At 45.4% G+C, this 71,348-nt stretch overlaps 2 protein-coding genes across 2 annotated transcripts in view; one reads left to right on the top strand and one right to left on the bottom strand.

The window, feature by feature from the left end:
• Positions 1-20,274: 20,274 nt before the first annotated feature.
• On the bottom strand, positions 20,275-50,572 carry CAPN9 (calpain 9). The gene is made up of 20 exons (XM_026090700.1): positions 50,360-50,572; positions 43,281-43,350; positions 42,706-42,824; positions 41,926-42,059; positions 41,173-41,341; positions 39,439-39,522; positions 38,893-38,978; positions 36,978-37,055; positions 32,650-32,810; positions 31,776-31,933; positions 31,004-31,212; positions 30,196-30,232; positions 28,681-28,761; positions 28,108-28,165; positions 27,443-27,507; positions 25,194-25,262; positions 23,743-23,821; positions 22,680-22,796; positions 21,247-21,302; positions 20,275-20,459 (listed from the first exon to the last, which is right to left on the bottom strand). The coding sequence occupies exons 1-20, from the start codon at positions 50,570-50,572 to the stop codon at positions 20,433-20,435; spliced, it is 2,070 nt and encodes a 689-aa protein (XP_025946485.1). The 3' UTR covers positions 20,275-20,432.
• Positions 50,573-66,309: 15,737 nt separating this feature from the next.
• Positions 66,310-71,348, top strand: part of AGT (angiotensinogen) — a 7,393-nt gene continuing 2,354 nt past the window's right edge. The window contains exon 1 of the mRNA XM_026090703.1: positions 66,310-67,117. Within this exon, the coding sequence (XP_025946488.1) occupies positions 66,322-67,117 (796 nt within the window). The 5' untranslated portion in view covers positions 66,310-66,321. The remainder of the gene's footprint in view (positions 67,118-71,348) is intronic.

Here is a 71,348-nt window from a genome sequence, read left to right as displayed (position 1 = left end):
GGAGTAGTTCTTGTACTACATGCCTGCATCCATCTTTTCCAGAAATGTATTTTGAAAAACGAATCAATTTGTTTTATATTTGAGCTGAATTTCTATCAACAACTAAAATGTGTTTTAGGAAGAATCTAGTTTGGAGAAACTTGACAGCTTTCTAATAAGTGATATTCCAACTGTGGTTAGGATCTTGTCCTACATATAGTTTGCTTCAGTCTTGTTTAAGCTCTGTCTGAATTTTTAAAAGCCATCTTTAATCCAACCTAAAGATGTGCATTTTAATCTTATTCTGATATTTGTAACTCTTAAAGCAAAAATCTCGCAGTTGGCCTACGCAATTAGAGACAGCAGGTCTGGTAACTGAGTAGAGACTTCTAAATGTGGTGTAGAAAAGTTCCTTTGGCTGTCTGCCTAAGGATGCTGGTCAATTTATTTATTGGTGACTTCTGTCATAGTTGCTGAGGATCAGTCAGGAAGGCAGACAGTATAGAGCTGTCCTTGAGGTCACTTTTGTGGATACTGTAGCAACATCCAGCAGGCAGAGTCTAGTTCATTGCACAGCAGCAGCATCCTGCAAAGAACCTAGAAGTCATGTGCCTAAGATGCAAAACATGACTTTGTAGGTGTTATTCACAGACTGTCCCCTGAACTTTGCTGTCCAGGTTTGCCCATGACCCACTTGAAACAGTATGTTACTGTTACAGTGTAAACCCGGCAGAATCGAGAAGGAATTATGACTGCATATCTGAGGAAAAACCCATAACTTGTGAGTTAGTCTGATGCTAATGAAAGCCTTTACAGAGCAGAAAAGCCAGGCATGCCTGATTCTGCTCAACAGGACATTTCCTGCAGACAGGAATAGAAGATTTCTGCTGTTGTCCCTTTACATTACAAGTACATCTCAACACATATTAGAACCAAGTAGTTCACAAGGAGGCTCTACATCTTGACAGCACCCTCTAGAGGCGGTGACTGAGGTGGGAACTGTTCACAAGGTCTATTTGCAACCTTGAACCAGTAGCTCCCCAGTGCTGTGGAACAGCATCCAAAGGACACAGAGCTGAGGCCAAAATTATTCCATCCTAATGGAGCAGAGAAGGAAATCTCATGGTCAGCTCATCCCTGTCCTTCAGCAGACCCTCTGTCCCCAAGAGTCTAGTCATCTATCTGGGTATTGGAGAAACCAAGGCCTGTAGAGCCAGTCCAAGTAAAACAGAGCTTTAATGCCTTCAGGATGAGGACAAAATAACACRGTTATTCCCAGTGCAGAGCAGCTTCCCCAGGCAGTCTTCCCCAGCACTTGGGTGCATGTCCTTTTTCTGCCTCCTGGCTAATTACACAAGTTGGCTGACCGTGCTGTAAGATCAGGATGTGGCCCTGGGCCCTTCACCCACAGCACTGTCTGTGATAAGGGACAGCTCTAGCCTGAGCCTTGCGACAGCATGGCCAGGGCCCAGGACCTGTAAGGAGCCACAGGGATGCTCAGATCCCCACTCTACTCCAGGGTACGAAGCACCTTTTTCTGAGGGCTTTGCTCCTTCCCATGCTCCTCCCTGCTGTTTGAAGCTAAGATGCCAAAGGACAGGCCACAGTTGATCCTGCTCCTCACTGGCAGCTTCATTTTCTTGCTAGGACAAAGCTCATGCATTCAGCAGGGTAAGGGTACCTGTTCATAGGACATCAGGCTGCAACGGTAGACAACCCGTTTGCCCATTTGCCCTCAGACAGGCTTGGCAGAAGCCTTGCAGCCACGTGTCTCCACTCACAGCACATTACTTCTAAAGCTCTTCTTTTTTCTTTAAGCAGCACTCTGGATTTTACTCCAAATGTCTTGTGGGGTAAGAGATTTCATTAAGTAACCTCTAAATCACAGCAGTTATCAGCTCTGCTGCCTAATGGCTGTGAAACTTGGACTGTATTTTGGAACAAAGATACATGGAAAAATACACTTGGCAGGTCAGTATTTTACTGGGATGCCAACAAGTCAAAAACACATGTAGCTGCTCTGAAAATAACACACTGCAATTTTCCTGTAATGTTTATCTGAAAAGGAATGAACAAATGAAAAAAAAGGGGGTGAGGGAGAAAAGTTTTCTCTCTTTTTTGGGTAGTTCCAAACAATTTCAGTAACTGATCAGAGGGTTATAGGAGGGCCTGACCTCAGCCTTAACTTCCCTTCTTACCAAAAAGTGGCAAGAGTGCCAGTGACCCTGAAGTTAAGCTGGCTGTTCTTCTCCTGGGTTGGTTTTCTGAAGTCAAATGATCAGAATGAAGGAAACTTTTGAAAATTTCCCATTTACAGCTAGATGCAAAGTATTTTATAGTGATTGTTTCTGTTGCTGTAACATGCTGACTGCTATGAAAAGATGCTGTGGAGTACAACCTCCTAATGAAGATGAGAAGAAAGAAAGGTGAGAGAAACAGGAAAAAAGCTGGAAGGGGGTGGGGGGGAATTCACCAGATTGGGTTCTCTCTAACATGACATTTCCCAGCTACATGAGCTGAAATATTGGCTTCATTTATCTTGGTGGCAAAATTTATTTTGACTTGTAGGAAGCCTGGGCTTCATTACAGCTGTTTGTTGTTAAAGGGTTGACTGAGCATCTCACTGTCCTTGCCACATTTTTCAGAGTTTACATCTGCCAAAAAGCAAATGTCTGGTGCGTGCCTATGAATTTGTGTTCAAGAAACACTGCTCTGGACCATGCATTGCACTGAACCTTTTTGCTTTCATTTGCTTGTTTGGCAGCAGCTCAGTTCCTCCAGAGCAGAGAATGACTGCAAATACATGTGGCCAGTAATTGCAGCTTATTTTCCCTTCCCCACCCTGGAGAAACTGAGCTGCTGCCAGTGAGTCAGGGCAGCCCCCACCAGTGTAACGTAAGTGCAGACAGCAACCAGAGCGTTTTGGAGGAAATGATCTGCTGTGGACCCAAGGGAAACTGCGGGGAACAGCTTCACAAATGCCTTTTAAACCCTCAGGAAATCCTCATGACCTGTAGTCTGAGGCACCCTGAGCTGGGTTCCAGAAATTGAGTCTGACCCAAGTCATAGCAAATGTTTGGAGAGGTGAGACTTTCTTGGCTCACTGCCCCGCCAAGGCAGGAATATTGCTTATTGTGTGCCCTCAGTTTTGTCCTCGCTGGCTCTCATCTCACCGAGAGAATGGATGTTCTGCCACTGAAAATCATTCAATGTCTCTCAGAAAGTCATTCAGAAAGATGTAAAGCTGCAAGACACTTTAATACCATAGCTGCCTATCAGATACTTGCCTTCCTTGAGGCACACCTGGCATATTACATTTCATGCAGATCCTGCCTGCATTTCCTTCATAATCCACTAAAAGGAGTTGAGGGAGGGAAAAAAAATCCCAGATGAAACCATTTTGAGTGCCCAACCTTTGGTCAAGTTGTACCATAACTCTACCACCAGCCTTGACTCAAGCTTGAGGTCAGCAGGCTAATTTTGAAATGAGCTCAGCTGATTACGTGGAAACCCTGCAACAGCCTCAAGGGAGCTCCTCATCCCTAAAATTTTACCCGTGAAAAGTGTATGGAGGACTAAGAAATGGGTTTGCAAAGAGCAAAGTTTGCTCCTTGATGGTCTTTCCCCCAGCTGTTCAAATCTAGTCCTGGCTGAGAGCAAGCAAAACTTGCTTAGGACTTACATGGATAAATCTCGACCCTGTAGCTTTATGCAGTTGCTCATCGCTGAGGCATCAGCCACTGCTCAGCCAGGACCGGTGTCTGCACCTGAGAAAGGCACCGAGGCAGGTTCCTCAAACCTATAGCCACGGCTCCAGTGCCCAGTGCCTCTCTTGCAGCCCGGACCGTCTGGTTTCCTCATTGACAGCTAGCCATTTTGCATTATCCGGGCTCTTCAGGGGCTTTGTGGTGTTGACAGAGCAGGAGCTGGGAGCTGGACACCATGGACGCCCGCTTGCCTGCCTCTGGTACGTGCAGCAGGACACAACAGCAGGGTTTGTTATTACACAAGTAGCTTAACAGAGGGCCCACTGCCAGGACAGGACTATTTCCCTTCAGGGCTTTTAGCTGTCTTTAGTGTGTAAGCCGGGCACCAGAGCCCAGCTGCAACAAACTGCCTCTGTTTTAGCACAGGACCTCATGACCCTCAGCAGAGAAAAGGACTTCGTCTTCAGCTGCTCTCTGCCCTCCCCCTTTTTTTTTCTTCCTGACAAACCCATTCGGCCCTCGAGCAAACACCCCAGCAGCCAGATCACATAAAGGATATCTCAGTTATGGAAAAGTCTGTCCTAAAACATTTGGTTTAAAATTTCCTGTGAAAACTTCTCAGGCATGCTTTTAAAATTAGGCACAAAAGTATTTGCAAAGAACGGCCATTATGAGACTGTCAGCTTTTGTGGGCATTTTTTTTTTAATGTTTTACTTCTGCCTCTCTCAATCTCTTTTTTCCCCCCTGAAGAGGGCAGAGATGTCACCCGGCGCAGAGCCACCCCTCAGTCTCTCTGCCGGCATCAGCCAGAGATGGGCCCAAGGACGGCAAGATCAGCGGCCTCGCAGTGCCCTTCGGTCATGCTCGAGCGCTGCTCTGTTCTCACTGGCTACCGCATCCTAATTGGGAGCAATTCTCTGAAGCCAAAAGACTTGCGCCAGTGTAGAGCCAGAAAAGAAGATGGGAAAAAATAGGTTGGGATGGTAATGTCCTTGTAAGAGAAGTTGCATGTTGGCAAGCAATAGAATAAGGGGTGGCTTTTGAATCTAGTTTCACAGATTTTATCTAGTAGTCAGTGACTACAGTCGCAGAGGGCTTCAACTGACATGTAAAAAACAAAATCTTGACTCCTTTTAACTGTACAGATTCAGTTAATACCCATAAAAGCAACAGCACTGAATCCTTCTTCGTTCATTTCCAATTAGTCCCACAGGGCACTACATTTTCCTAGAAATTCCATTAGCATTTACTGTTAAGTTCACTGCAAAGTGCTGCTGTTTTTAATTATATAGCCCTTATAACGCTTCCTCTAGCACTATCTTAGTATGGAAAAAATGAGCGTAGGACATGGATGGATTAAAAAAAGAAGCTATTAATTCCAGCACTAACAATGCCAGATCATTATACTTACAAACAGATATGTCTCCCTAACCCAGCCCAAACAGCTGGCTTTGAGTGTTTGGATAGGAATGTTCTAAATATGACCAAAATGTCTTTATCTGCGGTAGCTAATTTTAGATAGCATTTCTGGCCAGGCAGTAGAAAGACTTAAGAAATTATTAAACTTCCATTTTAAAAAATATTTTTGTAGGACGCATTGCATCTAGYATTTCATAACTGTTCCCCTCAGGATGTACATCATGCATGAAATTTTGAACCGGCTATATCAGCATGTGCTACCATGCACATCCATCAGCGCATAGCCAGCATGTTATGACTGGAAGTTATGACCATTTCTGCAAGGCAACCAACCTGCAGACCACAACCAGATCAGACCTCTCACTCACCACCTACTCAAAGGACACATGGTCCAGTCCAGCCTGACAAGCAGCCAACCTAAACACGTCGCATGGAGGGGGGGGACACATTGGCTAGCATCTCCAGAAAAGCTAGGAGGGGCAATTACTGGGCCGTGATGTCCCAGGCTCCAGGGCAGAAGCGTACCCACCTGACAGCGCTCCTTCTACTTCTGTGTGTGTTAAATTTCAATAGCCTTTTCACCCTGCTCCCCAGCTCTGCCGTGAGCGTGTCTCTGCGTGACCGGCAGCCACAGCGGTCTCCTATAAAACTGGGTTCAATTTCCACAAAGCTCTTTACAGCAGTGAAGAAAGGCCTGCTCAGCACTCTCCAGAAAGCAACTGATTTACATAAAACTTTGATTTAAACAACTGAGACAAAGCCATCATTGTGCAAGGCACTAGCTAGGGATTTGGCTGGCACCAGCTTTTATGGCCAGACCCCCATGCCGAGGAGCGCAGGCTTAAGCTCCATTAACCTCAGAAGAGGCAGGGAGGTGGTCTGGAGGAGGTTTGCAAGCAGCAGCAGATTTCACAGAGGGGTTATGTTTCCCTCCCAAGCCCAAACCGCACATGCCTCCCTTCCACCCCCATCCCATCCTGCCTGTGAGAAGCGGCCTCCCAAGCACCACTGTGAAAACTGCTCCGCTGTTCCCGGGAGGGTCGAGCCCGCTGGGCCCCACAGCACTGGGAGATGCCTCACAGCCTACCCCGGCCGCTCGGTGAGCGAGTGGCAGCATCCTCACTGAGCGTGCCGAGACGACGTTTGGGTACTGCTGCTGTTCGGGATGCCACCGGTTTCCTGCCCAATGATAGGAAAAAAATTCAGCATTTCAGGGCTTCTCACTGTCTCTAGATGAAACTGAGGTATTTCACAGTGTTTTTTTTCAAAAAGGCAGCAAAAGCAGAGTAGAAACCAATGGCTCCAGCATCCCCCTAAAACGCAGGCCATGTGGTTCAAATCTCAGCTCTGCTCACCCACTTGAGTTGTCCGTGCAGAGCTGAGCAGCTGCACGGGAGAGCCTGGCTGCAGCCCAGCCGCTGAGGGCTGGTCGGTTATTGGAGACGTGGAAGAAACAGATCCGAGTTGCCAGTTTGAATCAAGGAGAGCAGGCAAAGACGTGTAAGTGCATTAATCATAGATAGCATTGTAAACAGAGTAATTATTGTCTAATTAGAGGGGGAAAGCATGCGGCACATAAACAAACTGTTAATGGTGAGGTGCAGAAAAAGATTTTTAAGTGATCCAGAGTTCTGCTGTTTAAAAATTCACACACTTCAAGTTATTTCTGTCACAGCTAAAATTGCTTTTGACTTAAACAACCTCAGCACTTGCAACCAACAACCTGCAAAATGTTGTCATTTCAAAACTTATCTAAAGCCGATCGCATTTTTCTGTGATGTGTTTTCTTTCCTTGCTCAGTAGTTACAAGAGACAGCGGGACTCAAAATCTGTGGTGGTTGTGGGGAAGAGACATTCTCCAGGACACCGAGTGTCAACTGGATACAAACAAATACGTATATTTTTAAAGCCAAGAAATCAGGGTTTGGAAATGCCGGATCTTAATAACAGAAATTGCAACACTGAAAATCTGCTGGTGTTTCCCCTTTTTGGCAAAACTTGGAGGGTCAGGGCCAGCTCTGTCTGTTGCACTGTTTTCCAAACACTGTGGCCACAGCTCAGTCTCTGTTGTCCCTTTTGGCAGCAGGTCCTGGGCCTCCCACCAGGAAGCGTCTCCTCCAGCCCTGGCACTGAATTTAAGGCAGAGGGATGGTTTCAGATAAGATGTGGAAAGCCAAGCACAGGGAATATCTCAATTCAAGTCTTCGCCTGACAGCAAACTTTGCGTGACCTCAGATAACTCGCTTACCCTTGCGAACCCCCTACAAGTGTTCCTGTGGGGATGCAGGCCCTTGGAGAGCACATACCAGCCTGCTGACTATAAGGCTGATACTTGTCATTATCTTTTGAGGACCGATTAGTTGAAGGTCACAGAGGCTGGTGAATCACAGGTTGATACCACAGCTCAGTGCTGTAGTTCTTTACATGGCAAATAGAGGTGACAGCAAGTTCCTCACAAAAGTGGTTGTAAATAACTATGCTGAAGATTATGTGCTCAGATAGTACGGCTCTGCACCATACTAACTGTGCTCAGTTAGCTGTTTTTACCCCCTTCATAAATATAAACAGCTTGTAAATACTACATCACCGTATTGTTTAATATTCACACTGCAGTGTCATGCTGAGGCCCATGTAGAAATGATGGTGCGTCTTGTGCTGGTCTTTGCACTGACCTGGCAAACGTGATTATTTCAGGCACAGATTAGTGCACTCAGACTTGTACACCCACCAAGCGCACCGACAGGAATAAAACTCCAGGCAGGCACATGTGTACGTGTTCTCCTGCAAGGTGCGAACACCAGCATGCAAGTGATGGGTAAATGGGAATGAGGGAAAATGGYCATATTTGTATGTTGTTTATACACTAAAGATGGATATACACCCCCTCCAAGAGGATATATAAGATGTACCACATTTAAAATGCTCTCTAGAGCGTTTTAAATATAGGGCTGAGAAGCCATCATGGCATCACAGGTCAGCAGAAGACCAGCACTCCAGGTACAAAGCACAGCAATATGTTGTCTGTATTTCACCAAGTGAAGTGAACGTTAGTTTGAAGGTTCTTGTATCTGCCCTGCAACTCAAGATAAAATATTGTCAGCTCAAAAGAAAGCCTATATGTAACAAAATCCTTGATTCCCAGTGCCTCTCATAGGCTACTCCTGGCCCTTCTTAGCCTCAGTTAGACCACAGACAGCACTATTTTGCTTTACATATTACAGCACACAGATCTTTGCTGTAAACAGCCACAGAGGATGCCCTTTTCTCAACAGACTTTTTGAATTGTAGCCCCATGAATGAATGAAGTTGCAAACGCTGTTACTACAGGACATCATTTTGCTCTTGTACTGGAGTTACTCTACAGAAGTTTTCCATGCTGAAGTCCCTTAGATATTCTCCTGATAACAGTAAGTACATTGAGACTCCTGTTCTGAGCCTGCAGATGAAAGCAATAGCCTCTGGTCTTGATATCAAATGACAACACTCACCTTAGCGCTCAACGCCTGCACACAGCATAAAGCATTGTTTTGGTCTCCTGGAGAGGCACAAAAAGCATCGGCTGAAATCACTGGGAAGCAACCTTGTGATGGGAAGTGCAAGAAATAGACATTTGTAACCCACTGGAGAAGACGGAAAAGACATCTTTGTGAACACTAGCTGAAAGTATGGGCTAGCTATGGGGTAAATGTCCCTCTGCTTCAATAAGCTTCATGCAGGACCTGCACAAGAGTGCTCTAGTAATAAATCACAGCCTGCCAATTCATCAGTGGTAATGTGAAGGCAATTTCTACGCAAAGGCATCCTGCAGAAGATGTACCCACCGGTAGGCAATAAAACCAAGTGTTGTTGCAGTAAGTCCTTCTCAGTACAATTTACAGGGACACTTAGATTCAAAATACACTAATGAACAGACAGTTTGACAGAAAAGACCTTGCCAGTTGTCAAACACAAGCCTGAACAGGCAGCTTCTATAGACAACAGGTGTTTCAGGACACTCACCCATGGCAGAGATGGGCAGGAGGGTGGACAGGGGGATGAGTTTAACAGCACTTTATCCCTACCCACTTCTCAGATAAAAACTTGACAAGAAGAAACACAAAAATGACTGTGTTAAAGACTTGGGACCATGAGGTGGGTCCCCATCTCGCTCATCTCCTGCTATTCTCCTCTCCAGTACAGAAGAGGATTGGAGGGTGAGCAGCTCGCTCCCTCTGCTCCACACGCGATGCGGAAGTGGCGCCGGTGCTGGCTGTGCTGCTCTTCCGACCCCTGTGAGCTCAGGGAGCCTGCTCACATGGTCTTCAGCTAATTCACACCAAAAAAAGGGTAACGGTTGCTTCCACTTAGCCTGAAAAGGCCAGTGCATCGCTTGGTATTAACCGGAGTCGCCACCCTGAGCAGAGGAGAGACGCCCTTGCGAGGCCGGTGCCCATGCCGGTGCCCCTCGCTGCCCATGCCCTGGCAGCGGGATGGGCGCCCGCCCTGCGTGGCGGCTCGGCGTTCGCCGGGCCGGACCCCACTGCGTCAGAGCAGCTCCTGGCGCCTTCTTCTTCCTTCCACAGAGCTGTGCGCAGCCCCCCRGGACGGTGTGCCTCATTTCGGCGCCACTGAAACCCACGTCCTCGAGGGGACGCGTTTTGCTGGTGGCGAAGGGTGGACGCAGCGCAGAAAGTGCTCTTTGGCCCCCGGGCCAGGCACAGCCGTGCTGTTGGGGCAGCCGGAGCAACGGCGGGAGGGAACCACAGCAGCACGGCAGCCGCAGGGCACCTATGCAGCCTGCCCTCGAATGTGCAGGACTGACAGATCTACCTCCGGCTTCCCCGCACGCACTCACGGTCCTCGTCCCCCTTAGGCATGCATCGTCCATGAGCTGGAGGGAGTGTTCGTATTTGCTTTTCAAGCCTGACATGATATTCAGTAACAGGAGGAACTGAGTTTTCCTGTTGGGACAGAGATGGGTCTATGACTACAGGCAACTGTCTCTGCAAAAGGAGCTTGGCTTTTCTGCACCCTTTGTCCTTTGCAGTTAATTTTGGAATGGGATAATCCATGCATGGCGAGTCAAAAATTGGCTGTCAGTCAGTTTAGGGGACCAAGTACCTCACTATTCAGGGTTATTACTGAAGTCTTTTACACAAGCTGTCCTGCATATATAAACAAACAAACAAACAAACAAACACATATATAAAATACACACATAAAATATAAAAAATCATTTTATATCTCTCTCTCTATATAAAAACATTATTTGTGCTACATATATATGAAGTATATATACACAAGTAAACATATATATTAATGTGCATCTGAAGTAGCAATATTCTATTTGTCCCTTCCTTGTTTGTGCATCTGAGGGGGGAGAAACAGAATATTGCTTATTTAAAAAATACGACATTAAAAAACCAATGTTAGATCTTCAAAGGTATTTAGACCACTAATTCCCGCTGGTGTTGTAGGTTGGTGTTAATACTTTTCAAAACCTGTTTGTTAGCAATCAAGGAAACTACTTAATTAACAACTCTGGAGACTTAATTGTCCAAACACCTTCAATCATTTATTAAGGAAGGAAATCCTTGCCTGTAAACAAAGCCAGCATGGAGATGTTTCATGTCAAGAGCAGGGCTGACACATGAAAGCATTAACAAGTCATGAGTTATGTCCAGTTAAAATTATCAACATGGTTTAAACATCAAAAAATAATAAATTGGGGTTCATCTTTAGTTGTATTCTGGTTTCTGAAGCTTTAAGGCCTACTCAGATGCCATTTTCTAGATTTTCTCTGCAATCATACAAGCTGAAGCTTACAGTAAAAGATCGAAAATACTCGCTTTTTCATATGACTTCTGGAGCTAATGCTTTATGGAGAACATGAAATTCTTTGACACTGACAGTATGACTATAAAAGCTGCCAACAAGGAAGATGCCTTTCTCATGTGGATTGAAATTTTGAGCAGTGGAGTAAACTTCACCCTTGATGAGGCACAGATCATCTTTTAAACAAGCCCAAATCACAGGCTCTGTTTTCCCACAGTAACCAAGGCAGGGACATCTTGCACGGCACCCTCCAGGATGTCCTAGGTCCCAGGTGCTACACAGCAATGGCAGGCTTTTAAGGGAACAGAGTTACTGTTGGGCTTCTCAAGAGATGCCTTTCAAGCATGAAGATCTGATCTCCTGTTGGAAGCAAAATGTAAACCATCATTATTGTAACTCTCTCTTTTGTTGCGCAGCGTTTTCCATAGCTTTTGGTGCAATGACACCCTGGACCCCCTGCTCTGCATAATTTGAATATACTGGAAGGGTAATGCCAAGAAACAAATTGCCGGAAAGAAGGAAGTGCAAATGTGGGGATGCCTGCTGTCTTTCTGCTCATTTCCTTCACACTGACCTGTCCAAGACCACCTCGCTGGGGAAATTTGCTATGTATCTTGAAATACTTAGGCCTCTGGAGTCAAATAAGGACAGTGCCCACATTGCCTAGAAAAATGGGTATTGGCCCTCCATCCCTTGGGCGTTGTAGGTACTTCCCTGGGTCCATCCACAGCGGAGCAGTTCGGCCGCAATCTCCATGGCTGTGCGGCCTCTGTTCAGGCTACCCACGCCGGGGCGTTTGGCATCTGGAGCCACCGCATCCCTGCAGCAAAGCTGTCCTTTGCCCACAGCTCTTCCAACGGGCTTGTGCTTGAGGGACGCCTGGCAGTCAGCATTTCTTAAATAGAAAAACCCAGCAGAAAAATGAGCCTGGGCAAATAGGGATCTCACAGGGAAAAGTACTGGCTCTCTGTCCGCAGTATTTTCACAGAATAAGCTGTGGGAAATACTCCTGCAGTGAAGGCAAATGTCAGCAGGACTGAGCCGTAAGATGCTGGAAGGTGTGGAGGATGCAAAATGCTGCTCTTTTGTGTGTGACATTAGAAATTTTGCCACACCAACCTGCAGATTTGCTAGTCACCCACATAAATTAATTTTCATAAGACTAAAAGAAATAGACTTTCCTATTTATGTGAAAAAGTATTGAAATCTGTACACATTCTTTGCCTTTCTTTTCTCTCCCTTTTTCTTCCTTCTCTGCTTCCCCAGCAAACTCTTTTAAAGGATGTGAGCTTCTTTTATTCCCAAAGAGGCATCTTTTTAAACCAAATGTTCAACATGAACATTAGTTGACTCCTCTCTAGCATATACATGGAAAGGCATTAGGGCATTTCTTTCAATGGCTTCTGATATTCCTGAGTGCAACATCTATACACAAGGAGGTGGGAAAGTTTCTTTCCAGTGCCGTGCATAGCTATTTGTCAAATCAAGCTAATGTTTTACTGGTGATTTTTATTTTATAGACTGAAATAATGAAGAAGAGTATCCCATCCCCAGAAACTGCTAGAAAGAGACATTGCCAAGGGACACAGAATGGGTCACTTCTATCAGTCCTCAATCTGTTGGCCCAGATCCAGYCTGTGACTCCAGGCAGCAGATCTCTTCCTCCTCTTTCACGTGCTGACACCTACATGCTGGGACTGAAATACACACAGAGACTGCCAGTACCCTCATTAGACCCCCCTCCTGGGCTTGGGCTCATCTGCGGTACAGGTCAAAATCTGGAGCAAATACRACTGAGAGGGATTGAATTAACTGTCAATGGCTGCATAAAAAGCACAGACCAAGGCCTGTGTCAGCTCCTGAAATTCCCCAGGAGCCCATCCCAACCATGTGCGTTGTGTTTGAAGCAGTCTGCCTCTCACACTCATGTCCAACCATGATAAAAGGCTGGAGGGTAGCCAAGGTCTTTGAGATTTTGGCTGGTACAGAGCATAGCTGTCCACCTCCCACAGGGCATGGTGGGCTTGTAAATGCTTGGAGCTCCTCACGTGGAAGGCATGCCTCTTGGTTTCACTAGGGCCAAAACCTTACCCAGAAAATGCAAACCACAATGTATCCAAACATTGTCTTGTGCCAACGGCACAAATGGTCGACATTTACTGTCATCTTTCTTCCCAAAGGACTGGCCAAATTCTCAGACTTCTGGGACTAGCATGAGGATTTAAATACCTAAATAAATATGGCCTCATTTTCCCAGAAGGACTTGTCCCATAAATCATTCCTTGATGTCACCGGGCTCTCTGGGACCCTTAATATCTCTGAGAAACAGGCCTCTTCTCTTCAGGCACTTCAGGGTGGAGATAGAGACCCTGCTTCTGGTTTCCAAGACTTAAAATTGAAACCGTTGTGGCTCCTTATGGCTTGCACACTTTCACTGCACTGGCAGAATGAAGCAGCTCATTTGCTACCAACCAGGCTAGCAGCCTGGCTCACCGCACAGTTAAGTTAGACTTGTAAAGAAATGTTTGTGGACCCCAGTGCAAGCTGCTGAGGGAGCCATCGTTCCCTGGCTCCTTTCAGGCTTACAATGTCAAGCTTAACGCAGTGTTCATTTTCTTTTCCTCGCACTGAATACGTCTTTCCCCCAGGGGTTATGCAAACTGCACTGTGACTCTGTTTTTCAGCCAGCCAGCCAGCCATGCACCTGTTTTTGATCAAAATTTTTTACTGCATCCCTTGTTGGCTCAGAAAAGTGCTTTGACAAGCTTGAAACTTCCTGTCTCTGGAAGGAATAATAACGTCCCACTAAAACAGCAGAGTGGATTCTGTTGGAAAGATATTACCCATTAATTGCAGAGATCTTTTAGAAAGTTGGACTTATTAAAAGGATCAGAAACTGAAGCAGTCCTTGTGGTGGCATTACTAAAGACATCCCAGGGCCTTAAAAAGATTTTTGGCACCAGCATAGGATACAGCTTGGGTCACAGCCATTGTGGAGCATTCATAAAGACGCTTTTCAGCCTCTGTTTCTTGCACTAAAAGGAGCTTTTGCTATCCTAGTTCAAGAAAAGATAGCACATATGACAACGTTGTTAGGAATAAATTCAGACACTTCAGTTGAGCCTGGTGAGGCAGAAAGCTGAGCTGAGACTGCAGCTGATAGCCACTCATCCATTTCCCTTTCTGGACTAACATAAAGAAATCCCCACTGAAAATGGAGAAATATTTATTCATGGTTTCACACTGAGAAGAAATCTCCAGGAAGGCAGTTTCTCTACAACAGTGCCTCAAGTTCTCCAAGAGTTCAGGACATTTCTGTCTCAGCTGTCCTCGAACAATGTCCTGCTAAAACTTTCAGTAAGTTATTTTTCAGGTAAATATGTAAACCAGCCATCCATCATTTCAACATACAGTGACAGTGACTGAGAGCTACATTGTTAATCACTAATCCTGTTTCTATTTCTGTTACATGCCATGTCCTCTGGGGAATGAATAGGATCAGTCATGATAAATCCATTCTCTGCAGCACCAAATAGTCTGTTTTCAAGTTGGAGCAGATGCTGAGCAGCCCATCCTGCCAGTCTGCTGCTGGATGACCAAGGGTGTTGCAGTGCAGTGTGGCTGCATCCCAGAATACTTGTGCTGGTGCCCCCTTGTACAACTGGCACAAATGGTTTTGATATGTAATATTGTGTCCTAAAATGCCCTGCTGAGGTATGATGTGCCACTTTTGCATGGTGCATGGTAAGGATGCATCTTTCCAAAGGTCCCACAAGTTAATTCCTGGATAGCTGACAGCCTTTGATTTGGATACTTAACTGGTGCAGAAAGCCCATGTCTCACCCTGTAGGGCGCTTGGTTACAATCCCCTTTGGTGGTGGAGAGCTCAGCTTGGACCTTCACTCTGCCAACAAGGCTAAGGCTAAAAAAGCGCCACACTCTCTTCTGTGAAGGCCCATCTCAAGGTATTGTCTGAGGCACCTGCCGGCCCAGACCCCCAGGCCGACAGCCAGGGCAACACTTACTGAATTTTTGAATCTTCACCAAGTTGGCACCTGGTACTGTCAATACCCAGGGCTTCCGGATATGCCAGGGGTGTGCCTTGAGACACTAAGCCAACTTTTCTGGGGGAAACTCCAATGTTAGACATGAGCCGGGCAGGAACTAAAATCTAGACTTAGGCACTGACCTCTGGCTTTGGATGCCAGTAACTCCTACGAGATTACATGCCAAAATCTGTGGCATAACAGGGAACAGACCGGAGCCCCTTTCCAGAACCTCGTGCATGCAATTGCACTTGCTCATGTCCTGTGGCAGATGGTTAGGGGGTCCCATGTGACACAGCACAGCCTTTCTTATCAAAGGCCATAGCATAAAAAGTATGAGTCTGTGCCTTCTCATGTCAGGAGGATGATGGCTGCATCAGGCTGCCACCAAAGGGAGAGCACTGCATCCCAGTGCGACTACGAACGCTGAATTGCTGTTCAGCAGTGGCAGCAATTTTAAATGTTTCAGAAACAGCCTGCGGGCAGGTACAGCAGCGCAGGCACTCGGGTGCTCCTGGGAGCCGGGGCAGCAGGAGTTATGGACGCGGGTTCAGTGGGCAAGGGGAGCCTGTCCGGGCTCCTGCTTCCCATGCCATGAGGGTCTGGGACTGAGCCTGGCAAAACTGCGAGCGCCTGAGCAAGGATGGGAGAGAGAAAAACGCGGTTTGAAGCAGTGAGTGCCGTTCCAGAACAATGCCATTGCTTTCCCCCCGGGCAGTTTGTTTTCTTTATATTTGTGTCCTTCAGACCCAGCTGCTTAGCAACTGGATAAAATTGTCACAAAACGCTGGCAGTGGCCTCCCCGGCAGGGCCGTGTTCCGGGAGGGCCCGTGCACCAGGCGGGGCGGCTGCGCCACGCTTGTCTGCGCGAGCCAGCGGGAGCCTCTGCCCCAAGGGCTCCTGTGAATTTCTTCCTATGCACGGCACAGGCTGCGCTGCTTTGCAGCTCCTGCGCTGGGCCCTGGGCGATGCTCCCTCCCCGGCAGAGCAAGCGTGCAGGCAGCGTCCCCCGGGTGCCCGGCTGCAGCCGTGCTGGCGGTGCRGAGCATGCAGCACAAATGGGTTTGGGCTCCCTGGAAGACGGAGAAAGAAATAGATTTGGAGTCTGCTCCTGAAGTATCTGAAAGGGAAAATATTCTCTGTTCTTGACTGAGTGTCTGGGGGAGATGGGGCTGGAATACAATGCCTTACTTTGATTCAAGGCATTTTAAATACAAACAGAGAAAAAAATGGTGACAAAGAGTTCAGGGTACATGTTCACCAGGCCAGAACAAGAACAGAAAGATGAGTAGTATCTGCTGACCTTAAGGTCCTCGTCCCTGCCCAGTTTGCCTCTTCTGCCTCTATGGATAACATTCAAAGAGGTCTCCAGGCTTTCTTGCTACCCAGGAGGCCAAACTCTGCTCCTCAGTGGAGCTGACTTCCCTTGAAGGGCTGCACAAAGGGCAATGGATGAGAATTAATTAAGAGTTGTTGGGAGTGAGTTTATAATGCACTTGCCCTTATAAGTGGCTGACTTGCAAAAGATAGTTGTTTGCAACTGCTGACAGCTTGTGTGTTTACCTCAACCAGCAAGTATTTGTAACTCGTTTCAAAAATGCTGAAGTTCCAGCCTTAGGGGGAACATTACAAGCTATCCTCAGCACACTGATGTGCTTCCAAATTGTACGCTGCCATAGTCAAAAAACGCAAAGATTCAAATATTTTAGGAGAGAGGCAGAGGAGAAGCAGGGAGATGATGCAGCTGAAATGAAAACGATTTAGATAACCCGGCTATCTATTTACAAATGTTTAATTTCCATACTGTAAGCAACTGCAACTGTTATAAATGAGTTCAACTGCCACATCATTTCTAGCAGCTCTTCTGTCTGAAGCCGTGACTCTACAGTATGGAGGCTTTGCCAGCAGCAGGGCTTCTAGACTTCACCTTTTTTTCTGTCCTCCTCCACTGCAATGCCTCAGCCACCCCTGTGCTGACACATGCAGTGTTTGGGGGCCAGCAGCAGGGTTTAAAATAGCCCTGTGAAAAGAGAGTTATTTTGTTTTCTCAGGCAGGTATTGCTGCCAAAACCATGGCATTGCTAAGCCACTCCCTGGGAGGCTTTTCAGAGAGGCGTGGAATTACTTCTGCCTGCAGTGGCGTCCAAAATGTTTATTGACAGTTTCTATCTCTGTTTGTGTGGAGAAATGACAAAACACAATTCCACTATTTTGTTTCAGTTCCTTTATATTTTTATGGAAATTATTCATGGTCCTTTTCACTATATCCCTTGTGGATCCAGCAACAGGATAGGCAGGAAACCTTTTCGAAGACAGGAAAGTGCCTTTGCAAAATCTACCGTCACAAATTGTTGGGGTGGTGGGAGTGGGTGGGTTTGGGAAAAACTCCAAAGAAATACCCTTTCAAATGCCTTTTGCCTTCAGTTGATGCTGTGCCTCGAAACTGAGAAATGCTGCCTCTGAGCACTGCCCAAATGCTTTGGGAGCTGAGGGTGCTCTGAGTGCACCGGGAGAAACCAGAAAATCTAATACCGGGGGGCAGCAGCCAGCCTTGGCTAACATCTGGCTGAGGTTTCAGCAGCAGGTTTTAGGGAGGTATTTTTGGTTCTGTGAAGGAGTGGGAGAGCACAYTGAACCCTGTAGCTAAGTGATTTTATTTTTCCAGTAGTGTAATTATGAAAAATACCTCTCATGTTCCCCATTAATGTTGCCATTATCAGACAGGCAGGGCTCTCAGCATGAGCCAGTACGTGCACGTAATGCATTAGGGAATGTACTGCTCACCCGGCTTTCGAACAGCATAAAGTGATTTGCCACAGCTCTCATAATGACGGGGAGCCAAACATAGCTACATGTCGTGTCAGGAAGGGCAGCAAGGCCTGACTTTAAGCTCAAGCTCTTTGGTTAGAAGAAAGAAAAAGAGCAAGCCAAACCCCTGCTTGTGGGCACTATGTTGCCTGCCTTCCCAAGTGCGGAGTGGATGGGTTGCCGAGAAGGGCTATCATATTCTGATGGGGCTGTGAAGGCAAACGTCTCTCGCTCGCCCACTCATTCACTCACATGAGCGGTGTAAGAGCAGAACAAAAAAAGAAACTCTGCAGGGGAATTATATAATCCTCCATCTTGAGATGCACTTATTTCTAAGGTTACTTTTCCCTATKGAAGATGGGCCATCACAGCATCCTTACAGCCAAACTGGTGAGATAGGGATGGACTGGTGGATTATACAGGGGGTGCAAAAGTGGTTGAGCCATAAGTCTCAAAAGGTTCTTGCTTGGGAGACCTGGGCTCACACGTCCTGGGCTGTGACAGACTGTGTGACCATGGGAAAGCCACGTCATCTATAMAGGTTTTCTACTGCTTAATTCTCCTTAAATGTGCGAGTGCTGTGGCTCTAGGTGTTTTGTAAACCCCAAGGTAGGACAGGGTCTTGCATCTCTGCAGTGAGCTGGCCACCTAGGAAAGAGGCTTGATTTGTAAAGGATTCAGATGTTAGCTCTCAATTCCTCATGATATAGTTAGCAGGCAACTTCTCTGAGTGGGCAGATAACAGTTGGGGGTGTTTTTATCTTAAATGCATGAATATTCTCTTAAATGTAGAGAAGATTTAGCTTCCTGCCCTTTTGCTCCTTCTCCAATTTTTATCACTTTTTTATATCAAGCCTGATTCCTCCAAGACACTCCCAGTTCTGGGTAGAGAAACAGAAAACTACACCGGCGATATCAGGCACTGAGACATCTCTTTTCTTCTGCATAGCTGGTGAACATATAGAAAGAAAATGTAATACAATAAATTTGAATCAGTGTCCAAGTACACAGAATGAACCAATTAAGAATCTGTGATTTTTGGTTTCAAGTATATGGCTGAATGTTTATAGGACAGTGTAGATTTTAATCCAAACTTTCACAGATTTAGACAGCTGCCTCTAATGCTGTCAAAAGGGCACACAATCTGAATATTTGAAAATCAATATACCTCATGGGGCTGAGTATCTCGGTTAATCAAATACTGCAACCTTTAGCTTTTTTGCTCAGCTTCCAGTTAGCTCCAGAGCATTTTCTGCATAGTTACAAGATTATAACTGATAGTAAAAAGAAGTGGATATTTTAAACATCATGATCCCTGTGTTTTTTCATTATTTGAACTTCACCTTTATGGCAGTTTGATTTTCCTTCCAGGGTTGCTCATTAGGTTTAAATCTAGAAAGATAAAACACTGGCTATCTCAGTGTGAAAGATCCTGGACAGCAGGGAATGTGAGGCTATTCTAGAGCCATCTGTTTTGCTGCAAGAAAGGTTTTAGAAAACAAACCCGGACTGTTGATTCATTATAAAATATATATGTTATGAAGATAATCTTGGAAACAAATCCTGTGAAGACCTCTTAAGCCCCTTGCTGCTATTATTGTTATTTTTTAAATCAGCACTGGCTACCAACGTCACATGAATAATACTGTGTAACTGGCAGATGGAAAATAGCAATAGCTGCATAGATCATGGTCTTCTGAGCACTTACCAGGGGTTACATTTAATTCATCTGAAATGACATAAATTGCTGCTCTTCTGGAGTCATGGTTAGCAGGACTGGCTACTGGCCCCCTGGCTGCTTGTGGGGAGATAGCCCCATGCGAGAGTTCACCAGCTCAGGACACCACACGTTTCTCTGAAGATGAAAGCAAGCTGTGTGCAACTCTCTACAGCATTTGGCTTATGGGACATGCTTTGGCCAGGTTCGTGCTAGAGGAAGGACTGAGGAGAGGTGAGAAGCAACAATTTTTCTCTGAATTAAATTTGTGAAGACTTTTGGACCTTAACTTAAACATCCTTCTGAGGAAGCCTGGACCAGGGACCTCTGTTACAAATATTCAAAAATAAATTTTCATCTATACATTCCTTAGTCTTCCTTAGTTCACAGGCTACCAGGCTGCAATTCTTCTGGCTATGACAAGAGATGTGTTATGCAGCCATGCAGCACACCTGGAAACAAATTCTAAATTGAACAAAGTTTTATGCAACATTATATTTTAAAAAGCACCTTACAGTAATCTGTAGCCAAGCAGCAATAAAGATTTTTAATCACTTTACTCTGTGCTGTACTGAGACTAAATACAATCCCATTTCATAAAAGCCTGTGGTCATGCAGGGACATCAATTTCAGTCTGCTTGAGATGCATGTCTGCCCCAACCAAATGCCTCTCACAGTTACAAACTCAATATCAGGCTTTATCAAAAAAAAAAAAAAAAAAAAAAAAAAAAAACCCAACCCCCCCCCAAATCCCCCAAATTTGATCTGATTTTTGAACTCATGAACACAACAGGGCTGGAGATCAGAATGGGTGGGCAGCATGCATATTCCTCTATACAAAAGCTCCTGGTAATGTTTGCATGACAAAGGGACGACAGCTGTTTGGGTAGATGTCTCGCAGAAGCGTTACAGGAAACTCCTGGCGTCCCAGTCAGACTTCTTCAGATACTCATTGCCAGGATGATGAACTAGTATCAGAAGAAAGATCAAACTTAGAATAAATAATTTCAGCCACCTCCAACCAAATGAAAGAGAGGAGTTCAAAAGTACTGCCTTGTTCCAAGCTGACCCACACAGGGAAGGGGAACTCTGAGTGTAAGCCTTTATGTCATGTCAGGATGAGGAGCAAAAGGTAGAGACCTCTCCTAGCATGCAAGTGGGACTCGTTCAGCCTTTAGTCCTGTGTTTTGGGAGAAGGAGACAGAGCTCTGCTAGCACCAGATGACAACAGTGGCAGTGATTGCATTTGCATCCCTGCAGTCCATATGGGCTCCCACATTTTTTGTGCTGGGGAATTCATTGTGCCTTGTCCCAGGGAACTTTCAGCTAGAGTGTAAAATGAGAGACAGCCCATGTGTCACAAGGCGACAAAGAGAGCACAAGAAAATAATAAGCCAGTGCTGAACAGTGATTCCGGGAGAGCAAAAGACATCCAGKCCCAGTCTGCTGCTTTCTTGTTCCCCTGTTGTGAGCTGGGACCCAGGGAAGTAAAGAGCAGGGAGTCCAGAAAGGGGGATGGGAAGCTGTGAATATGCAATAGGGCAAGAAAGGAAGGAAATAGCATGGAGGAGATGTAATCAGTGTGTGCACTGTAAAATCACAGCTCTGCTGAAATATGTGGCAAACTCCCCCTGCACTTTTATGGACATGGATTTCACCTGAAGTGTCATGCAAAAATATTCTAGTTCCTGTGACAGGACAAAGCTCTAGACAAGCCCCTTAATTTTGTCAGTGTTTATGAAGCTGTGCTCGTACCTCACTTATATTCAGGTTAATGAACTCCTTGTTCACACTCAGTGCCTGGAATACTCCTGGAATGAAAAATAGGACGTCAGAGCTATAAATACACCTCATTCATATTCATACATGAGCTTCCTATCCCACAGTGATGAGTGGCCATGCCAAAGAAAGGAAAGGCCTGGTGCAAGGACTGATTGCTTATGACTGATTGGTGGTGGTAGCTGCTCTGAAAAATGAAGTCCTTACAAGAGGAAATATCTCATTGACTTAGGTCTTTGTGTGAGTCTCACTTCAGAACTTGACTGGTAGTGGGTGTCCTGGCTGTGCTAAACACTCAGATTTGGGTGATACCCTGAAAAGAAGCCAAGCAATTTGCATTTCTTTATATATCTTATTTAACTTCTATCTCTCAGTAATTTAATAATTCTACTCCAATGCWAATTGAACCAGGAAGTAAAGAGAACAAAACTAAAAAATATTGCTCAGGAAAGTTTCTTTGATCCTCACAGAGTGAGCTGAGTTTGATTTGAGTTTGGAGCCACACTGAAGATCACTTCAAAGTTCATCCAGCCATTTTACCTATCTCTACTACTTCTAGTCTGGAAAGAGAGAGACCCTGCATGCGAATGAACTGAGGCAGAGGATGCCTCGATGTAGAGTAAGCCATATCTTCAGCAGGACAAGTTATGTAAAAGGTGCAGGAGATCCCTGCACAAGTGCATGACTAGTATCTCTTTGCATGAGGCACAAGTGATATTTGAACCTTGGACTTCAGGGATCCCAAACTAAGCTCTCACCACTTGCATGAAAGGAAGAGCTCCCTTGGCTGCGTGCCCCGATGGGCCGTTACCCTCGTGGGTGGGGTCCCGGGAAGCGGCATGCCCTGCTCCGGAGTCGCATGCCCTGCGGGAGGGCCTGGGCATGGAGTCTAGGAGGACGTGCTCGGACAGCACTGTGGGAACGAAGGGGCAGCAGGAGCCTGKGGATGGGATGAGGAAGTAGGAGTGGGAATCTGAGTGAGTGCCAGGCCAGGAAAGGGTGCTGTGGGTGCTCAAGGGATTGGGGGCTAGGCCGGTGAGACACACAACCCATCCACTTTTTTGCAAGTGAGATTTGGCCACAAGCTGGTTGAGAGCTGCTAGTCAGATAGGTTAGCCACGAGAAAGGATATAACATGGTCTTGGCAAGCATTCTTCACGTCTGCTGTGGAGCTACAGAGTTTGTGAAGCAGGCTCTATTCACAAGGGGAAATTTTCCATTTAGCAGCAGGACATTTTTCACTTTATGAGAGAAAAACTATCCTAAAAGCAAATCCTAAACACAGCTCCTTTTTGTTAGCTGTTCAATGTACACACTTGATCTCAAATATTACGCAAAATGCTCCACAACAACCAAAAGTGGAGAATTTTTTCGAGTGGGAAGAAATTCTAGAGGAAGAAGGTACTCACGACTTGCATTCTCTAAGCGAATTAAGCAGTTCAGAAAATCATCAAAGTCAATCTGGAACTGTTCATCAGAGTATCGAAGAACAATCAGCTGCAGCAGGTAGTTGTTGAGTTGGTATCCTTCCCAAACACATGCACACAAAGGAAAAGTGAGCAGCCTCGCAGGCCAGGAAGAAATCTGCAAATCTCTACTAGCCAATCTTGAAAATCAGTTGATGGGAGGATACTCTGCAGCATGCATCCATCCAGAAAGTGATCTGACTGCAAAGTCCTTTAAGCTGGCAATGAATACCGAACTCCAAACAAGAAATTTTTCAGTCACTGCAATTTTTTTTATGCATGAGGGACCATTCTGCCTCCCTGAGATAYATAAGGATTTCTGCAAAACTAGGTGCTTAAATAAAAATAGTTTGTGATGCAATGCAAACCCACCGATTGCTCTTCATAACAAACAGCCTGCTCATAGCTCCTCCGACCCTTGAGTGGAGATGGGCTCTGAARTGTTTTGTTTTAGGGTTTAACCCTGCACGTGTGCTGGCTCTGTTGAGTTTAATAGAGCTCAACAAAAATRTAAAGGCTGCTCTGACTGACTGCCCTGGGAGGCTCGTGCTCTCTGGGGCAAAATAAGGGAACATGCCGTTGTAAATATTTTCACAGCTAGATCCAAAGCAGCCAACCCCATTCTTCTTTTACTGCGGTTTGCTCTTCAGATAATTAGATGAAAGGGCCAATGTCAACCCACAGACAGACTCCCAAAAGTACTTCCAAAAAATATCCCATTTCCTGAATGAGGCAGCCCAAGGACCAGATATCAGGATTGTTCCTTCTCCTTGAAGGTGCCCCAGTCAAAGTCCACTGCCCCCCAGTGCTCTCCATCAGGGCCATGAGCTCGCYTGGGGCCATGGCCCAGCTCCAGACCTAAAGCTTTCCACTCTAGGTGCCTTTTTGGGGTTTAGTCCTCCTCACTGCCCAGAGGCACTCAGCCAGCATAATATCTTGCAGCTCTCTTCACCTACAGTGGATCTGCCTGACAGGCTTCCCAAATAAAATGCAGTGCTTGACTTACCTGCAGCTTTTAGAGCACTGCGAAGCTCATATGAGGACATGGAACCAGATTTATCAAAGTCAAACTGAAGAAAGATGCTCTGTTATGAAAGGAGCACATGGAAATTTCAGTATTTCCATATGAAAGGGAGCATGGATATGGCACACAAAGGAACGGTGTTTATCTTTAAATATGTAGCACAAGCATTTAAGAAAGCTGACAAGACTTTGGCCTAGATCCAGTCTGATTTTGTAACTGAGGAGCAAATCTGGGCCCCAGTTCTCTTTGTCATTTGAAYAGGCTGTTGTGAAACTTAAACAAGTACTGCCAAACCCAAGAATTCAATAATAGTTGCTCTTCATAAAAAATTCCATGATTTTTTAAAAGTAATCTTATCTGGGAAGGATGTATTTTTATTCATCTTCTAAATTCTCCCTGTTGAGGCATTCTCCTCACTTTTTTCCAACGTTTATAGCTCTGAAGGCTATAAACAAATTGCTTAATGTGAAGTTGAGATTGTCTTTACTCCTTTGCATCTAGTTATAAAAAAATCTAAACATTCATGGTACAAACAAGAGAACTGGTAGAACTGGTTTGAATTTTGACCTAAATATTAARTAATTATTAAGCTGCAGTTAAATTCCATCTTTTTAATGGGGCAACAAACGTGAACCTCCCCTGGACTATGAGTTAATTAGAGTTGTCATATTCAGCCTAAAAATTTCTGTCAGATATACCTGCAAATCTTCCTGTAGGAAACAAGGATTTCTCAAGCCTCCTTGTTAAAAAACAATACATCTTTTGATAAGGGGGATATGAAATTAGTACCTAGAAAAGTATTTGTGATTTCTGATGGGCTAGACAAGAAGCAGAGAGCTGCGTATTTCAAATGCTTGCGTGAAGCATGAATTCAGAATAGCTATTAATCACCATGAGGAAACAATTATGATGTCCTTTTTTGAATATTCAGTCTGTGGCCTGATCCTGCAAGCTTTCTTATTTTTACTGCCTTATACAATGGCAGGGAAATGTATTTAAAATTAGAACCAACACTTTCCCAGACTTCGGTGTTGTTGACTCTTGAGAGATCAATAATGGAAATGCAGAGACTTATGAAATGATTGTTTCCTACTAGTCATGAATCATCACATTCTTCTTCTGTAAAACAACAGTAATGGAAAAGCCTTAAGTTTCATTTTGATTGGCTTCCATATTAGYGCCCATTGCATTCTTTATCCCAAACAAAAATCTCTGTTATTTCCAGCAAAACATTATGGTTTAGCATCACAGAAAGCTAAGAATGCCATTGACTATCCAAAAGAAGCCCCCCTACTTTTGGAAAACTTTTTAATTAAAACTTGTGGTTTGTAAACACTTCTGTCTCTATTTTTGTCTGCACATACATATTAAACTACGCAAAAAATAATAGCTAATAAAATGGAGAAGCAAATACGATGAATAATGTCACCTACAATCCATTTCTTCATTCTTTCCCAGAAAACTTTGAACTCATTAAATTCCAGTTTCCCATTGCCACTGGACTAGTAATCTGCATTAAGGAAAAGGACATGTTACATGAAGGTCCAAATTCTGAACACATTTACCAGTGCTGTTTCTTTAAAGAGATAACGTGATCTTGCCTTGAAAGCCTGTGGTGCCACTGAAACCGATACAGGGATTTCTCATGTGGCGCAGCTCAAGCGGTTACAGTCATGGCTGCTGCTGCTGTGGTACTTGTGAGACATGATGTGATAAAATAACGCAGCTGAGCAATGCAGGCTCCATGGGAGTAAGAAAGACAGATTGTTCTAAGGCAAGAACAGCTTTGAATGTAAATGGGCTATAAATGATTCAGAGAATTAAATTACCTGATTAAAAAAATTGCTACTGTACTCAGAGGAATTAGTCAACCAATGCGCTATTCAGTATTGTTAGCTAGAGACGAGGCTCTACCACAGCGGCTCAGTCAAAAATTAATGAGACGTACAGAGCGAGGTTGGTAAAATCTGGTCCTTATGAGCCTTATGATGAAAAAAAATGCCTATACAGCAATTCTGAGAAGTGGAGTCTAGATCTGCTTGGACTTCCCTCTGCCTAAAGTGTGAAGATCTTAATATTTATTTTACTGAGTTACTGATGTCCCCCAAGCAGAGCTCACTTGCAGGATGGGGCACTTGCTCAGAAATGCTACATAACTAATGGGCCCAACATGACCCTTTTTCACTTTCCATCTTAATTTTCAGGACAAAGCCCTTGCTCAGAGGGGTACTAGCTCAGCAAGCATTCACACAGGCCAAAATGCTCCAAGTGGGGTCTAGCTAATGCCTGCCGTTACTTAAGCACCTACACTGGTGACACTGCTTATGGCCCCCACAGATCCCAAGGACATTATCAGCCCTGCAAAACAGTCTGTCTGTTTAACCGAACAGGTTTGAAAACGTTGGCCAGAGAGCAGCATCAAAATGCCTCTGCAATGTTTTTCTTTCTGCGTCATGTAAAACCTCGGCCCTCTTTCCTGCACGGTTTGATTGCAGCCAGGGAATTTTGCGGTATATAACACTGGGGAGACTCTGCCAGTTTTGCCCTGGGATTGCTTTCATGTCATTTTGCTCCTCCACTGTGGGATGGTTGTGTCTGTGTTCCCCATGTTTCCAAAGCAGATGAAGAAATGTCTCCCATATTTATTCAAAACTACACAGAGATTTGCCTGGAAGCATTGCAAACCATGGAAGCTATTTGGTTTTATCCTATAGGGTGAACCTAAGACTGCTGCCATGCTTCTGGGTCAAGTGCAGATCCTGGCTCTGTGCCAGTGCCATGTAGGGATGAGATGTGAGCATGGACCAGTTCCCTCCCGATGCTTGATTTCTAGGGGAGGAAATTTAGGACTAGTCCCCTGTTTCTCATTATGTATATATGGTAACTGACTTGCTCTACCTAAGGAGAAGCCATGCTAAGGGAATTCAATAGAAATCAGACTATAGCAAAGGAAAAATCTGGCGGGGAATTACCAGGGCTGTGATTCATCTCACCTAATGTCTGAGCAGTCATTTAGCATCCCTCATGGTCAGACACTTCCAGAACGAGCACAATTACACCATCCTTTTCACTGTCAACAAAGGGAGTCTAGAAGGCTAGCTTAGATGTAGATACCTACACCACAAATGTCTAAATTTGGACAGACATATCTCACCCGCATGTCTACTTTCTGGAGCTCCAGTATCTAGCTGAAAGACTAGATTTTCCAGCTTTTAGTCTGGTTGTCAAAATAGCCACCACTTTGATATCAGTAATTTTCAACATTCTTCTGATCCTTCATTTTCTGACCCATAATTTTTTTCCAGTGAGGTGCAGATCTCTGTCTGGTGAATTTAGCTCTCCAGACAACAGACTTTTCTGAATTATCTCCTACAGACTCTTCTCAAGTAAGCTATAGCTTGAAAATGCTGTACTAGATGTAATAGTGCAGCTTTTACTTTTACAAGTGCTCAGCATTAAAGCATCTCTCTCTGAAATCTGTGGCAGAAGATTTTCTGTGCTTAAGATTCCTAACCCTAAATTTCTAAAATAAAAACCAGGATACAACTTTGGCATAATTTTTTTCCTGTGGACAGTGTTCCTCCACGACATTACCACATCTCTATTGTCTATGACAGATAATGCTATGGACAATTGTATTCAGTATACATTTACTCTCATAAGCACTTATTCGAAAGGATACATCCGTAAGAGAAATGATGTTTCGGCATGAAATGAGACTTAAATTCTTGAATTTGATGTTCTTTGCTGAAAAAGGACAATAATAAGAAAGAAGCCATTGGGCAAACATGCTTTCTCTAAACTCATAGTACAAAATAGGATTTCCTAAGCAGAGATAGTGCCTAGCAGGTCTAGCTGGCTCTGAGACCTCATTGTTGGAGAACCTGGAAGAGGAAGACAGCTCATGCTACAGAGAAATTCCAGACAGGGGAGATATTTACTGAAGACAAAAAAGGAAACCACAGTTCTTGCTTTGTAAATCAGGAGAGARGGTTCAGAGAGACTTTCCAGTCATATAAAGGGCCCACAGCAGAATCAGAAATCATGCCCAGGTGTTACAAGTCCCAGCCCAGTGTCTGTCTCTCCAGATCAGAGCAACAGAGCAATGGAGAACTGGCCTCACTGAAGTGACATGGATCATGTTGGAGGCAGTGCRAACTAGTGGGTAGATCAAGGCCCAGGTCTGTTCCTGGTTCTGGCCCTTGCTGGCTGCAGGATACTAAGCAAGGCTGGTAATGGAGCCTTTATTTTTCCATTTGTAAGTGAATTTAATTCTGGCTTTTAAAAAGTTCCTTACAGCCCTTAGCTGCACACCACTGAACAAGTGCAGATGTTATCAGCGCTTACTTTTTTTTAATATGGCATTCAGAATATATTCGAGTTCTTCTGCAGTTATCTCCATGTCCTAAAGTAAAAAAATAGCAGCATTGGTTACTTGAGTGTTTCTGGAATCAGACATACCAAAAACCTCAGAAACCACAAACATCATGCATCTGTGCTTCGTTGCAATTCAGGAAAAGAGAATCACACAAAACCCCCAGGGCAGGCTAAAAAACAAAAAGGTAGCAAAATACAGAAGTGCTGCGCTGAGTAAGGGTGTCTGAACGAGCTCTCAAACAAGAACCACTGATTCAAAGAAAAACAGACTGTGGGTGCACACTGAGCCAGGTAGGCTCCCTCAGAGCTTGACTTCAGGCTTGGGTCCTCCTTTTTGCTAACCAGGGACTGCATCCTTCTCCATCTAGACATATGGCATGGTGACATCTGGTGCCTAAACAATACACTGCAACTAAGTGTACTGCCCAAAGAAACATGGCATTTTCACTTTGCCTGGCCCTGGGAGGGAGCACAAATCTGTCCCTACTTTCACATGTTTCTACGACCCACGAGTCCTGAGGATATTCTGGGTTTTGCACTCACCTTTCCTGAAATCTGTTCAAACAATGCCCGGAACTGCTTCTCTTCTTCTGTTTCTTGTGGGCTTGGCGTTGGATTTGGAGGCTATAAGATCAACCACAGGAAGATATTACCAAAATCACAAAACATAACATTTCTCCTACACACAGTCTCTCCTTGCATTGAGGGAGCACAGTACCTCTCAAAATAAGAGTACACACTCCTGAACTTTGCCGTACTTTGAGTGCAGATCTGAAGCCTCCCAACCATCTAAGCTGCCTTAGGGGAATCTCACCCTCACTCCTTTGCCTGAACGATTATGCAGTATGCCATTGCTTTAGCTATCTCGAAACTGGAACACACACAGCCTGAAAAATGCCTCTTCTACTCTCATGCCCCCTGCACCATGCTGCTTCCCAGGTCCTTCCAGCCACTGGAGGAAAATCCCAGCTCTCCTGAGCTCTTTCCAGCTGCAACGTCAGGTACCTCTCGCCCCTCTTGGTGGCCAGCAACCAGCGGCGGCAGCATGTCTGCACATTAGCCCAGAGCCATCCTATGGCTGGAAGCCCCTTCGGTCAGCTGGGGCTGGGGGAGAGAGTGCATGGGCCATCGGCAGCTGCCAGATGAGATCCTCAGCGCTCTCAGAGATGTAAAGACAAAGCATCAGACTACACTGATGAGGAGAGAGATGCAATAGTACAGGGCTATTGCTTTAGCTAGGTGGCCATGCAACACTGCTTGGCCACTTACATTTATTTTTTGGTGTATGTATGTTCCCCAATTCCTACTGCTCGTATTTGGATGCAGTCCCTTAGCGACACTGGGGTAGATGAATAGATGTACTTTGTTATTGAACATGGCCCTGAGGTCATAGAAGTGGAGAAGTATATTTGCTAGCTGGTCCTTGGAGGAGAGTTTTAATAAAGAGGAACACATGAGGTCTTGGCTTAGCTTATTTCCATGGGAAATCACACCACAACCAATGGATTATTTGCAGGGACACAGTTAAACAGAAGCTGACTCAGAGTCAGCTGTAGTTAGTGCTCAGCAGGCAGATTAGACCATTCAGAAGGAAAAATAATTGAATCATTTTGCTAGGTACATGCATGCACCAAGCTTTCCCTCCCAAGCAGTCTGTGGGTATGGGTAAATTTGTCTGCTAAATAAATGTAGGTCTGTGGAAATTCTCTGCTTCTTATTTTTTCATGGTAACCAGAATTTTAAAAGATACTAACGGCCATATGCCTCACTAGTGCTAACAGATGTACCTTCAGCTGACCTGTGGCTGTTACCAGCTTTTGCTGCTGKCTGGTTCTAACTGCATTGAAGCAGAGGCAGAAGCATCTTATCATTACGATTTGATTGTTACGGTTCTTTTACCATATTCCACAGAACTGAATGTTTCTGTCACATACACAAAGCTGGCAATTGTGTAACATTCCTCTGGAATGAATGCATTTTAGCCAAACACAGTAAAAGCAGTGTGCATGCTGGCTTCTGCTGAGCCATCCTCTTGCTATTTTAACTCTGTAGACTTACCTCAGGGAGATCAATGGCAACATTTTCATCTAGATCCCTGGAGAAAACAAAACCTTATTCAGTATTTGAAGATGTTCAATATCTGCTCAGGGTGGAAAAGGGCGGGCTTATACATTACATTTTCCAGAGGTAAAAGATAATATTGCATTTTTTTCTGAACAAGTTAAGTTTAGGTAAAATTCACCCTTATGCAGACAGGCAGATTTTTGCATCATTTAAATTCTGGTAGAAGCTCYTAAAACAGACTTTCAGCAGGACTCAGGGAGGGCACAACTCCTGTGTATACTGTATGCTAAAGATTACATCTCATTCTTTATTCATTATGTACTCAATTTTTTCTCAATAGCCTATTCTTTATATTAAATCATCATTTGGACAAAATTTTGAGAGGAAACAAAAGGGAACACTGCTGCATTTGCAGCTCACTGAACAATATCAGGCAGCTAGCAGTTCTTCCTTGTTAAGCTCCCAGCGGATTCATGGCAAGCCTTATTCCCCCTCCTCCTAAACTCCAATCCATCAAAAAAAAAAAAAAAAAAAAAAAAAGATTGGATTCAGCAAAAATGGGCAAATTGCATCTGCAGACAGATTTTTTCCAACCACTTTGAAGGGACCAGGGCAGGCAAGCCTTGACCCAGCTCAGCCTAATGTAGGACAGCACACTGCAGGCCAAAAGCATTTTTCACACGTTTCTCCTTAAGAGTGAACAAGCAAATAAAAATCCCGGGGAGACAAAACACACACCAGGAGCTTCCCACACCAGGGCTCTGAGCGAGCACTGGAGGCCTGGGGCTCAGAGCTAACTTACTCAGTGATGGCCTTCTTCTCCGAGAAAATCCTCAGGCAGAAGTTGGCTTCCTGGTGCGGCTCGAAGGTGGTAGGAACAAGAACATAATCGCCAGGTGGCAGTTTGAAGCGGTCAGATACCTCCCTCAAATTAATGTAGGTTTTGCTCCTCGCCTTGGAGGAGTGGTACCTGAAGAAGTCTTTGTTCAGGTGTCCGTCTCCGCTGGGGCTCTGGGGGGAATCGAAGGGAGCATCGTGGTGGGCCACAGTGATGGCAGAGGCCCGTGGCTGCCTTCCCTGCCCCTTCCCTGCCACCAAGCCAAGCTCTGTGCGGCACAAGCCCGTCCCTAGGACCCTTGTCCCTCGCCCACGCACTGGCGGCCACCTAGCTCTCACTGCCGGGCAAGGACATGGTGGTCCTCTGCCCTCACAGGGCTGCTTGGGACGGAGAAAGGGCCTCCAGAGGTTTGTCATCCCCGCTGCATGTGGGGACGGACACCCTGTCTGTGAGGGGCCTAGAGGGGCTCATAAAAAGCAATTCCCTTTCGAAGAGCCAGACAGGGGAGGACAGAGTAAGGGGCTCGGGGAGTTAGTCCTGAGAAAATATGCCCCCGTAGGGACAAATCCTCCTCTGACAAGAGTCCATCCTGACCAAACCACACTTCTCCCTGGGGCTGGATACAACGGAGAAGATTATTTTAAGAGCAAGGGCCCTAAAAGTACATTATGACTGGCTGGGATATGAATCCAGAGGGAGATAGTGCGGCTACTGCACCGTGAAAGCAAGGCAATACCTCATAAATAGAGTAGCCGATGGTTAGCATTTCAGCTCCGAACTTTTTGAGTTTACGGCGATCCTTTTGCATGAGAGCTGCTATGAATGTGCAGTCATCTTGCCCATCGTCTTTCTCTGTCAAATGCAGCTTGATTTGTGGATTTGTCCAGAAAGTCTCTGCCAATGTAAAGAACATCAGATAGATAGATAATTTCTTGCCTCAGAATAATWACAACAATACCACTACTACTACTATTACTAGAAAAAAAGGAAGACAAAAAGAACAATAGAGCTGAAGCTGAGGTTTTGTTCAAATTTATTTTTTTCCATTAGCTGTCACACTTTTTTCCACTCAGCACTGCAGAAAATAAGCCAAATCCCAAAGTCCTTCATGGAGCTAGGTATAGAAAAGATTTTTGGCTTGATATTTTAGTAAGTTCCCGCGGTTTAAATAAGGTTGTCAGATGGGGTTTTTTAAAAGTGTACGGCTATAGTGATCCCATAGTGCCAGTGCCAGTTTGGAGTAACACAGTTCAGATCCATGCTGCTACTTCAGAACCACATAAGCATGCTGGCTGAGCTTGATTTTTGTCTCATTTTACACTGACTGCTGTAGTTTAAGTGACTTATTTGGAGTTATTCCTGCTCATGCAAATGTAAGTGAGAGACAAATTGGATTCAGTGAACTCAAGGGCAAAGAAAGCAGTTCTTTGGCCCTAACGTCTCATGTAGGACTGTATGAACATTTGTCCCTTTGGCTGATTCCTGCTGGGTAAGATTCAGCTGCCCGGTCCTTTGCCCGTGCTTCTAGCTAAGGGGTAATGGGAGAGGAGGCTGCAGGTGGGTAAGGACTTCTGTGCCTGCTTTTCATTTTCAAAGCAATATCTATTTACCTAGAAAATTTCTGCATCCTCCAGCAGTGGATCCCCGGACCCAGCTCCCCTGGTGGATAGTCACCTCCCACTTGTGGGGAGTGCTGTCTTCCAGGGCATCCGGAGTGAGGTTGCAGATCTCAACTTTATCAAAATGCACTTTGAAGTCTTCAAATTTCATCCTGAGTGAAAGACAAGGGAAGGGACTGGCACTACTTCACTTCAGCAAAGGATCCCCAGCRGAAGTTACTTAATCTCCAGGATCCCAGGGTCAGATCACCAGCATGCGTGGATCTGAACAGCTGGAGTAAAACCTACTGTGGGAAGAGATGCTTCACCAACATCATCCTCCAGGCTCACAGATCCCAGCCTTAATGGTTGCATCTATATTGCCTGAGAGCAGACCAGAAAATGGCAGGCATCTGTGCAGGGCTCACAACTGCCTATAAATCAACTGTGCTGGCCACTTAAAGGGACACATGGTGATGGATTAGCTGGGCCCTGATACAACTGGTCTGTCCGCACTGTAGGTAGTCAAATTTGGGCCTTTGCTAAGGGGCCTAGGCTGAAGCTGCTTACCCTACCCTCCCTTATGGGTAGTTGGGACCTTGTCCTAGCAAAAACACGCATCAAAAGAGGGACAGCAGGTATGCCCACACTCGAGTAGAGGCTCCAGCCCGCCCTTGAAAGGTAAGATAGACACTTCTGTGTGCTACTGTGTCATATAGATTGCAGTACATGTATTTCATACCCAAGGTGGATACATGTACACGACCATGGCAAGGAGGAAGCAAATGCCCAAAAGCAGCTGTTCTTGAGTTACTGTGCTCGGCCAGTTGAACCTAGCCTGCAAGTTGATCGGTGTGCTGAGAAGCAGGTAAGCCTTGCAATCTTAGCTGGCAAGTAAAAGGGCAAAGAGACACCAACAGGCCCCCTGGCTGAGGAGCCTGGCATTCAGGAAGGGACTGCTGGAGGCAGGCACCCAGCTGGGCCGTGGTGTGCCGCCCTGGGGCAAAGGGAACAGAGCAGGGGAGCTTTCTAAGGGAAAACAGCTTGCCTAGTGGGCATTGCAAGGACAGGAAGGCCATATTCACTCAGACAAAGGGAAGACAAATGTCCAGGCTCCCTCTATAAACCATGCAAGATATTAGGCCTTTTAGAGGGCAATTTAGCTTCCAGATGTGTCTTCTGCTCTGAATTGCTGTTTAGGAGAGCCTCTTGCACTGTCCCCTGACTCTAGAAATAATGTAGAGATACTGATCTCCTCCCTAACATGAGCTTCTGTAACTGCCTCTGTGCCCCAGTGGCTGATGCATACCAACAGATTGGAGTAGCGGGACACTGTGTATATGTGGGGCAGTGGCAGACAGGAGCCAGCTGTCCCTCAGTGTAGCTCACCATGCACAGCAAGTTCCATTTTCTGCTGTATATGGACTAGATGTCTGCTGTGGCTTTAATTTACATGTTCTAAGGGCCATTTTACAACTTGTTTTTAGCATTGGAAGAAACAGCAGAATTTGCTTTCCTTGCATCAGTCCTCTTTCATGTTAGCTATTCCCATATAGCAAGCTCTGCATGACACAGGCACTGCTAATTCTCACTTTGATGCTCAGTGCACTAGAGCAGGGATAGCCTAAAAAAATCTGTCTCTAACTGGCTTGATTTCCCAGCCACACGAGGCAATTTTGGGCTCTTTGTCAACATGCTGCCAAGCAGATGAAGCAATTGCACTTCATGGATCAGATTTGGCTCCTACTTACTGCTGATGGAGATGTAAAACACCTGTTCTGACTTCCCTAGGGCTGCTCTGGATTTGCACTGGTATAGGCGAGAGGAGACTCTGAGACTCTGCTTTTAGAAGGGAAGGGACTAGAATGAGTGAGAAATTTATTTCTTAGTCAACAGCAGAATGCCTCCTTCCCATGTGGAGGAAGCACGGTCTTGTCTGCCCTTGACAAGACTGACCTTAATTACTGCTAATATACAACTCAAATATCTTTCATGTAGTTAATGAGGTCAGAGGCAGGACCTGAGCATGTTACCATGAAGATTTTGTTCAGTCCTCAAAAATCCAAAGAAAGAAAGGAACAAAAGTTCTTATCAGATCGTGTTTCACACCTTGGCTGCCTTGTCCCTTGTGCTCCTCCATAGCTGTGCTGCCTTTTCTCATCAACTGAAGCCATTCTGATGATATGACACTTAAATGTCCCATAGCTTTTGATTAAGCTTCCTCTCTAAACTACCCTTCCTCCTAGCCTTCCTTTTCTACCTAGGATGAAGCCAAACACAATACATGAGAATAAACAGGAGTATTTCTTCGTCCTTTTCTTCTTTTTTATCTAAAGAAATGAACCTGTGTAGGAGAAACCATCATTACTTAGCATACACGCAGCAGAAGGAAAAAGCTGGAGTCATAAACCTATATAGCACTTGCAAGGTTGTTAACTGCACATGAGATAGTGCATGGTAGGTTTCCTGGGCTCCCTTTCAGCTTCCAGATACCTTAAAAAATGACTTGCAAAGAGAACACTTGTTGAGATCCCTGACTGTAAAACTTGCTTTCAGGTCTACTTCAGTAGGAACTAGTTATGGCCAACATGGAGAAAAGCCCTCTCATACCTGATGTTTCTGCAAAGCCAAAAGCTAATGTTTGCCATGGAGAACATGTTCTGAATTGGAGGAGCTAATTACTTGTCTGCTACTCACTATTTTTAGCAGCAGGTTTCAAAACACCTCACAAAGATGACCCCAGTTTTCCAGGGAGGCAAGCCGAGTCACCACCAAGAGTGGTGAACAGACCAGCTGAAGGTCCCCGCTGCAGAAGAAGAAATATAGCCCATTCTCCATCCTCTCAACTAAACAGCATCAACAAGCACCACAGTAGGAGCTAACTGAAAGCAGGAGAGAAGTGACTGGGTTGCTCTTTCCTCAACTGACCATTTTAATGTCTTTAGGGATACACAGCATTCATCGTTCATGCAAAACCTGATGGAGAAACCATCAAGGTGTGGCTTAGAAAGGGTAAAGGGGAAAACACTCCTTAGAGAAATACACACAGGTCAAAAGGCATTAGGAAAAATAAGTCTGATGGACTGGGTGGAGGGTTTCACTGGTATCAAACTTGCCAGACTGGTTTCGAAAGCATTTCATATCATCTTCTGCGTATCATTCTTGTCCACTTAACCCCTTCGGGGAAAATTTCAGTACCAAAGGCTTTTGTTTGTGCTCTGAATGTTTGAGAACTGACAGATGCTGTATGAAAGCCAATATTTGCCTGAGCRTGCTCAACCTCATTCATTTTTATTGATGTTTTAAAGACTTATTTAGCTATTGACCTAGTTCTGTTGGACAGATGACTCTCTGAATGAATTTCATTGTTCATGTGATGCCTACTTGCACACCTGTATCTCCAATATATGGTCATGCTTTAAGGATATCAATAGCAAAATAATCCAAAATATCCTRTGTAGAAATAATTATAGTGATAGATCTGTCACTAGACCTACTTCCTTCTGGAACTGTGAAAGTTTGGGATAATTTTTTTGTGTGACCTAACGTGCTGCATCATCTATCTCAGATCACTTTTTAGGAAAGTATATCAGGACTAAAGGTGAACTTTGCTTTAACTTGCATGATAGCTCTGGAACAGCCCCACGAACACCTCTCTAAATTTACCTCTGTAAAAGAAACGAGCATCTGGCCCTAGAAAATGTGACCAGACACACTGTCGGTATTGCACAGCATGGTTAATATAAAGGGGGATTATGTGCAAGTCACCCATCTGCTGTCTGAGATAACGAATTTGGCATGAAGAACACTTTACACTTCTAGAGCAATTTCCACCACGTTGTTTTTTTCATTTCATTTGATCTTTTCTTAAATCATTTCACATGTAGCCCGATTTTCTCTTACTTTCTGTAAGAAGCAGTGTTGCTTCTAAGCACTCCCTTCCCTACCAGCATCTGACTAATATCAACCCTTTCAGCCCACTTTAGAGCAGAGATGAAGGCATTTCATAGGCAATGTAATACAGTACAGTACTCCTTCCTGAGCTCTGGAGCCTGCCTGTGTTCATGATAAGGATTTAAAGGGTGTTACATTTATGGGAGATGCACAGTATTTGAATTATGGCAATGCCATTACCTAAGCTGACTTTTTAAACACTTTCTGTTGTTAAATAAGCATGTACACAGATGAGACGCGTGGAAAACCAAGGGATTTCTATCTGCCCTCTCTTTGGATGAAACTGAGCATTTCCTCACTCAGAGATTTCATCCTGATCTCCCCTTTTGGCCACTTATGGCTCAATTTCTGACTAGAGTCACACACTTTAAAATGCTGTGGCTTACCAGAACTCTCCGTCATCCAGCGCTGTCTGCGATAAGCGTTTCTGCTCAGATGGGCTGACTGAGCGCCACTCCAGAGAACTGCAGAAAAACAAAACCGAGCTTTACTAGGGTATATGGCATTAATTTTCCTTGACTCAGAACTGCTGGTTGGCCACATCAGCAGCCTGTCCATCTTTCGGATGTGTTTGGTTTGAGCAGCAGACATAGACACAGATGACTTTAAGAGGCTCTCTGGACCTTGCTGTTACTTCACACGGTGGCAGAAATCCTATGGATGCAGCTGGAAGCAGGATTGGGCCACCGGTCCAGAAACTGTTCCAGGACCACCCTGTCTATGATGTTCCCTGCACTCAGAGCTGTGACTGCTGTCACATGTAATAGCTGATACACTGCTATTGGTAAACCTCAAGGTTTTGGTAAGTCTTGCTCTGCCTTAAATCTGTTTTTCATCTGTAGCACCATCTCTGCTTTGAGGTTTGTCATTAATTTAGGGCCAGGGGTCTCTTCAAGAAGAGGATGAAGTCAATGGGGACCAAACAGGCTCCTCGCCCTGTACAGAGAGATCTGCTGGATAACGTGGGCTCCCAGTAAAGTCTTTCCCTCCTTTTCATTCATCCCTACAGCTCCAGCTGTAGCTGGGCTGACAACAAACAAAAACTCTGTGATGGTTTTTTGGAAAAATAGGAAAGGCCACTATTGCTTTTCCAATCTGATATGAAAAAACATGGAGTACCTGGCACCTTGTGTGAGATTTTTAATTTCAGCAACCATCACAAAATGTTAATACAGATTCCTGTATTTACCTGAAGCTGCTCTGCCTTGACAGAGCTTTGTACTGGCGCCTTGAGCCTCCCACATACAGAATCAGAGCACTGCTTTGCAGATACAGTACTTTGGATAAACAGCCCAAATTGCCGGATGCCTGTCTGATCTTAACCTCTCCATTTTTGGAGATCATCACTAATTATATGCGCCAATTATCCTCATTTTTCTTTTTTAACATAACAAAGTATCAGAGCTGATGCAGTAATATTTATTTCTGAATCATGCTAAGGAAAGGGACATTCAAAGGAGTGCTATGGATGACCAGATGTCTCAGCAGTTTTAAAGAGCCAGTAAGGTTACAGCTGCTCTCTTCTACATCTGTGTAAATCAAGAAAAACTCAGAAGAAGCAAGTGAAACAAAAAAAAGGCCATATATATATGCAAATATATGGGAAAAGCATATATTTGAGGGGAAAATGTGGTATTGCTTTTAACCAGATACAAGATATTTTTTTTTGTATTGTTTGCATTTCATTTAGCTGTGGTGGTAAAAACAGATTGGTTTTCAGACCAATCCTATTTTGTTTTTGCATCTTTCAACAACTTTGGAGGGTGCCATGTAGCGATAYGGGCTCATGTAATGGTCATCTACAACCTGCAAGGACTAAGGGATATATCTAGAAACCCAGAGCAGAGTAAATGCAACTAGAGGCTCATAAGCTACTCAGAAGGGCTAATACAGCATCAGTTTCCAGCTTACCTGCAGTAGGACGATGTATGGATGTTGTGTTACAGGTACTATGGTGAAAGACTTGCAAAAGATAAGCCAAAAAACTCTCCAAATGTATATTTTCCCAGTGAGGAATGTCTTAAAAATATTTTTCCCATTTATATTAATGCTTGATTTTTGCTAATTCTACATTTGAGGGGGTTAACCACCCTGACAGTGTCTCTACTTGAGCTGCTTTGAAAATATTGAGGGTGACATGTTAGGATGGCAGTAACACTGTTAAGCATGTGCAAACTCTTCATTTAATTTTCTGGAAGATAGCTGGGGCTGCAGAAAACTAGATGCAGGCCAGCAGCTTGGTTTTAGCCTTTGCAATATGAGCTCACTGCCAGGCAAGCATGTATGGTAGAAAGCACGCACTTGTCGCTCCAAGGGCCGCTCCACTCCACCTGGCCCCAGGGATTCCTTATTCTTATGAGCTGCACTTTCAGGCCCCGATAGCTCACCTGGGGAAAGAGGAAATAAGGAAATAGTGAGTGTCACTAGCTAGGGAGAAAATCTTCTCCAGTGTGCACAGGCTGTGTAATGGCTGGGCAAAAGGTGTGCTGCTATACAGAGGAGAAGTGAGAGAGAAGGATGGAAGGCAATTTGGAGCAGGATGACACCCCCCACCCCCCACCCCCAGGACAGAGAACCGCTCTGCAGAAGCTGTGCTGGTGTCTTCTGCACAAGGGGAAGCAGAAAACATGCCCCATCACACTTGCTCCAGCTCCCAGCTCTGGCCACAGGCTGGAGAAGCTGCTGCGCATACAGTCCTTTGGGGAGCTGAGGCCCACACTTTGGCCTGCTGAGACGTGCTTCCCCAGGATGTCACCTCCCATCCCCTGAAGTCAAGGGGACACCCCCTTGTCTTTGCCCAGGCCTCTCCTTGCTGCACGCTGGTGACACGGGACAGTGGGGACGTACCTTGTCGATGCCAGTCACGGAGTAAGCATGGCCCTTTATAAGCCCAAAGGGGGTTTTGGCTTCTGACTCAACAGCACTGCTGATCTGAAATATGAAAGAAAAATGTGAATATGTCTCCTCAGGAGGAGACTGCAAGTCATACTGCTTGGTCCCTTCCAGGTGCTAGTCAGCAGGCCAGTAGCTAACCAGCACTGTGAATGGAGAAACAGTCTTTCTGCTTGTTGCAGACATTGATGGTGTAATGGTGCCCTTTGATGAAAGGAAATTCCCTAGAGCTGGGTGAACTTTTTTGGAGCATCTTTTACTCATGGAGGAAATAAGGCTTTAGTTTATGCAAAATCTATGTGAATTTGACCTATAATGTGGAGGAGCCAGGCTCAAATCCCTTCTCTGCCTCTGAGGTTTTGCATCAACATCATCCACGTTTCCAAGATATCACTCTAAACTTTCATTCAAATGCAGTTTGTGTCAGGTAGGACATGGGAAAAGGTGCTCTCAGACTGAGGTCAGGAGTTGACATGGTCTCATTTCATGCAAAGAGACACTTGAGGGAGCAGTGATTGAACTGAAGTGTCCCATCAGCCAGCTGATTATCGCGCTCTCTCTCTAGCTCAATGAATATTTAAATAGTGCTTGCAAGCCAGAATGCTCTGTCAGGAGAGAGAGGGAAACTCAGTTCAGAAAACACTGAACCCCAGAGCTGAAGATAGAGTCTTGAGCAAAGAGAGAGCTTGTTGAAAAGCTTTGCTCACAGTAGGGCAGACAGCGGATTTGAGACAACAGGTCTTCCTCAGACGAGGCAAATGTTGGAATGATTCAGCTACTGGACAGAGCAAATGAAAGCCTCCCTCTTTCTCTCCCAGTCTACACACTTCCTTTGCCTTTCCTACAAGTGCCCAAAAGGGATATGAAACATTTTGTGCTCAATGGGATTTTTCCTTTGACCTGAAACTTTTTTCTCTGGTTGCTCATTCTGGTGAAGAAATCTGGCACATTTTTGTTTCCAAACAGCATTTTCCTCTGAGCACAGCAAACAAGGAAGCCATGTTGGGAACAGCAATGGGACTTTCTTCTTTGGTGTTCAGAGCTGCTGACAACTTTCACAGAAAGTCTAGGGCACATGAGTGGCTCCTCTTACCCCAGGGTCGGACACACTGGCAGAGCAGCGTAAAGACACCTACACGGCTGCTACCCACCAGGAATCTCTTCTGTGGGAAAACGGGAGATACCAGTCTCTGGAGGGATAAAACTGATGCATCCTGAGCCCCAGTCCCTGTTTCCAAACGAGCACTCTGGTCCTGAAGAGTGTGTTGAGTCACGCAAGTCCCTATGGGTGTTGTTACAGAATTACAGGCCAGAAGAAGATCAATTTTGTTGTCTCTGGAGCCAGTAAATCCTCACCAGGCTATGGCCAACTTTGATGTTGACCCAGAGTAAGCAAATAAGCCAGTAAATAAAGTTCACTCTCCCCAGGTGCTCACACTAACATCATTATTGTCTTAAATAATGTGGCCATCACATGCTGAAATGTGATTATTTTCTTTTTTTTTGAACAACTGTTCAAAGGACTATGTTAGTATTATATATCTATCAGTTCACACCTATTATTTGCAGAATTTAGTGCATGTCCATCTACTTGTCATTAATTTAACCAGCCTTTAAAAAATTATTTTTTCTTTTACACAGAAACCACAAACCAGACTGAGAGTAAACCAGCCCCCATTTCTTACTTACATCGATAGAGCAGCCCACCATTGAGCATCTTTTCAGAGCTTTCTCTAGGATTTCATAGAAATCATCAGGAGCCCTTTTAACCTCATACATTTCTCCTACTCCCCCAGTGAAATCTTCCATGGCTTCTATTGTACTGCCTCCTTTCAGGGCCTCGTAGCTGCCGTTCAGCCTGGAAAACACATGCTCACCATGAGACCTGCTTTTGAACCTTTTGAAGATAACTGTGCTTGAGTGCTTTCTCATGTGGGTGTAAAATCACAGCAATGTCACTGAAGTCAACAGAAGTACTCCAGAATATACCCGGGATGTATGTCAGAAGTATTGGGATCATTCTGCTTTCCGTGTTAATTCCATTTTTAATTCATTCATTCCTCCATATCCCTAAAGCCTGGGGGTTTTCTTTCATTAATGCCAGTTGTCAGGTTGGCAAAGATGGGATATCTTTACTGTATCGCTGGCTTGCTACCTGCCAAATCAGTTAAAAATCGAGAGTTAGACAGAACCATCATTTGAGGTCTCAGTGGAGACACAAAGGCCAAGTTTCAGGCTTTGATCCAACTCCTATTGCAGTCAACTAGTTGTGCCTAGTGATGCGCTGAAGTTGGACCAGCTCACAGGAGACAGACATAGCACCTTTAAATCAGAGTGGCAGCAAATGCAAATGCCAAAMCCCCCCCCAAAAAACCCCACTGGATAGAAGCTGCTAACTTGAACTGTGAATAATGTATGTACAGTGTGGCACACCAGACTTACTTGGCATAGGCTTTCTCTAGCAAGGCACTCCAAAATTCATTGTGTTCAGCTGAGTGTAGGAAAACTAAGCGGCCTTTGAAGGTGGGTAATCGATCGTCAATCACGATGTCCAGCCACTCATTGTGTTGCCAAAACTATATAGAAAGGATGGAGCATGAGTTGGTTGACAACATATCATTTCCTGAAGCTAGCACACTGATGTCTGAGTGCTTTTAATTATCAGTTAATTACAATCATAGGCTTGCTTAGAAGGCATATGTCAGTCATCAGTTCCCCTTACACTGTGTGAGGTTGTTCTGAAGGAAGTGCAATCTGTAAAAGTCTTTTACGTTTAAGTAAAAGACTCAGATTACAAGTGTACAGCTGTATTGTAGTTCCTGATTTGGATAATGTCACTCACATGGTTGGTGACAAGTGGTCACCTTATAATTCAAGCCATCTTTATGACACACATGCACATTACAGACCCCAGTCCAACTCCTGATTTATCTTTAAGGCCTTACATTGTAAATGGGGTTGGGGGGGCCCAAAAAATGTGAAATGATTTCTAAAGCCATATTTCTCTTTACAAAGTAGATGTGGCTACATGTGTGCCTGTGGAAGGCTAAGGTAGTCCTCTAGGCTGCTCCTCAAAATGCAAACAATAAAGTAAGTTTAGTGATTCCGCCTTTTTCAGTGTCTCCTCTGTAATAACTAATAATCCCACCACAAAACGGACCATGACAGGTAATGACCGAGTGCCCAGAAGWGTGTTCGTGCTGTCTTAGACATTCGTCTTACCTGGAAGTGAAATATTCCAGCATAATCTGGCCCAAAATTTTGATCTGGTGGCACCACCCTCGCTAATGTTTTTTCATTCAGTGTGAGAGAAGCGATGGCTGCTAACAGCCAGCAGTCACCTGTGAATTGAGAAGAAGRAAGAAACTTCATTTTTTTCCCTTCAAGTGGAAAAAAGGTGGTTCAAGGGCCAGGAGAGATGTTATCCCAGTCAGCTGCCACCCTTGCTGAAATCCGAGAGCCTGTGCTCCCCAGGCGTGGTATCCCTGCCCTGCATGGCCAGGACAGACTGTTTGCAGTTTGGAGGCCCTGGTGGACATAGGGCTCCCTTGGTCTCACAGTATGTGCATGAGGGGATCCTTCATTGACCTTGGCTCCCACTGCCCTGGTATGATCCCTGGCACAGGTGGGATGTGTCACCCACAGGGAAGCTGTGGTTAGGGTAAGCTCAACAGTACTTCTTGCTTCACTGCTACTAGCAGCCCAAAAGAAACAACATCCCCTCCTCACCTGTGAGAATATTCCTGCTGCCCTGCACCGGGGTAGGCACCAAAGCCTCTGTCCGGGGAGTCACTCACCGAGATCCCCTTGGCAGATGTCAGTTCTTGTGGCTCCTCCAACAATAAACTTGGGATCTTTAACAATGTCCTGGGAGAGCAGGAGAGGGACACAGAGATGATTTAAAACATGCCAGGGAATGCATCACAGCCATTCTGAGCCCAGACGCGCAGCACAGTGTGACACATGAAATACGCTATCCTACAGCAGTGTAGCCACCATGAAAATGAGGTGGAGAATCCTTGCTAATTAATTATAGAGTAGAGCAATTAAAGAATCAGTTAACCTCTTTTTTTTCCAAATTAGCTCACTGCTAATGAAAGGCTGACACCCTTTATTCACCTCCAGGCAATTGTTACAATATCCTAGTGCATCCTGGTCCAGAATCTTGAAATTAGGATACAGCCCTGGCTAATGGGTTTTTGTTTTTCTCCACAGCCTGGAAAAGCTAAAACTGGCAATYTTCCTTTAAATACAGTCTTCAGCCTTTTATTTACCTGTGTATAATACGTAGAACATACAGTGGCTGACAACCATGAGGCTATTTCCTCCTCAAGCAAGCAAACAAAAAAGGTGGACTCCAGCCTTGTTTGTTTTACAGGGTCAAGCTGGTTTTTAGTAGGAGTTGACACTACCCACCCTTGCGCGCTCAGAGATCAGAGGGACTGAGATATATGATCATGGTGGCATTAAAACTATTTTACAAGCATTCATTTGACTGTTTTAATTCAATTACAAGTACCACAGCTGGATAGGAAAATTACATTGGTAAACCACTAAATGTGTCTCTCTTCTCCCCTTTCCTATGGACTATAAATTGAATTGAAAAGATTGAACTCAATAGAAAAAAGAGAAGGCCATCCAATATGTTGCTAGAGGAGTATGCCTTTATTTAATCAGTTTGCCCTGATACCCTATGGCAGATGCTACTGCACAAAGCTATTTTATGTAAGCAGCAGAAGCTTCTTAGGGGTGCATTTGCAAAAAAAAGAAATTAAACAGGGGAAAAAAGAACAGAAGAGCCTGTTCCATCTTTTAACCACTGCAATTGCCTAGAAAACATCGAGTTATTTTTGGCTTAATATCACTCTACTTTGTTAGGCCATTGGGGCAGGTTATTGATAGTCTTGCTTAGTTTCCTGTGCTGATTCATGAAGAATCTGCTACTGGCCACTGCTGAAGCTGTGACACTGTCCCAGATAAACCAGTACTGCTGTTCTTTAATTGCTGGGGACTTTGGTCCCCTTGTGATCTACCAATGCTCTTCAGGTGCTTCATCTCATGCTGGCCAGCAAAGCCTGGTCAGGCCCCAAAGCAAATGAAGCAGCCTGAAATTTTGGCACGTCAGGACATAAATTGCTTTGCCAAGGTTTTGTGGATGGCAATGGGCTAATATTGGTAGCAGGGTGGACAGCGTCTCTACTATACAAGCAGAGTGGCTATTTAGAGATGTTGTACTTGAGGATTCAGCAAAGCTACTAAATCTGTACTACACACTATTTGCAACAGGTCCCCATGACTGTTTAAAAATCTTTAAACAAAAATATTTTTTGGATGACCAGAGTTGCTTTAGAGCAGCAGCAGCATACAAAAATCATGCTGTGCCTGACTGCAGGAGGGATAAAATACAAGCATTTGCCAGTGAGCCAGAAGAAGAAATGTCAGCTCCGTTTCTTGCTTTCCTCATACCTGTTCAGTACATTTTATAGTAACCATCCACTTTCCATGAAGTGGTCATACACCAGAAGAGATGACCAGCATCATAGTAAACCGTGCCAAGTCAGTCACTCCATGTTTACACGAGCAAACTTGCCACACTTGATCCTGTTTGTGAGTGAGCTTGTTCCAGGGAAGTTACTCCTCCGTTAGGTAGCTCGGGCCAAATGGGGCAGTGTTCCTCCAAACGGCTGAAAGTCTTTGGAAGGGCTGAGTAGTTAAAGACCATCTTGTGGACTGGGCAAGCAGAAGGGGAGAGGAGTACATTTGCAAACCACTGCCGAAGGTGTCTGAAGTGCCATTCCCTGCTTGACTCACAGAGGAGCCTCATGTTAATTTAAGCTCTCTGCTTTGGATGTCCCTCACTCAGTGCCCACAACGCTGCTCAAAGGGGAGCTCAGGCTGTCCTGAATCCTCTCCAAATTGTGTAGATGACCTGGTCTTCTAGAGAAAAATCTGCAGATCCTTGTCAACACTGTTATTTAGGGGCTCTCCTACAAAACCCAGAGCATGGCAGGTCTAAATTTCTATTGCATCCTTGCTRGAGTGGTGTGATGAGAATGGAAATGAGCTATGCAATGTCACTTCGCACAGGAGTTTACCCAGGTAGGACATAGCTGGCAAATGTCTATCTATTAACCCAACTACAGAGTGCGTCCCATCGAGAAAAGGGACAAGTTAGGTATCTCCTGTCATTAATCTCACCTACAGACAGCAGTCCTAAGGAGCTCACTGCCTGTTGCCCCCACTACATACACACACCCCCACACACCCCTATATACATATATATATGTAGGTGTGTGTGCATGTGTGTGTGTGGGGGGGGGGTGTAAGGGGAAAGGAGCTGGAAAGGAAGTGGTGGTGAGGTTGTGCCCTAGCCGCATTGCCCCAGGTGTGCTGGGGAGGAGGTACCGCAGTGCCCCATGTCCCCACAGCGCCACGCCAACAGAAACCAAACAGCACCTCCTCACTACCAGGCCCGCCTGCTTGTTAAATACACTCAGTCATGTGTAAACTGCACATGAACGATAAGAAACACAGCTCCCTGCTCTCAGACATAAATCTAACAGCAGCTGATAAAGTAGCCGAGCTTTAATAACATGCCTTATTTTAGCTCCCGGGGAACATAATTCTCATGGCAAGCACTGTATATAGCAGTTCCCAAGAAACTCCAAGGAAAGCTGACTAAGCCTATCAACTGTAAAATTTTTTTGAGCCAGTTCAGTAATATTCCCCAGGCTTTCTACGCACCCTAAGGGCAGCCCAGTTTGAGCATCTGCTAGCCCTCCGAATCTGGCACTACGGGACCAGCACTCCCTCGTGCAAGTTACGTTCTCTTTTAAAAAATGTAGCTCCATCGGACCAAACAGCTCTGTGTGCTAGCAAGGAACGAGATGAAAAGTCTTTCCACTAACACGGGCTTGACTGTAACTCACCCAGCGCTGCAAGGGTTTGCTAGCTGGCTGCCAGGTTCACTGCTCCCCTGCAGCCGGCTCCTCGGGAGCAGGCTGTGCCCTATAATTAGCTGCTTTGGCTACGCCAGCCCTGCGTGTGGCTGCTCTCCAAACCTGACCTGCTGCCTGGGCCGCCTGTGCGTGTGTGTGCACCAGCATGCCCGTGTGTGCCCTGCCAAGGCTGAGGCCCTGGTGCCCACGGGGTTTGCGAGTTAGCTGTGCTCGCCCTGCAGGTGGGGCACACTGAGCCCGGACCAGCTGTAGCCCTGCTCACTGTTTTGGCAGAGCCCTCACCCCCGGTCCGCTGTGTGGCAGGAGCACTAACGCCTGCTGCTTTCAGCATTAGATACCCAAACGCCTTTTTGGGCAGTTGAGCCCATTTCTCTTTTTGCACACGTCAGAGCAATATTCCTGACTGCCCATTAAATCAGCCGAAACCCAAAAGACAGCTTGGCCCCTGGGAAAGGACAGGCAGGAGAGAGGTGGCTCCTCCAGGGTGGAAGAAGAAGGTCATGTTGCTGCTTTAAACATTTGTTGTATCAAATGGGAGCCTTTGGTTTCTTCCCTGCACAGTGGCACGCTAAAAACACCCTTCTTGCTGCCGACAGCAGCCAGCTGCGAGCTGCAAGTGTGGACAGACGGCAACAGTTCATAGTGGAGGCTCTCGATCACAGGGATGGAGGATTCAAGCACCAAAGAACGCCAAAACTGTTCATGGTTTTGCCTTCAGATGCTGCATCTGGAGCCTGATTTTGCATACAAATTAGAGTCTCAGCTCTGTTTTCCTCACTGAGGGAATACAGAAACATGGGAAAGATGAGACTTCTGGGGATATGGCTTCAGGTCAATGCAGCTCATTCCCCCTCCCTCTTGTTCCTCCAGAGATCTGGGAAACAGCTTATTACACAGCTCTGCAGTTGACATATGGAAAAGTACTTTCAATCTCATATGTCTACAGCAAACAATAATAAAAAAATTCAATAAAAAGGAATTTAAAGGATTTTGAATGGACCTGTTCAATGTTCTCTGATACACAAAAGAAAACCAAGCTCTATGGTTTTTGAATGTATGTTACAAAACTAATATTAAAGAGATTTTCAGACTGGATGGCATAATATTGTGCATCAGTGTTTTCAGCATGTTAAAAGACAAAATCCAGAACTAAACCTTGCATTCGCCTGCACAATACAGTAATTCAAGGATTTGCCTGTGCAAGGAAATTGCCCAGAAGCAGGAAGGTGTAATTCTCATATTAGAGAGATGAAAAGAGGTGACCTATAACTCTCCTACCACTACCCTGAAGCTATGTTTCTTTTGACTCAAAGGAAAATAAATTACATCTCCTGGGTCTCTGACACACGTTTGTAGAGGAGGTACATGGAGTTCTAAGAAAGGCTGAGGGGGAGGCTGCTTAAGTGGCCGTATTTAATTGGCCTTATGGTTTWAGCGGCCTTATTTTTGTGACTAGATTTCTCTACCTGGCTCCAGCATGCAGATCCTATCATATTGATTGTCAGTGGCTGTTCGGATCAGGAGAAATTCTATTGCAATTCCTTCTTTACACCATGAATTCATTTGGCATTAATCTTATATTTGTCTTTCTTTTTGTTTATTTTTCTTTCTTTTCCATTTTTGATTCTTTTCATTTCATTCGTTTTCATTTTTCATTCTTCATCTGACATGTCTCTGACTTTCTTAGGCAGTGTAACTTTTAGAAATAAGTGGCAGATATACTGGCTATCCCAGCAGTTTAATTTAGATATAAATTAAGCAGAAGCAGAAGCAGAAGCAGAAGCAAAGCAAAGCAAAGCACAGCAAAACAAAGAAAAGAAAAGAGAAAATGAAAGAAAATGAAGAGAAGAGAAGATTCTATTTTAAGATACAGTTTTACAGGTTTCATTTATATTAAAAAGGGACAGCAAAACAAAATTACTAAATATCTTCCTGAATCTTAGAGCACTTAAGATTTATGCAGAGGGCTAGATATTCACCAGGTGCCAATCAGTGTAGCTCACTGATTGCAGTGGGAGATCTAGAGATTAGTGTTAGCTGAGGGTCTTGTTCATGCTGTATACATACCTGTATACATGCAGATATACACATTTTAAACTAACGAGAAAGCCCTCTCTACCCTCATTACAAAAGATTAAATTCTTATTGGGTGTTAATCTGTGGAGAAACATTATTTGGCCCTGTAATTACCCATATTAATTGTGCTATTCTTCATCCAAGCTACTGTAAAATACTGGTAGGAGAGGTGGCAAAAATCAGTCACCATGAAAAGCAGTTTGAACACACGTACACATACACAAAGGGAGGGCGCTTGTGATCACACTCGCAGGCTACCATGGTTTTGCCAGCTGAACTGTGGTACCCAACCTGGCACATGCTCCAGGCCTATATCCCACTTGCAAAGTAAAACTTGTCGATTCAAAATGGTGTTACAGAGCCTCTATTTTACTGCAGATCCTGATGGATATTAGAGATGAAGCTGATTTAGCTTAAATGCTGAGGAGCCAGAGGAGAGCGTAGCTYAAACCTTGTCCTTATACATCCTCCCAGCCTCCCCTGAGCTATGTTTCTTGTTGTGCTGCTCACAAAAGTTCACCTTTTTGCATGGTGGAAATTGGAGCCTAAAGGCACATACTGTTTCAGGTAATTTATTCATCCTGGCAATATTCCCAGTTCAGCTTACAAAGATCCCAAAGGAGGAAGCAACAACAGACAAACCACTGCCCAGGTACCGCAGACAGCAACGCAGGAGCTCTCAGCTGCCACCGGTCATGTCTTGGAGCTAAGTTTAATACTTGTGATCCCCAGCTGGAAAAAATGACAAACTGGCACCTAACGTCTGGCTAAAGGAAAGCCATTCTTCCCGATCTAGCGGAGCAGGCACTTGTACTTTGGACTTGCCACTGTGCTGCAGAATGGCTGCGCCACTTCGCTTTGCCGAAAGTACCCCAGCCCGGGAGGCAAAAGCAGTGGTGGCAGCGCAGGCGGAGAGTGCTCGCCCCTGCAGAGGAGAAGGGGAGAAGGGAAAGAGATGGAAAGCCGGGGCAGAGACCCAGAGGACTGGGCTTGCTGCCGCTGGTGTGTGTGGTGTCGGGGTGTCTCCTCTTTTCTCAGCTGAAATCTGTCCAGCAGTAATAACCTCACCTCTGCTCTGTAGTGGCACTGCATTAATGATCGAACACTAAGGCCTAGTGTTGCAGACTAGGCCAAATTTTAAAGCCATTTTTAAGCCTATTTTTATTCTTTTCCTCTCTTGCTATCACTATTGGTAAAGGAAAGTTTTCTATTAAAGGAGAAGCTTTCAGACCATGAAGAAAAAGAGAATAAATGTCTAAATCATTAACAAGGAAATGAAACGCAGCAGCAAATTTTTTGTGGCTATTAGATACAGAGTTAAATGGGCGGAAGGAATCTAGAGTGATGTTGGTTTTGTGATCTAAGAGCACATGACTAGTGAAACTTCAGGCTATTGTGGTGTTATTAATGATCATTATGCAAGATGCATTAAAAGATGCTCATCAAGCCCTTGGCTACTGCTGAATGGCTCAGTAACCTTGGTATGTATTCATAATCTCTCAGTGCATTTCATGATGTCRGGAAGCGAGGAAGTATGAGAGTTTCATACTTTAAATATTTTGAATTTTTTTTTATATTTAACTTTAGTTACGAATTTCTCACATTAATGGCACTTGGTTTTTAAATGTTTATAACATCCTCATAATGCATTTTACCCTAAATTCCTTGCATGTCTCCTTATTTCCATCTTAACTTTGCTTTTGCCTGGCAATAATGTCCGAGAAAGAGCTGATTAGAAGTTGTTGGTACGTGTATATACAGGTATGCACACGAAGTGTGTCTATATAACAGGAAAAGAGAAGAAAATTTATATCCGATACTTTAAAAAGCAGCATACTCACCCCGGGCCTCTTCCAGACAAAGGGGACGGGTGGCTTTTCGCTGAAGAAGAGCGAGGCGTTGGTGGCGGGGAAGTCGGGGTCCTCGAAGAGCACCCCCCGGCGCCGGCACTCCCGCCGCAGTGCCTCATAGGTCTGCCCTGAGCTGTGCGTGGCCCGCGCATCCCGCGGCAGCGCCGGCTGCCGTGGCTTCGCCTCCTGGTACAGGTAGGGCATGGCTTGGCTTGCCTGCGGACAGAAAGCAGTGTGCAAGATCCCTCTTTCGTCGCACCTGCCGAGTGGCAGCGCTAGCCCTCCCCGGCCACTCTGGATCGCAGGAGGGAAAAAGCCACCCTGAAAGCAAACAGGGAAGTGAAGCGGCCCGGCCCTGTGCCCCRGCTGCTTGGCGGGTACCTCGCCGTGCTGTGTGCCCTGCGCGCCAGGGCTGGGAGCGGCTGGGTGGCACCCTGTCCTCCCCCGGGGAAAGATGCTGTGCCCGCAGCTGGCGGGCACGCAGGAGCACCGCCTGGCCAGGAGCCACCGCCGTGAAACCCGAGCCGCACCACACCGTGGGCAAAAGCGGCAGCCTCCGCATGTTTGCCCTTTTTCCCACGCCCCAGAGAAGTGGGACCAGCTTGGAGGCTGGCCCTGTTGCATCACATGTATGGGGTGACACCAGGGCTGAAGATGGGCTGGAAAGCAACTGTCAGCGGGGAGATGTAAAAGGGCAGGGTTGTTGCACCGAGGGTGGTCTGGCCGCGGGGGTAAGGGTGGTGGTAGCTAGTGGTGGGGACAAGTTTCACAGCCAGTCTAGCACAGATATTCCTCCGTGCCTGGAAAGGCGAGAGATGCCACCGTCTTGGTACAAATTAAAGTTCCTGCAATACAAAACACAGCCCTGAGCACAAACGCTGCTCAGTGCTCCTTTGCTTTAAGCGGCCCTTTGATGGACCGGTCGAGTCTGCTGCCAAGAGATGATTTATGGAGAGCAATTAAGTGAAACAGCATTAATTCCTCTCTGTCTGGCTATTTTTCACAGCAGTACTGTGAGGAAAGTGTGCTTTTTCGGAGCGGAGAGTCCCGTGTTTATTCCCCATAATTGTGCCCATTGTCAAAGCCTGCAGGCTCCCAGCCCAGCCAAGGTTCCCACTGCACAGATATATGGATGCTGTCCAAATGCGTGGTGTGAAGCAGGCCTGGTGCTCCAAATGTGGGGCTCATCTGACCCAACTTTAGGTCTCCAGAAGGGAGTCATCTGGTCTGAGCTACTCACCTAGGTTTTTTCTACAGTCAGTGCAGAAGACCAGCACTTCCAGACAGTGATCCATCATGTCCTCATCCTGAAGTCCCTCTGGAGATGCCCATGTCTCTCATTTGCCTGTAGAGGAAGGCTTATGGACTAGCTTAAGCTAGATGCCCACCGATTAAATGTGTATAGTCAAGTGAGATGGATCCCAGCTAAGGGGCTAAGGCAGGCAAAGGGGAAAAGTGCAAACAGAAGCCCAGGGAGGCGACAGTGCCCAACGTCCCACATTCAGTCAGTGGCAAAATCAGGAACATACTTTATCCATTACCGCCCTGTGTGGTCCAAGGGATGTTCCCACATGCCAGACTAATGTGCTGACTGGGGAAGGAGGTGTTCGGCATGCTGGACCTGCAGCCTCCATTTCTGCAACAGCCCAGAGAGTCTGATCATATATCAGATGATGGGATTCCYACTTTTCAGAGTTTAATTACATACAAAAATCTGTGGCATGAGAACACTACAAAGGTGCAAAGCATAGCACCAAAACTGGCAGATGCCTAGATTAAAGGCTGCCCATGCAATAATTAATATATGAGGTTACTCCTTGTTCAACAAGGGTAGAGCAAGTCATGCTGTAGCTTCTGGCTGAGTAAGCACTACCTGCTTGGAGGACAAGAGATATAGCAAAGGCCTCCTGCTTAATTGCAATGAGACACTGCTAATACTCCAGTCTATGAGTATTGCAAATACTCAAATGCAATTAATTCCCAGCAGGCCACCTCTGGAAACCATTAGGCTCCTGTGGTCTGCAAACACCACTCTACAAGCTGCATGACCAAACAAGATTTCAAGGCTACAGAGCAGGATCATGAGTGATGCACAGGCTGGCAACATCCTTTAAAGCTGAACACTGTTTTCTTCTCCAGACACCATCATTAAATGCCTGTTCCTGAAACACCCTGAGTTTTATCTGTTAACTTCAGCCCTGGCTCTAAAACATACAGAGAGTRTGAACAACAGCTCAGTAGCAGCTGCCCCCAGACATTTCCCTTCCACCTAGCTACAATGCTTATCTTGTGACCGCTTGGGAAGGGGCCACCATGTGGGTATTGCACTGAAGAAGTGGTGGCTCTATCTGAGATGTTTCAGGTGAGTGACCTTTGCTGAGAGCAGAGAGCCTCAGACATGCTTGCTGCTGATTCATTTTTCCCAGGTCTGCTTTCTTTGCTGAGGAACATCCATCTCTGCCCACGATCAGCAGGGGTTTGGGGGCCTTATGGCTCCTGCAGGCCTTGCTCTCCCAGGTTAGGACCATACATAACAAATGATGCAATTTACTGGCTAAAGATGAGGAGTGCTCACACCATGGGTGTAGGCAGCTTGTGGAGCCCATGGACAAGTGCTGTGTGACATGCACTGCTTGGGAACCACTGACCTGCAGTCAGGGAATGGAGTCTGGAGATTTTGCTTTCTCTTTTGCCCCTAAAGTGGTATTTGCTCCTTTTCTCCAGAGTTTTTGGAGTGTTTTCTCTCCCTAATGCATCTTGCTATGTTCTTGTGACACACAAGTGGTGCTCAAATGGAGTCATTTCTTTCAATTCTTTTTCTATCATCAACATCATCAGGTCAGACTTCTTTGGATCTTCTCCTTTTTGTAGAAGAGGCAAAAAAGGTCTGATTTGTTTCTCTGTGGGTTTAGCTGCTTTTTATCTGAGGGAGATTCTTATTCTCTCTCTCACCAGTTGTAATTCAAGGTGACATAAAGGGAGCCCAAAAGGCCTGATCTGGGAAATTATTATTCCCACTTTTCCTTGGCCTCCTGCTTAAGATTCATGCTACAGCTCTGACTTTCAGGCCACACCTGCCAACATCTGGCATGTGCTCTTCTTAGTCACACTTATGTAATTCCTCCCCCATCAACATCAGACAGACCCTGGTCATTCAGGATTTAAAGTTGGTTACTCAAATGACAGCAACCTGATTAAGTCTTTCATAGCCCTGCTGTCATTAAAACTCATGCACTGTCATGGAGGGTTTATCCTTTGACCTGACTGATCCCCAGTTCTCCAGTACTTGTTGCCTTCCAGCTAATCCCTTCAGTGTGATTGTCCTTCTCTAACTGATTGTTTCAGCTAGCTGATTTCATTTTGTGCCCTTTCTCCAGGGATTTGAGACATCAATGGTTTTCGTCCTGGTCCCTTTATAGCTCTTCCTATATTTGCAAAGATTTATGGATAGGTGCTATTACGTGGGCTCGGGTCATGTCCATCTGTGAAACTCAGCAGCTCTCTGTCCTTCAGTCCTCCTCTGAATTTGTATGAAGTGGTATAAGACATGTTTGTCCTGTCTCTAAGATTAGTCTCATTTCACACTGGTTGGCATCTTCTGAATTTTGCATTGATTTGAATCCAAATGCTGTAGTCACAGTCACATGAAGCCATGCTGTTTCTTATAGTTTCCATTACTTTGGCTCAGTGCTGACCATGGGACCTCACCCAGGGGCTTGCAGCCCTCTGCTCTGTTCCTGGCAGAGTTTGCACATGCTCTTGCACATGTCTTTGCAAACCAGGGACGTGTTATAATGCTCTAACAACAACTGGGACCAGATGAAATTGAACTCAGGTTGGGGTGCCTTTTTTTTTTTAAGGACTCTTTTGGGCTTCCAACAATAAGGTAATACTTTGAACTTTCTCTGGTGTTTCTCTACAAAGGGATTGGAGCATCCTTCTCTTTCTCAGTTCTAGAGGCAGAAGTGAGCTGGAAGGAGGGGAAGTGAGAAAGGCCATGCAGGGCTTTAAGGGTTGTGCTGGGATTGAAAGCCAGGCCTGAGGACTAGATTGACCTACTATATGTCATGGACGGCCTTGTGAAAAATGGTGGAGGACAATGAGAAAAAAGGTACTGGAAATCAAGAGGAGAAGTTTTAAAAGTGCCCTTTGAAAATCCTGCCCTGAGCTGATCAAAGAAAAACATCTTGAAGAAACCGGAAGGTATCAAAATTTCATCCAAAAGAGGAAGTCAAAATTACAGTGAATGCTCATTATCATGTAGCATTTTGCATAGTGATAATGACTGGAGGCCACAGCCTGCCTGGCTGGTTTCATTGTGTTGCATAATAGCAAAGGGTCTTGCCCTAAAGAGGTGTCAATCTCAAATGTAGTCTTAGAAGTAATCCATGTTCACACTGCCTGCGGCTTTGCCGTCACTGCCCATGGCTGAGCCTTGAGCTATGGCATGCCGGCATTGGCTAGGTGCACCTGGGGTGAGTGGGGGCAGCTGCTGAGTCATCACCCTGATTTGGGGTGCTGCGAGCGATCGCTGCCCAGCCTGATGGGGGTGTGTGTGCATGTGCGTGTGTGTGTGTGTCCCCTTTCCACTCAGCATGGCCTGACAGGCTATTCTGCTCTTCTGTGCACCCAAAAAGAAATATGAAACATGCCTTCCTGTATGCTTCAGTAAGCAATTACAACAGTGTGTGTGCTGGCAACTGAAATATCATTATTAGACAACCAACTAAATGCTTTACCAACACAAACAGGAACAGTTTCCAGAGCTGTTATTGCAGGCTCTTGTCAGAGTAATGTATACACTGCTGCATTAATTCATTTATCTGGAGGAAGGGTCATTTTACAAACATAAGGGTGCTCTTAAGATTATTTTCATTCTTTTTTTTTGGACTGCGAAACACCAAGGAGCAGTGTAGGGGAAGAGCCAAACTGCAGCATGCCTTCAAACCCCCAAATCAGAGGAAACCCCTGTGGGAACTCAGATTTACCTGGGAGAATGGCTGCAAGAGCACTCATTGAGCTCTTTGGGGCGCTTATGGTTTTCAGAGGCTTTCGTTAGTGTGTGTTTCAGCATCCTGACCAGGAGCAGGAGGCAATTTTTATTCTTTTCTCACTAAGAATATGCTAGGTTGAAATTACTGTTCCCTAGCTTAAGCAGTAAGCTAAAATGTTATTTCATGCCCTTATGCTTAATATTGAAAAGGGGGAAAAATAAAGTAAGATAAAATAAGATGGACCCTAAACTGCAGCAAACATTTATGCATTTTTCTTAAAAATGATCAACTAAAAACAAAAGCACACAAAATTCTGATTTGTAAGAGGACGCGCTTTTGCTATTTACCTTTGAAACCTCAAAAACTTACAAGGTCTGTCCTTATTTCCTGTAAAAAAAAAATCCACTGGTGGGTAAAAATTTAAGCTTTGCCTTCTCTTGCTCTCAGAATTACTGGTTTAATAATGTAAAGTGAAGCAATGACATTTCCAAATGTTATTGGCCCTACAGCCACAAATAATGGTGTTAAACACGGCTCCTATGGTGTGCGTAGCTGAGATGTGGAAGCCCTCCACACGGAGGCACCTTTGCCTAAGAAGAGAGGAAGCCACAGAAATCCATGCAGTTCTGCAATGTGCTGGATCAGCTCTTTTCTTTAATTTGTTTTCCTTCTTTTGCAGACTTCAGACATGCAAACAGACCACCATAGACATTCGCATGGGAATTTGGTTCCCACTTTTACACAGAGTTACTGGAGCTAGTCCTGGAAGAGCTGTGATGCAGCTACATGGCACATTGCAGCTCCAAGGAGAGAGACTAAATAAGCTTTAGCAGCCTGGGCAGCATTAATGTAATGCTGCATGGTTCATGCTATCTGTTTTCTAACATCTTTGCATCTTTCTATCAGAATCCAAAAGTGGGAGGGAGTCCAATGAGGCCAACAGTTTTGCTGTTGGGAGTTATGCACCCTTCAAATTAAAGCAGATCTGAAAGCCACATCCTTGTCTCAGGTCTCCAAAACCTTCTGTCTTTTCTGTAACATAGATTATACTTGGAGCGGTGAAAAAGGTTTCTGCCGGCCCAAGAAAGTTGCAGCATTGCCCCTGTTGCTGGCTGTTCGCATGGGAGCTGCCTTTCGGCAGCTAAGATGCCTCATATTGGAAGAAGCTCTTCACCACTGCAACAGAGAAGGAGCCAGTCTGTTTCTCACTGATGAACTGTCCAGGCTGTATACACATAAAACTGCTCCTTGAGTGAGGCAGGGTGAAAGTGAAAACCGCCACAGATGATACTCTTCTCAGAGGAACAATGAATAGCAGCCAAAATATGAGCCCTGCTACTTACCCACTGGGGACAAGCAGCTGTGGGCAGAGGGGAGGGATGGAGGTGGCTAGAGGGAGGCTGAGGAGAAGATGAAGGGGAACCCGCACTTGCCCAAGGGCATAGGGATATCCCAGCTTCCCAAACATCTTTCTAGGGCTCTGCTTTTAATTTCACTAAATTGCAGCCTTTTCCAGGCTAGAAGACCACAACTACCTTGCATGGTGCCCCGTGAACAATTTGTCTCAGGATCAAAAAGTGTAAGGAGAGCTTCAAAATCCCAGTAGAGCAAGCAAAGCTTAGCCTCCCAAGGTCTCACTTAGATGATCCTCAGTGAGTAAATCTTCACTGAGCATAATGCATCAACCTTGCAGTGTTCAAGGGAGGGGGATATTTGGTGGTGAAGCCTTTTGGAACCGAATATTGTGGCCTATCACGGACAGCAGTCGCCAGGCTGCTGTCCTCACTTGTCTTGGGGGAACAGCTTGAAGACTTCAGCGGCTGACCAGCYGGGAAATGCGGAGAAAGTGCAAAATGCCTTCCTGGTGCAAAGGCATCCAGCAGGAGAATATCGCAAAAAATGGATCAGCTCTCAAAACAAAGCTTGCCCCGCCACTTTGACCCAGGGACCAGACTGTACAGGCACAGCCATCCCCGCTCCCCTGCCTTGCAACTCTCAAAAAAGACTCGTCTGAGGTATTCACACTGGGCTGAGAGTCAAGAAATATGTATTCTTGTCCTTGAGATGTTACCAATCTACTGTGTGTAAATCACTTCATCTCTTTGTGTCTGTTTTCTCTTTTTGAGCAGACTCACTCTGTCCTGGCTACTTGCCCTGTAAATTCTTTGGGCAGAGATTACCTCTTACTCTGCACAGGTACCACAGCTGCCTCAATGAAGGACCCAAATCTAATATTGAGTGCCATTATAACCATTATACTCCCTAAAGTATTTTGAGATCCTTTGTCCACACAAAAAATGTGCAGTCATGCATGTATGTACATGTGCACACTGTGCATGGATCATTCTTAAAATGTGATTAAAAATTGCATCTTTCATTGGGAGAGGAAAAAAAGGTTTACAAAAATTTAAAGAAATCTGTATACTCAGGGCGTGCAAACAGAAGCCTTATCAAACCAAATGTAATTATAAGCTGGAACAAAGTAAGATGATAGTGTTAATATAAGCTCATTTGCAGGTAATAAATCATTAGATGCGCTGCATAGATAGGCTATGACCAATGCAAAGGCCTCCCTCAGGGGGAAATATTCATGGAGAAGCTTTCCACATTCTGCATACTGGAAGCACTCCTGCTTGCCCCATCGAGACCAGACCAAACTATCACTCAGCAAATGATTGCCCAGAGAGATATGGCCCAAATGTGCCTTCCTGTGCTAGGGTGCGGCTCTCCCTCAGCCTGCTGAATTAACTCCATTTTATGCAAAAGTCATTAGTGCTTCTCCCCCCCCCCAACCCCCCCCCCAGCAGCTTGTTCTTGTCTGTCTGACATCCTCAGGGATGAGCCCTGCAGGATAGTGCCTGTGATGGTAACAGGTCTTATGCGAGGGGGTTTATGTTGACTAAGGCCTGTACCTGCTGCTGCAAATCACAGGAAAAAGGAACAGCAGCAGTAACAAAAAACAACAAAAATGGTTTTGCTCTTGCCTTGTGCTCTCCCTGCTGCTCTCTTTCCTGCAGGGAAGGTTGGCGACCAGGCTAGGACCAGCATGGTCCATCACGGACCATTCACAGCAAAGCCGGAGCTGATGCCTACAGTAGCGTCTGGCATGGCCATGGCACCTCAGCTGTGGGCTCTGCCTCAAAGAGCCTTTCTGTGTACAAGGGCAGGATCACAGTGCCATAAGCATAGTTAGTTGGGTGCCCAGCCATGTTTCTACGAAATGAGTCCAGCCTCTGGCCTCCATCAACCCTGCTGGCTGTGGGAGAGCCAGCATGGCCCACGCTGTGCCAGAGGCGTGAGAAAGTGGGAGGCTGACCGTACCCCCTCCCGACGTCACCCTGGTCTGCCCCTGTGAGGAACAGCACATTTCTGAGTTTTCAGAGACAAGCTGAGAGCGGAGCCTCGGTGCACACCAGAGCTGGTCACCAGCTGGCGCTCGGCTCGGCAAGGGCCAGGACAGCACAAGGGCTGAGCTGAGCATGGGGCAGAGGGACCTCCAGCTTGGTGGCAGTGGACTGCTAGCCTAGCATGGCATGTGCCATGTAACTTCACCCCGAGGGAAAAGCCAAGCACGGCTTTGGCTCAGTTTCACTCCGCAAATTTGACCCTAGGGTTAGCCTGGGTGCATGTGGTCCTTGGGTTCTGCACCTGCGCCCTTAGAAATTTCTCCATCGTTCCTCACCGTGAGAACCTGCTGCAGAAGCAGAGATGCCCAATAATCTCTCTCTTTCACCATTTGTACTTTGAACACTATTATTTAAGAGCTTTTTTGCAATCCTCTTTACACAAAAATTGGGCAAGAACTGATTACATCCCTCCTGTTTACCAGCTACTTTTATGGAAAAGTCTTTCCACCCAACAAGGGCAGAAGTCAGGTGTACAGAGAAAACATGAGAAAAATAAAAACCACATACAAAGCCATTCCTTATCAAAGTTACATTAAAACAGTTCAAAAAATTACTTTGCCCAGCCTTTCCCCACCAAAGATAGCACAAGTAAACAAAAGAAAATCAGGCCCAGGGCAGCTTGCCACAGTTCTCACAGGGAGAGGGGAAACTGGTTTAGTACTGTACAGGAACCTGCTTGACACAACATGAGCTCTGTACCCCCTCTTCCCAATTTATTTGCTCTGGAAGAAGTCACTGAGTACTTTGTGTGCTGCAGAAGTGAGAACAGAGAGCAAAGGCCTAGCAGGAGATGAACAGACAAATTTCAGACCCTGGTACCACCGGTTTAGTACATGTATCTTGAGTAGGAGAGAAAAGAAATTGAAAGTGGCTGATTAAAATTAAGAGCCTACCCACAATTTTTGAAAGTTTTTCAATTTTTCCATTGTTCCTAAATGCACTGTGCAAAGGAGCACAGTACAGCAACACCACAGCTGAGGGCTGGTTTGCTAGCTGTGAYGTTTCCCTGTGATAGCTCTATTGAAGTCAGGTTTCCAGTTTGTGCCATAGGATGAGCCAGCTTAACCTGGCCTTAGCTCAGACATCACGATTTCCATCACGGGGTGAAGCCAAGCCCTTGAGGAGGACCATAAGAGCTGTGATATGGATCAAGCTCAGGTTCAAGACAATCAGTTGTCTGGGGCTTTCCTGAGATAGCAGTCACATTTGGACCGTCATGTTCTGTAACCACGATGGCTGTACCTTCTGTGATTTCATTTAATCTCTTTTTGTACTAATTAATACTTTTGGTCTCTGCAGCATCCTGTGGCAATGACTTCCATGGTTTATATATGAGAAAGAGCATTTATTATTATTTAAATGTACTGCCTGATAATTTACTAGGTACTCACTGATCCTGGCATTGTGAAAAAAAAGTGAGTAAGGACATCCTGTTTGCCACCTTTGTGCTATTTATCATTTTATGGTTATACTCCCCATCTCGGTGGCCACTTTTCCAGACTGAAGACCCTGGGTCTGCTTAAGCTCTTGGCTGCTCTAGAAAGTTTTCCTTGTGTGTCTCACAAGTGGTCTGCCTTCCAGCTTCACCACTGCCTGCCGTAGCTGCAGCAACCACTGCAACTGCTGATGAAGTGACATTCCCTGTCTCCCTTTTGTCAGATACTCCCACACAGGCATCCTCCTTCTCCTTGTTTTCCAGTCCTTTTCGCAGTGCCTGTTTGTCCTCTCCTTTGGGTGCCRTGTCTGGATCTCATGTTGTCTTCCATTCGCAAAACAAAAGAGAAGGGGAACAGTTACGGATATTGCTGGGGAATAAAGGTTTGCAATTACCAAATTAAATCCACAGGCTGTATAAATGGACTGTTCATGCCTACTTCTCCCTGAAGGTACTTTTGGTCTTAGAAAAAAGAAATCCTCAAGTCTAGTAACTAATGAGGTATGACTATGTACAGACTATTATGTCGGAGTTGGACATATGCAGGTTCACAATCTACGTAGGTTAAAGATGCCAGTTCAATCCATGAAGAGCCTGTGTTAAGGTTTCCAGCACTGTGTGTGGGCTGAATCAGCGAGTGAAGTAATTTATTATTCTCCATCCGCAGAAACTTCCTGGCATAATTTCACAGGAGACAAGGGCATCGTCACAGTAATATGCCTGGCCCCTTTGAATTCAGATCTCAGAGCAAAATTCAGGAAGACTGGAAAATGAACTGAACAGAACAGAATAAAATATTTACTATTGTCTCTACACAAAGTGCTGAATTTTATACTGCCTTTCCCAGAACTATCTGGATCAATGAAAACCCTTTTCGACAGAGCAGAGACATAGTGCTCAGCAGGAAGAGGAGAGCCTGCTTGCCGATCAATTGATATTCAAGCTTGGACCAAAGCATTTTTCCATTCAAGATCTAATTATTCACCGCTAGCTTTAAGATTAGTGTTCCTCCGCCAGGGTTAAAATTTATGAAGCATACTTGACAGTGTTTACATAAAGTAACGCTAGCAGCAGTAACACTGAGAAATTTTCCTCGGGCGCCAGTGAGTGCCCATTCGTGCTTGAGGAGAGCAAGCCTGTCTGACAAACGGATTTAATTTCCATAGCGCGAAGGAGATGGGCGGCGAGGATGCGAGGGAAACAACAACCGCAGTGCCGATGAGACGGGTTTTTCAGCCTCTCTGTGCTCCCTCTCTGGAGGGGGAACCGCCGCCGTGAATAACAAACAGGGAGAACAGAGGAGCGTTTTGAACAGAAACCAGGGCAGCGCCTGGGGGCCGGGGGCCGGGGCTCCGCTTACGTAACCGCGGGTTTAAAAGGGAAACCCCGGTCACCTCCCGAAATCAGAGAGTGGGGGAGAAGCAGAGCGCGAACGTCTTCCCTGAAAAGCAGGTTTGAGGCGTGTTTCCTCGTGCCGTTGCGGTGGCTGTGGCGAGGTGAGGGTCACGCGCGTGCCGCGGGCTCTGCTGGGGCAGGCGGTGCCTTTCGGAGCGGTCTTGCTTTCACCTCCTGCAGCGGCGGCAAAGCTTTCCGCCCCCGTCTTGCCTGGCACGGTGTCTCTGACCGAGCTCGCCTTGGGGCGCCGAATCCTCGGACACGCCAGCTGAAGGCAGGGAGAGACTCGCGTCCTTCGGAAGCGGGAGCTCTATCTTTAAGCACATGCTCATTCCTAAAACCATGGCAACCCAACTCTATTGGGGGGGAGGGGGAAAAAAAGCCTGATAAAAGAGTCCACATTTAGCAATTAGAATGATGCTTGTGCACCCTGGCTTAAAAATGGCTCAGAAGTAAAACAAAAAACTGACTGTAATTAAGTCATACTAGGATGAAATATGCTCCCAGGTGTAGCAACGTGTGTGCAGCCAGAGGGCAAGTGCGAAAAGATAAAATACAAAGATCTAAGAAGCACACCAGTGCCTGATGCACCTTCGTCAGGGAATGTTAATTGAGCGAGCGTAAATGACCAGCAGATTTTGTGTCTGAGCTTTGTACAAAGACACAAACGTCAGCTGAAAGCAAAGCTTCTAATTCATTGCCGAGTCGAGCCAGATTTCCTGTGACATAAAGCAGGAGCAGTGCAGTGGCAAAAGTGGTACAGCTGCCACTGCCTTGCTTGCCCGCAGCGCCACAGCGCCAGCATTTCTTGCATGCTGCTGGCCCCTGTACGGGGACTGTGAGCAGCGCAAAAGCTGAAAATTTGCTGGTGAAACTGTTTTCCAGAGAATGTTGAGTGTTTTAATTCAACGATTTTATTGATGGAGTTTGGGAAAAAAACAAAAAAAACCCAAGAAACAATGATCCCTGCGCTCCCAAAGTTACTGACAACTTTTTGTTGAAGAAAATAGACCTGAGCCCATACACACTAGAAAGCAAAAAAGATCAACTCGGCCAAAAGCCTGAGGACTTTCAACTCAAAGCTTTCTTTGTGTGATGGAGCTGCCAGAGTACCACCCGGGAGCGATGAGGCAGCTGCCTCCCGCTCCCGGCTGAGCTGGGAGCACTGTGGGGGCTGCTGCGGGGCTGGTGGTGGGGCCGCAGGGCGGCTGCAAGCCTACGGCAGCATTTCAGAATCATGCGTAAAGGCACAATGATTTAAGGAAGAAAATGCAGTGGCTGCAGGTTACATGATTTCCCCTTCCCGCACTTATCGTTCACAGCAAACTCATGAGCCTGGCAGCTGTATGCCTTTCATAGCCATCTGCAGGTTGTACAAGTGCTTGGGGACTGCTCCTTTGCTGAATGCTTCTTGGGTTGGGATGCTCAGGCAGGAAGAGGAGAAAACACCTTAAATATCTCAAGCAGTTTACTTAGGCCTCATGCGCATGATGGCATGTCATATGGGCCCATACTCAAAGCTGCTTATAGACCTCATTACAGCTAAGGTAATCAAGTTGTTTAAATGAAGATCAGGCTGCAGAGGCAGAAGTTTTCCATCCCTTCTCTGCTTCTGGCAGCACAAGCCGGTTGCTGTTAGTCACCCCAGCCCTGTGCGACACCTTCCCCAGCCCGCGGGGCTGTGCAGAGCACTGGGCATGGCAAGGCACAGCTGCCTCCGCCTGCTGTGCTGCCGGCATGCCTGCCTCCGCCTGCCCACACACGCTGAGCAGCCTGTCCTGTGCCTTGCTCCTGGCTCTCTCCTCGAAGTCTTCATGCACCTGGGCATCACAGGACCAACCATGCCTGACTGGCCCTCTAAAATCAGGGTACGGTTGTTAGTTCAGTCTTATTCCAGTTAGAGTCTTGGGATTTTAACCACTAACTATATTGAGGGCAGTAAATGGGACTAACTTTAATCCAACTGCGGCAGCCCCAGTTTGGTTTGCTGTTTAATTGCTTAAAGAGGAAGAAGTGGCATGGCAAAATCAGAGGATCATTTCAAAAGCAGCAGAAAGACCTCTGAATCCCACCCCTTATGCATAACAATAATTGGACTTCCTAGGATCTGAGAAACTGAGATTGGGAGGGGTAAATTCCCTGTGGAGAATGGGATTGGGATCTGGCAACCTAATCCATCTAGCTTTAATCCTGTCCTTTTCAACACATTTTGTTTTTAAAAGGAAAACAAACAAACTTTTGAGCTTCTGGATAGGTCAAGAGGGAAAGAAAGGCTAGAAACTGAGAACTTGATCATTTCACTCTGCATGGGAGTACATATCCCATTTACTCATGGGTTCACAAGCTGCAAGTTAGAGATTAAAGGCAATTTATCCAAAAGAGAAAAATCTGATCTGACAGTACAATAAAATGCAGGTGCAAGGAAATGTGCATTTTTTTGACTCTGACATAAAATGGACTGAGTTATTTTCTAGTCCTAGAATAATTTTTTTCTGCATAATAGTCTGTGTCCATCTTAGTAAATGTTTAACTGCAGACTATCCAAATGTACCTGGTCTGGTTAAAGGTTGTGTATTGATCTGTAGACTCTTCTATGAATCCAGTGTTAAGCCACACTCAGGTTTCATCGGGTCCTATCTGGCATGATCTAACTCCTTTCAGCCTCCCAGCTTGTGGCGCAAAGCGGCTTCGTGCAGTGCCACTGGAGACGTTCAGAAAGGGCCCTCCCTTTGGAAAGGGCATAAATCCACCTGTGATCACAACACAGCTCTCCAAGAGCAAAAAGGTGCTGAGAGAAGCCTGCCTGTCGTCCGAGGGGGAGATTCAGACAAGGACAGAGGCTAGTAAGCACGCTTATTGGTTTTGCTTTGAATGTCAATTTTTCAACTCAAGATTTCATGCTTTTGTGAAAGGCTCTGGGCTGACTCCTTTGGGGAATACAATGTTTCCTCTCCACAGATCTGACTTAGTATAAATGCCGGCAGTGAGAACTGTCCCTCTTGCTGCTTCTGTTCATGAGAAAGGAGTTAACGTCATGGCTCTGGCTGTGGTAGAAAAGCAAACTCCAGGCATCAGTTGTGCCTAATGACACAGCCATAGTTTTGCTGCTAGAGCAGATGGCACAGTCTTTCCCATTGCTGCTACAGGAAGGATTAAGGAGGGCTTCAGAGACCCAGGATCATGATAGAGAAGAACAGGGAGGGAAGGACAGTGCCTCCAATTCCTGGCTTTTTTGTTTCTTTTCCCGAGCCTGGCCCAGTCTGGAAAACACAGAGGAGAGTAGAGTGGAAATGCACTAGCATGGTGGCTGGGTTAAGTATGAAGAGAAATTTGGAAGAACACCTTCTACGGTATTTTTTAACCGGTTGTAAGCAACGTGGAAGCCCTGCAGTACTGCACGTCCCCAGCTGTAGGACCTGGGCTGGGAGCATGCTATGTGCACTAGTTGCTGTGAGGCAAAGAGAGATAGAGGAAGGGAGCAGAAGGGACAGCAGCAGTGACTGCCACTGCTTACATGCTATTTTAGAGGATGGGATGGGAGTTAACAGGGAAGAGCAAACCTTGGGTGAAGACATGGGACTGGAACTTGAGCTCTGCAGCAAGTCTTCCCCCCGTGTCTGTGTGGAGCAAATCATTGAGGGTCCGACCTGCAGGCACTAGCTAGGAAGACATTCAGACATCCTGAGGGGCCATCACAACAACAAACAATCCTGTTTTGCAAACAATCCTGTTAGATACCAGCCTACAATCTGGGAATGTAGATGTGCACATTGATATGCATATGTACTTGGCAAGGTATATATCTAATTACCAAACATCTGTGCATCTCAATTTTTGTATTTGCAAGATAGTGGTGATACCACAAACTGGAGTATTATTAGTCATAAAACACTTGGAGATCCTTCAGTGAAATGAATATGGTTGTACATTAACAATCAGGCTGGGAAGGTGTCAGGCCTTGAATGCTGGATTTAAACCCGGACACTTCCACCCTATGTAAATGGAAGTGTTGGTGAGACAGACATGACATTGAGTGGTTTAGAGCCCTTCTCAAGATTTTAGTGTTGGTATATTTGCATAAGGAGGCCTTGCGCATGTTTTCCTAGTAGCATCCGTTTCAGCAATACAGTAAGAATGAATGCTTGCACTGGGCTATGGAAACACAAAATGCTTTGTTAGTGCCAAATGTTATGTTGCCTAGACATACAAAGCAGGATGGCTCAGTGGCTGGACCTTAAGACACCTGGTTTCCCAACCCATTTCCCACATAACAACAGGCAGACCCCTTAGCCCAACCATGTGTCACCAAGACTTGGTGTAGCAATGTGCAGAGGTAGCTCTGACTAGGTCTCGGGAGCAATATAGCTGCATTATTATAGTGTTTTGCCAGAACTAATACACTCTCATTAGCAAGCCTAACTGGTCCAAGTGCATGACTATAATGTTTCCAGGGCCTGAATCTTTAGAGTATTCCTGTGGGTAATGCAGTCTAATCTCTGGCTAGCATTTTTCCCACTTGCTGCCACTGAAACTGGTGGCCATTTCACCCTGGACTTTTCAGGGAGCAGAGTCAGACCAGCACTAAATACAGCAATTTTCACCTCTGTAACTCCAACGCAACACTAACACCACCCCATAAGAGTAAAAGAAACAATATTTATAACAAGCTAATCAATCTTCCTTCCTTTTCTTTAGCAGACACTGTGGAGGTGGTTTTTCAACATGAAGCTGGCAGCAAGTCTTGTCTGTTTGTTCACGTGCCTCACAGCAGTGGCTTATGATCGCGTTTACGTCCACCCCTTCAATTTGTTTTCTTTTAACAAGAGTACCTGCGAGGAGCTGGAGAACTTGGTCCAAGAGGGAAAGAAGACATTTGTCCCCATCTCGATCGAGTCCCAAACCACACCTGCCTATGAAGATGACCTGAACAACAAAGTCAAGCTGGAAACCAGGAACTTGAGCATCACCAGGAGGCAGAAACTGAGCTACCTGAAGGACTTTGTGTACGTCCTCAGTGTGCGGTTTTACAGTGAGCTGAGGGAAGCACAGAGGGGCCAAAACCTCCTCCTGTCCCCAAACAGTATCTATGGCTTGTTGCTGTCCTTCTACCTAGGTGCGTCAAACCAGACAGCAATTGATTTGCAGGGTTTGCTGGGATTTGTTGCTCCCTCTGGAGACCCCGACTGCACCTCCAGAGTGGATGGACACAAAGTCCTTTCAACCCTGAGGACTATCGAAAGCCTCCTGGTCAACAACGGGGACAAGGAGCTGCTCTTTTCTAAGACGCTCTACCTGTTCTCTGCACCTGGGGTGCCTTTGTTCGAATCATTTGTGCATGACCTGGTCCCCTCTGCTGACGTGTTCTACGTCCAAGCTGTCAATTTTACAAACCCAGGTGAGGCAGCAAAACAGATAAACACCTTCGTGGAGGCCAAAAGCAGGGGCCAAAGCAAGCACTTACTGACAGACCTTGATCCAGCCACCAACCTGCTGTTTGCAGTGGACGTTCACTTGGCAGGTAAGAAACAGCAAGGGCTTGTTTCAGAGGCAAACTGCGTGGAGGGCAGGTAACACCCCTGTTTCCCCCATTCATCCCATTTAACAACCCCATGCTGCTGCGCTGGGCTGGGCTCTGTTCCTGGGGAGGAGGCAAGGTCGAGCCTGGCCTGCAGTGAGAGGAAAAGGTGCAGTGCCAGAGGTGTAGCACCACATACCCAGGTGCTGCCTGCTTTGCTGCCGGTCCTGCCATGCGCCTGCTCTCCTCACCTCACCAGCGCCCCACCAGGGCAACGGAGAGGAGGCAGACAGACACTGCGTCAGAGAAATTAGCCTCAGCTAGGAAGCAAAGGATGAGAGGATTATGCAGTATTTCTTATCAAAAAAGAAGAAAGAATTGTGAGGGGCTTCTAGAAAAAGTCGTCAGAAAGTAGGTTTAAAATAAACAAAAGGAAATACCTTTTCACACAACATATGGTTTCAGAGGGGACTGTGTGTCACGGGCTATTGTGCAGGCCAGATGTACAGATTCAAAAAAAGGCTAAAAAAGAAAAAGAAAAGTCAAAGACATGGCTCCTCTAGTGACTATTAAACACAGAAGTCCAGAGGCAACTTTGGGCTCGGGAAGCAACTGAGCAAGCTGCCAGCTGGGAGAATACCCAAAATGAGAAGACTTAAGGCAATTCCTTAATTGCCTAGGGCTGTTCCATGCTGCTGGCCCAGATAAGCCCCCGTACTACCATTGAGCCTCCTCTTCTGAGCTTTTCGACATCTTAGCAACTGAACACAATACCAGAGGTTGCAGCTTTATGGCAGCCTGCATACCAATGACTAAATTTCAGAAGACTTCCAGTGAGACATAAGTGTCTAAGCAGGCATCTACTGCTAAAGGTGGAGCTCATGAAATGCTCTGGGACTTCATTTTTCCACTTGTAAAGTGGAGATCAGATTTTCTTTGCCTTTGATGGGTGCTGTCCGCTGAAGATCCATCATGCTTATAAACTGATCCGAGACCCTTGGGTGAAAGGTGTGAGTACTGGGACCAAGCACCTCAGCTTTCTCTTCATCAGTGTACAGTCAAGCATACAGATGGCACTGTAAAAGCATTTCTTGCATTTTAACCTTGTACAAAGCTGCGCATTGTTGCAAGAGCAGACTTTTCCTTTAGCAGAGCAATTTCTTCCTCTTGTTCTGTATTGGAAACTTGTTATTTTATTAGTTTAGAAGCACATGTTTGAGGGTCTGAGTCACTGGGTCAGTGCTATTTCCTCTGCTCTCTCCAGAGGATGCCTGCTGAGATGCAGTCTCCATGTGCGGGCTGGAAAAAATTGGCTCAAGGATGAATGAATCAGATAAACAACTATTTTCTAATGAACACTGGAGATGGACTTCAGCATTTGCTTTGCTGTTTGGTTATGGAGGGGCAACCATGAGAGCTGGTGCTTGCAAGCTCCACATCCTGCCCCTTTAAATTCAGGAAGGAAAAAATATATTACTTTGCTCTGGAACACATTACATATGCACATAAGATATTAGCTATAGTCATAGAATTGATAAAAAACAGCAAAAACAAAGATTAAATATTGCAATGGTCTCACTTGTTTGCTTGCGCACAATTGTCACATTTGCAAACTGGATGCTAAGCAGGGACTACATTTAGAAATCTTATGATCATGAAATATTATTACTATTAAAGAAGCAGACTTTTTTTAAAGTTGCAAAATAATTACAAATGAACAAATGAAAATGGATGATATAGCACAGTGAGACTGCAGAATCTTAATTCCCTCACCTGCTTTAGGCTGCTTTTCAAATAAATATAACCTTGAAAAACTTCAGTTTTACCTAGAAATGAGGTGGGGTGCTTTTTGCCTTTTATTATTATTATTATTACTACCCCAAAAGTCATAACTTTCCACTAAAAGTGAGATCTCATTAAGGTTGTCAGACTGGCATAAAAACTGTATTACAGAACATGGAGAACATTATCTGAAGCAGAGAGGTCCCATGTTTCTTTCCTGTCCTCCAAAGGCAGTACTCTAAAGTACTCCTGTACTCTCCCAGGCTCTCAGGCTACCTCTTCACCCTGTGACTGACAGCTTCCACGATTTTTATTTCCTTTCCGTCAACTTTCTTTTTTTTTTTAGATACAAGCTTTTTTCCCTGCTCTGATGTGGCTCACAAAATGTTCCTCAGCCCCGTAGTGACTGTGTCCTACTCCAAGAGAATTCAGTGCCATAACACGTTTCTTCCAGTGACAGCTAGCACTTTTTATAGAAGGGGTGTTCATCATCTTTGAATTTCTTTGTTTTGCATTCCAGGTGTTTGAGGGAAAAGCAGGGTTTCTCTGATAAATAGCTCTCTTCTATGTCCTAAAAACTGCTGCAAGGAACAGAGACCAGTTGTCGTATTAAGACTACTGACTGCTTTTGCAGCACTTTCAGGAGAGTGCATGCTCAGCTCCCAGTCACTCCCTTCGCATCATAGCATTATGTGGAACACCTGGCAGAGAAAAACACGGCTGAGGCATCCAGATCCTCACCTGGCAAAAGGCTGATGGGAGCCATTTCTCTCAACACAGCAATACTGATTTATGGTGGTTCACGACTGGCCTGATATTAATGAACTCAGTCCCACAGACAATAGCAGAGCTTTGACATTTTGCATAATCAGATCCAAGTGCACTATTGCCAATAAATAATTAAAACAGTACTGCTGAAGAAACAGTTTTATCTGCTTGGCTCATTTATTTGCCAAACCAGTGATTTTTTTCCCACTGGCAGCATTTAACAAAACAACATACAACTAGACTGTGACATTCCCAAGCACCATTCTTGCTTCAGATAGCAGCCTTTCTGCACCCGAACATTTGCATTTAACGTTCCAGAGGCAATTAGCTTTCTGGTCCTTTGAGTCAACTCTTTCTGGAGAGCTCCTTTTACTTAATAACAATATAAGGACAGCCTGGAGCAAATCCAAGCATCCATGGCTGATAGAGGGCAGTGCTACTTCGGAGAAAAAGGGGAAGGAAATATCAATAAGCAGCCTATCAGCTAACCTGCTGCCTTCTAAATAATTAGATGTTGGTTTATTTCTCGCTAAGATTCTTCATATTCTTTCCAAGATTATTTAAAAATAGTTACTATCACAACCTTATATGTTTAGCTATCTGAATGCCCAATTCTTTTTTCCTTTTATTTATCTTTGTTACAATCTCAGCTTCTGCTATCCTGTGCCAATAAGTTCTGCAGGTTATACAGATGCTGTGAAAATGACTCCTTTCTGCTTTCAGCTTATATCCCTTGTTCTAGTAAGATGAGAGAAAAGTGAACAACTATACTTCGCTATTTCTTGTTGCTTGGCTTACACCTTTCACATTCCTACCTGCTGCTTCTTTTTGGTGAAGTTAGTGTACTAAGCGAAAGTGCCTAAATGCTCTTTTTACGCAAGGTCACCTAAGGGGCAAGAGTTTCTTCATGCAACAATTTATTATGTATTAAATGTTTTAGGGCCCAGGATTTATTTGGATTTATTAGAGAATAGATTGGTTAACAGTACACCTAGGTCAAGTCCTATTTTACACCAATATTACTTTAATGCAGGGAGTTACTTTCTTTACTCCAACACATAAATCTGTTTTCCTAATTCCTTTCCATGAAAGAGCAGTTTCAAGATTTCTGATCTCTGCCCTTCTCACTGATGGCACTAGTTTCTTTAATATCAACAGGAGTATCTGCCTAACTGGGCAGCAGCATTGATCTATGGCAATGGGCAGATAACCTGTTGAAATGCAAAGCTGCGCAGAAGCAGCAGCAGATGAGAGCAAGGCTTCCTATATTTGTGAACTGGGTAAGAAATTTATATTAAGGTTTAGAAAGTGTTCAGACATGTCCTTTCAACCTTCTTGGCCCAACTGACACCTCAGTATGATGCTTACGGCTTACCTCTTTGCTTTGGTTCTTAAGAACACCTGAGGCGAGGCTTGGCGGAGAGCTCGCTGTAGCTGTCCTTGCACATGCCTCCCAGCTGCCTCTGCAGCGGGCTCCCCCTGCCTAAGGGCATCCCTGCAGCAAGGGCTGTCCCTGCGGCGCTGGCCATGGAAACCCAAACAGACCTTCCACACAGACCTAAAAACAAACCAGGAACCATTTGGTAGCCTCGGAGGAGGTAAGCAACCTAGCAAGCAGAAATACTGTGTTCAGGAAAGGTCACAAGGTTGGTGGAAACACAGCAGCTCTGGTAGCAGTCTGATG

This window comes from Apteryx rowi, unplaced genomic scaffold (assembly GCF_003343035.1).
Source record: "Apteryx rowi isolate R43461 unplaced genomic scaffold, aptRow1 scaffold_873, whole genome shotgun sequence".
NCBI classification, from domain to species: domain Eukaryota; kingdom Metazoa; phylum Chordata; class Aves; order Apterygiformes; family Apterygidae; genus Apteryx; species Apteryx rowi.
This window is presented reverse-complemented; position numbering and strand designations above follow the sequence as displayed.

Coding starts and splice junctions, on each gene's coding strand:
- CAPN9 (XM_026090700.1), bottom strand. CDS start 50,572: ATGCCCTACCTGTACCAGGAGGCGAAGCCACGGCAGCCGGCGCTGCCG. Junction 41,342..41,925: donor CTAGAGAAAGCCTATGCCAA/GTAAGTCTGGTG, acceptor TGTGTTTTCCAG/GCTGAACGGCAGCTACGAGG. Junction 28,166..28,680: donor TTGAACAGATTTCAGGAAAG/GTGAGTGCAAAA, acceptor TTTTTACTTTAG/GACATGGAGATAACTGCAGA.